This window comes from Heterodontus francisci, chromosome 15 (assembly GCF_036365525.1).
Source record: "Heterodontus francisci isolate sHetFra1 chromosome 15, sHetFra1.hap1, whole genome shotgun sequence".
NCBI classification, from domain to species: Eukaryota; Metazoa; Chordata; class Chondrichthyes; order Heterodontiformes; family Heterodontidae; genus Heterodontus; species Heterodontus francisci.
Window position 1 is genome coordinate 18,507,829 of NC_090385.1, and position 72,089 is coordinate 18,579,917.

The following is a 72,089-nucleotide window of genomic DNA, read 5'->3' on the forward strand; positions in this document are numbered from 1 at the left end:
GACGAGGGAGCATAGATTTAAAGTGATTGGTAGAAAAATTAGAGGGGAGATGAGGAAAAACCCACAGGGTGGTGATAGCCTGGAACTCAGTGTCTGAAAGGGTAGTTGAGGCAGAGACCTCATTTTGGATATGCACCTCAAGTGCCGTAAACTGCAGGGCTACAGACAAAGCTGGGATTAGAATAGGTGGATCGTTTTTCGGCTGGTACAGACACGATGGGCCAAGTGGCCTCTTTCTGTGCCTTAAACTTTCTATGCGCCGAGCGCGTCTACCCTGAGGCACAGTGTGGCTTTCGTGCAGAGAGATCGACTATTGACATGCTGTTCTCCCTTCGTCAGATACAGGAGAAATGCCGTGAACAACAGATGCCCCTCTACATTGCTTTCATTGATCTGACCAAAGCCTTTGACCTCGTCAGCAGACGTGGTCTCTTCAGACTACTAGAAAAGATCGGATGTCCTCCAAAGCTACTAAGTATCATCACCTCATTCCATGACAATATGAAAGGCACAATTCAAAATGGTGGCTCCTCATCAGAGTCCTTTCCTATCCTGAGTGGTGTGAAACAGGGCTGTGTTCTCGCACCCACACTTTTTGGGATTTTCTTCTCCCTGCTGCTTTCACATGCATTCAAATCCTCTGAAGAAGGAATTTTCCTCCACACAAGATCAGGGGGCAGGTTGTTCAACCTTGCCCGTCTAAGAGCGAAGTCCAAAGTACGGAAAGTCCTCATCAGAGAACTCCTCTTTGCTGACGATGCTGCTTTAACATCTCACACTGAAGAGTGCCTGCAGAGTCTCATCGACAGGTTTGCGTCTGCCTGCAATGAATTTGGCCTAACCATCAGCCTCAAGAAAACGAACATCATGGGGCAGGACGTCAGAAATGCTCCATCCATCAATATTGGCGACCACACTCTGGAAGTGGTTCAAGAGTTCACCTACCTAGGCTCAACTATCACCAGTAACCTGTCTCTAGATGCAGAAATCAACAAGCGCATGGGTAAGGCTTCCACTGCTATGTCCAGACTGGCCAAGAGAGTGTGGGAAAATGGCGCACTGACACGGAACACAAAAGTCCGAGTGTGTCAGGCCTGTGTCCTCAGTACCTTGCTCTACGGCAGCGAGGCCTGGACAACGTATGCCAGCCAAGAGCGACGTCTCAATTCATTCCATCTTCGCTGCCTTCGGAGAATACTTGGCATCAGGTGGCAGGACTATATCCCCAACACAGAAGTCCTTGAAGCGGCCAACATCCCCAGCTTATACACACTACTGAGTCAGCGGCGCTTGAGATGGCTTGGCCATGTGAGCCGCATGGAAGATGGCAGGATCCCCAAAGACACATTGTACAGCGAGCTCGCCACTGGTATCAGACCCACCGGCCGTCCATGTCTCCGCTATAAAGACGTCTGCAAACGCGACATGAAATCGTGTGACATTGATCACAAGTCGTGGGAGTCAGTTGCCAGCATTCGCCAGAGCTGGCGGGCAGCCATAAAGACAGGGCTAAATTGTGGCGAGTCGAAGAGACTTAGTAGTTGGCAGGAAAAAAGACAGAGGCGCAAGGGGAGAGCCAACTGTGCAACAGCCCCGACAAACAAATTTCTCTGCAGTACCTGTGGAAGAGCCTGTCACTCCAGAATTGGCCTTTATAGCCACTCCAGGCGCTGCTTCACAAACCACTGACCACCTCCAGGCGCGTATCCATTGTCTCTCGAGATAAGGAGGCCCAAAAGAAAGAAAGAAAACTTTCTATGATTCTATGATTCTAAGAATTGAAAAAAGAGAAGAAAGACTGTCCTGTAAATTACAAAGTGGTGAACCTGTTATCTGGTGTGGGTTATGTTAGTGGTTATCCTGAAGAAGAATGTTGTGGGAAAAGTATGAAGTCAGCAGAAGATGCTTTGCAGGGGGGAAGATCATGCTTGGCTAACATCTTAGTATTCTTGGAGAAGATATCAGAGCTTGTGGATAAATGGAACTCAGTGAACAGTGATTATCTCGGCATCAGCGAGACTTTTGATACAGCATCACGTAGGAAGTTTGTCCGTGAGACAAGTAAGTATGGAACAGTGGGAAAGTTATTGAAGTGGATTGGCAGCTGGCTGCTTCAAAGGCTAGAGAGGATGGTTTTGCATCAGAGTGATGGGAAGTGATTAGAGGATGCCCACAGATCAGTGGTGGAACCATTGCTATTTACACTGTACATGCATAATTGAGAAGTGAGGATAGACACAAAAAAAAGGTGATTATCCCCATGTTGAGGGGGAGGTGATCAGTGTAGACAAAGCTAAATAGATTGGGAATTTAGCTGAGAAATGGGGAAAAAAAAGAAGTGACATCTAAATTGATGTGACTCAGGAAGGATAAACATTGGAATTATAAACTAAGTCATCTATGGGATACAGCAAAAAGAATGGATTTGGGTTATTGTTGTACAGACCATCCACCAGTGTGGCACAGGAGTAGGTAAGGCAAATAGAACCTTGGGCTGTATAACACATGGAATCAAGCATAAATTACAGGATGTGACACTGAAGCTATTCACTTCAAAAGCAAGTAATTGGTGGTGAAGCACTTTGGGACAGCTGAAGAATATGAAAGGGGTTATACATACTTCATATAGAAATACTTTATATCGACGCAATTTTTTAAATGGGATATTGACTCATCGCCATCTGTTTACTACATTACAGTAAGGACAATTATGCTATTAGATTTGGCATCAGACACCTGAGCTACAAGGAGAGACTCAAGAGGCCGAAAACCCAGACTCTTACCTGCTCATGTAGCCACAGTATTTAAGTGGCTCGTTCAGTTAAGTTTCAATGGTCAATGGTAACCCCCAGGATATTGATGGTGGGGGATTCATCAATGGCAATGCTGTTGAATGTCAAGGGGAGGTGGTTAGGCTTTCTCTTGTTGGAGTTGCTCATTGCCTAGAACTTGTGTGGTGCAAATATTATTTGCCACTTATCATTCCAAGCCTGAATGTTGTCCAGGTTTGCTGCCTGCAGGCACAGAATGCTTCATTACCTGAGAAGTTGGGAATAGAACTGAACATTGAACACAATGAACATCCTCAGTTCTGACCTTATGATGGAGGGAAGGCCACTAAGGATCAAGCAACTAAAAATGGTTGGGCCTAGGACACTGCCCTAGGAATCTCCTGCAGCGATTTCCTGGAGTTGAAATGATTCGCCTCCAACAACCAGAACCGTCTTCCTAGATATGATTCCAGCTAGTGAAGAGGTTCCCCTGATTCCCATTGACTTCAATTTTACTAAGGCTTGAAGATGCCACACTTGGTACAATGTTGCCTTAATGTCAAGGGCAGTCATTCTCACCTCATCTCTGCAATTCAGCTTTTTTGTCTATGTTTGGACCAAGGCTGTAATGAAGTCTGGAGGTGAGTGGTCTCTGCGGAACCCAATCTGAGCATCAGTGAGCAGGTTATTGGTGAGTAAGTGCTGTTTGATAGCACTGTCAATGACTCCTTCCATCACTTTGCTAATGATTGAGAGTTGGCTGATTGGGAAATAATTGGCCAGATTGGATTTTTTTATGGACAGGACATTCCTGGGCAATTTTCCACATTGTTGGGTAGATGCCGGTGTTGTAGCTGTACTTGAATAGCTTGGCTAGCCGCTGCCATTTCTGGAGTGCAAGTCTTCAGCAGTACATCTGGGATGTTGTTGGGGCCCATAACCTTTACTGTATCCAGTGTCCATTTCTTAATATCACATGGAATGAATTGAATTGGCTTCCCTTAACTCCTCGACTGTTGCAAAATTGTTAGACTGCTTGTTCGACATCCAGTACTCAATGAGCAGAAATTTCCTCCAACTAAACGTTGGGAAGACAAAGTCCTTGTCTTCAGTCCCTGCAACAAACTCCATTCCCTAGCTACCATCTCAATCCCTCCCCCGGCAACTGTCTGAGGCTGAACCAGACTGTTCACAACCTCGAGCCCAAGTTGAGCTTCCAACCGCACCATCACTATGACTATTTCCACCTCTGTAACATTGCCCGACCTCATTCCTGCATCATTTCATCTGCTGAAACCCTCACTCTACCTATAGACTTGACTATTCCAAAGCAGTCGTGGGCAGCCTCCCACATACTATCCTCCGTAAATGTGAGGTCATCCAAAACTCTGCTGCCTGTGTCTTAACTCACACCAAGTCCCATTTCCCTATCACCTCTGTGCTCACTGACCTACACTGGCTCCTGATTAAGTAATGACTTAATTTTAAAATTCTCATCCTTGTTTTCAAATCCCTCCATAGCCTCACCCCTCCCTATCTCTTTAATCTCCTCCAGCCCCACAATCCTACAAGATATCTGCTCTCATCTAATTTTGGCCTCTTGAGCATCCCCAATTTTAAATGCTCCATCATTGGTGGCCGTGCCTTCGGCTGTCTAGGCCCCAAGCTCCGGAATTCCCTCTCTAAACCTCTCCACCTCTCTACTTCTCTTTCCTTATTTAAGGTGCTCCTTAAAACTTATCTCTTTGACCAAGCCATTTCCCTAATATCACCCCTTATGTGGCTTGGTGGTCAATTTTGCTTCATAATGCTCCTGTGAAGTCCCTTGGGATGCTTTATCACCTTGAAGGTGTTACATAAATACAAGTTCTTGTTGTTGTTGGTGGTGGGAATCTCAGGAGGAAGCCGAGATGGATCATCCACTCAGCACTTCTGGCTGACACTGGATGCAAATGCTTCAGCCTTGTCTTTTGCACTGATGTGCTGGGCTCCCCCATCATTGAGGATGGGGATGCTCACAGAGCCTCACCATTCACAACTGGATGTGACAGGACTGCAGAGCTTTGATCTGATCCATTAGTTTGGGATCACTTAGTTCTATCTATAGCCTACTGCGTTCACTGTTCAGCCTGCCTGAAGTCCTGAGTTGTATCTTCACCAGGTTGGCACCTCATTTTAGGTATGCCTGGCGCTGTTCCTGACATGCTCTTCTACACTCCTCATTTGACCAGGGTTGGGCCCCTGGCTTGATGGTAATGGTAGACTGAGGGATATGCTGGACAATGAGGTTACAGATATGGTGGAATACATTTCTACTGCTGCTGATAATGCACAATGCCTCATGGACCCAGTTTTGAGTTGCTAGATCTATTTTGAATCTATCCCATTTAGCACAGGGGTGGTGCCACACAACATGGTGGAGGGTGTCCTTAGTGTGAAGGTAGGATTTTGGCTGCACAAGGACTGTATTGTGGTCACTCCACAATGACATGGACAGTTAAATTTGCAACAGGTAGACTGATAAGGATGAGGTCAAGTAGATTTTTCCCTATTGTTGGTTTCGTCACCACCTGCTGTAGACCCAGTCTAGCAGCTATGTCCTTTAGGACTCGGCCAGCTCGGTCAGTCGTGGTGCTACCGAGCCACTCTTGGTGATGGACATTGAAGTCCCCCACCCAGAGTAAATTCTGTGCCCTTGCTACCCTCAGTGCTTCAACCAAATGGCATTCAACATGCAGTACTGATTCATCAGCTGAGGTAGGGTTTTTGGTAGCAATCGCTGAAATTTTCCTTGTCCATCTTTAACCTGATGCCACGAGACTTCAAGGGGTGTAGAGTCAATGTTGAAGACTCCCAGGTTCACCCTCTCCCAAATATACACCAGTGTGCTGCCACCTCTGCTGGCTCTGTCCAGCCAGTGGAACAGGACATACCAATGAATGGTGAAGGAGGAGTCTGAGACATTGGCTGAAAGGTACAGCTCTGGGAGTATGCTTGACTAGTTTGTGGGACAGCTCATCCAATTTTGGCACAAGGCCCCAAATGTTATTAAAGAGGATTTTGTTGGGTGTGCCTTTGTCGTGTCTAAATCAGGTAACTAGGTTGATGCCAAGTAGTCTGTCTGGTTTTAATCCTTATTATAGTTTTTTCAAATACTACGGAGTGCCAGTCCATTTCACAGGGCACTCAAAAGTCATCCACATTACTGTGGGTCTGGAGTCACATAAAGGCCAGACCAGATAAGGATAGCAGATTTCCTTCCTTAAAGGACATTATTGAACCGAATGGGTTTTTATGGTAGTTTCATGATCACCATTACTGGCCCGTCTAAGAGCGAAGACCAAAGTACGGAAAGTCCTCATCAGGGAACTCCTCTTTGCTGACGATGCTGCATTAACATCTCACACTGAAGAGTGTCTGCAGAGACTCATCGACAGGTTTGCGGCTGCCTGCACTGAATTTGGCCTAACCATCAGCCTCAAGAAAACGAACATCATGGGCCAGGACGTCAGAAATGCCCCATCCATCAATATCGGCGACCACACTCTGGAAGTGGTTCAAGAGTTCACCTACCTAGGCTCAACTATCACCAGTTACCTGTCTCACGATGCAGAAATCAACAAGTGCATGGGAAAGGCTTCCACTGCTATGTCCAGACTGACCAAGAGAGTGTGGGAAAATGGCGCACTGACACAGAACACAAAAGTCTAAGTGTATCAAGCCTGTGTCCTCAGTACCTTGCTCTACGGCAGCGAGGCCTGGACAACGTACGCCAGCCAAGAGCAACGTCTCAATTCATTCCATCTTCGCTGCCTCCGGAGAATCCTTGGCATCAGGTGGCAGGACCGTATCTCCAACACTGAAGTCCTCGAGGCGGCCAACATCCCCAGCTTATACACACTACTAAGCCAGCGGCGCTTGAGATGACTTGGCCATGTGAACCGCATGGAAGATGGCAGGATCCCCAAGGACGTATTGTACAGCGAGCTCGTCACTGGTATCAGACCCACCGGCCATCCATGTCTCCGCTTTAAAGGCGTCTGCAAAAGCAACATGAAGTCCTGTGACATTGATCACAAGTCGTGGGAGTCAGTTGCCAGCAATTGCCAGAGCTGGTGGGCAACCATAAAGGCGGGGCTAAAGTGTGGCGAGTCGAAGAGGCTTAGCAGTTGGCAGGAAAAAAGACAGAAGCGCAAGGGGAGAGCCAACTGTGTAACAGCCCCGACAAACAATTTTATCTGCAGCACCTGTGGAAGAGTCTGTCACTCTAGAATTGGCCTTTATAGCCACTCCAGGCGCTGCTTCACAAACCACTGACCACCTCCAGGCGCTTACCCATTGTCTCTCGAGACAAGGAGGCCAAAGATAACATTACTGGCCCTAACTTTTAACTCCACATTTATTTAATTGAAGTTAAATTCCCCTGCTGTGATGAGATTTGAACTCATATCAGATTATTGGTCAAGCATCTGGATTACTAGTCCAGTAATATAACTAAGATACTACCATATGCCTATAAAGTTTACATTAGAGAAAATAAGACTGTGATCTTATGCAGGAATAGTTTGCAGACATGCTGAACCTTGAGAACCTGTTTACAATGGCCCTGTAAACTATGGATAAAGCTGAATGAGGAAAGATGAGTGGATTTGTTCACTTTCATAAAACAGATGGTTGGTATTGTGAATGGACTGCCCAGGGAGACTGAGGCTGATACCATTAATTTTAAGAGGAATTTACCGAAGTATTTAATGATAAATCAGTTTAGAAATACAGGTAATGAACTGTGGACTCGCTTTTTGATAAAGCTTAAACACAATTGAAGGATTCACGCCTTAAATGTCTGGTTCCTTTTTTATAGATGCTGATTGACCTTTGTGTATTTCCTGTTTATTTTAATGCACAGAAATGGACCTGCATATTCCTGTTTATGCTTGTGCACTATATTGGGAAGGGCTGGGTGGAGTCTCCAAAAGGAACAAGTTCTCAAAGATTTCCAATGTTAAACATGGGGTTGTTTCTTCCAAAACACAGGAAGTAGCAGCAGTTGCTTTGAAAGCAATAAACCGGATTAGTGGCTTCTCTCTTTATCCGGCCAGTGGGCAAAGTTCAGAGATTTTGCGAACATTGCAGTCGGATTAAAACAAGGTTTTCCGTACAATTGGAGTGTGTGTTTTTGTGTGTATGTTATATCCCTGGAACAGGATTGTGAAAGGCACTGGAGCAGGTAAGATGACGAAACTATTTGTCAAGATTCGTCATTCGCTCACGTGACCCTCAATAATTAGCCCAACGGAAGCAACCATTCCCATATGTCTGTGTGGGGGGGAGGGGAGGGTTGGTGGGTTTGATGACAACAGCCTCGCAATAATCAAAGCGACGATGACTGATCTTCACAAACAACTTAGAGAGAGTAGTGGCGTTTGACGTGTGTATTTATGCTTGTGTTTCAGACGGATTGAAGTGAATGTCAGGTGCCCCCTCCCTCTCCCCCCCCGCCCTTGTAGTGGGATGGTCCATGGAACGCTCGGCGAGCCGGATCGAACGTTCAGTAACAATATTCTTTGATACGTGTCGGGGGCGAGTGTTGCAAAAGAGTCTTCATTCCTTCCGCTCTTTATGTCCCTTTATTAACCCGCAAGCGGCGGCAGAGATGTCCACCCCAGCAAGGAGGCGCCTAATGAGGGACTTTAAACGGTAGGAGGGAGGCTGGGCTGGGGTAGTAATTCCTCTCTCTTCCCCCCCCCCCCTCCCTCAACAGCCACTTAACATGGCGCTGCTTTGACTTTTAAATATGGAAACGCAGCGGGGCCGCTGGCTCGGATCAGGGCCGATGTGTTACTCTGGCGCCGTGTCTGTGATTTTTTAAAAAATCATCCCCTTCGCTTCTCTTTCCTCCTGATTTCAGGTTGCAGGAGGATCCTCCAGCCGGTGTGAGTGGAGCGCCCTCGGAAAACAACATCATGGTGTGGAATGCAGTGATATTCGGGTGAGTGAGGACTGCTCTCTCTCGAGGGATTGAGGCCTGGGATAGCTTTTCTTCTGTCTCCTCCTCTAACTAGCCAATGTTTCCCTGTGTCGGTCGTCACCTGGCCCAGCAAAGACTTCATAACTTCACCGCCCCACCCACCCCCCCGGTTGTACTGCTGAGGTGGTGGTTTATAGTCCTTTTATAAATGACTTTATTTATATATATTCACTATATTTTTGAAAACTGAGTAGCTCAAAATCTAGTAGAAGCTACAGTAACTGGCGAAGTATCTGTTAGATTAGTGTATTCCGGTGCATTGGTTCGACCTTTAAGTAGAGATGCGAGGGATCACTTTATATTTGTAACGCTGACTTAATTTTTTCTGTTCTCTTCCCCCCCCCCCCCCCATGCAGGCCGGAGGGAACTCCTTTTGAAGATGGTAAGTCATCGTCTTGAAGAGAACGAGTGAAACATGCTTGGCGAATACAAACGTTATCTTGGAAGTCTACTAAAATGTCTTCCTTTTTCAGTCCATGTGTTTGGGGTGAGGGGACTACTTAAAAGGATGGATTGTTGATTATAGTTATCACCTGATACTAAGGGCTGGTCTACAAAATACAATGCAATAAGGTAGTTAAAGGGGAAGAAAGTTCAAACAGTGACAATAAATAATAACCAAGTGGTTATTTATAGGAGCGATGCCTCTTGTTAAGTTACTTGCTTCAATTCAAATGCAGATTTTTCCCATGTTTCCAAATAAAAACCAGTGCTAAGCACTAATTTTGGGTTTGTGTGGATAAAATTCTAACCCGAGCCCTATAATTTTTTTTTGCCCCCGACACTAATCTCCTTCATCTGTTCCAGCAGCAGGCTATTCCTGCAGCTGGAGTTGTGGGCAATCATTGGTAAGCCTGATCCCATGACTTCACGGAAGTAGTGTCCGACCCGACCCAAGCCTGAATGCTGGACTCGGAATTTTGATTCGACCCGACCTGACCTGACCCAACCCGACGCGTGTAGTCAGGTTTGGGTCGGGTAGCCAGGCTTTTGTGTGGAGTAACTTTTTGGTTTAAATGGAGGATGGAGAGGAAGTAACTTTCCTTGCAAAGGAATTTAGTAGAGTAAGAGGCGACTTGTTTGAAACATATAAGATCCTGAGGGGTCTTGACAGGGTGGATGTGGAAAGGATGTTTCCCCTTGTGGGAGAATCTCGAACTAGGGGGTCACTGTTTAAAAATAAGGGGTTGCCCATTTAAGACAGATGAGAAATTTTTTCTGGGGGTTGAGTCCTTTGTCATTCTCTTCCTTTAAAAGGCAGTGGAAGCAGAGTCTTTGAATATTTTTAAGGCAGAGGTAGATAGATTCTTGTTAAGCAAGGGGGTAGGTGGTTATTGGGGTAGGTGGAAATGTGGAGTAATTAGTTCAGCCATGAACTTATTGAATGGTGGAGCAGGCTCAAGGTGTCGAGTGACCTCCTCCTAATTCGTATGTTCGTAGTGGTGTTTTTAAAAACTACCCAACTTTGAGTGTATTAATGTGGACAAGTCAATCCGTGCCTGTGGTTCTGCAATTGGGAGATACTGAATAGAAGATGCGAGCTTTTACTTTCTTCTTTATGGCAAGTGGTAGGTAATTGGCACCTAATCGTTCTCCTGCGTTCTTGTAAATCCAAGGTGGCAGAGGTCTGGAGCAGAAAACCATAGAGAAATGTGGCACTCAAAGGAAAGTGCAGAAGTGTTGTTTTTTTTTTGATAATTGTCATTCAGATGTGCAGCTAATCTTGGCCAATGCAGATTAAAGTGGTGATCTGGGTGGGCATGGATGTCAGTGGAGTAGAATCCTGTGTTTTTCTGCATCTTTCTCTAAATGTTGTAATTTGAAATCAAGATATGTGCTGTGATGGAGAACATAGTACATTTGGCAATCCTGTGTTTACAGTGTGATAACAATATGATTGAAGAGCAACTGGATATTCAATTTTAAGTTCAGATAAGAATTTGTCCGTGAAAATGTTTCTTTTAAACTCCAATCCGGAGTCAACTGATGGAAATGAGGAACAGGAAAGAGAGCAAAACTATTTTATTTGCGGTAAAATCTCTGGGTCTCCGTTATTTGACCAAACAAATGGGGAGTCATCTTCAGGCTGGGATTCAGATGAATGTAAATGTGAATTGGTCATTCCAAGAGATAATTCAAAATAAATACTTTTTAAAGTTTGAGTCCATACTTGACTAGAACTGTCTGACTTTTTTTTTGTCATGGGCCAGTCAAGGAAGTTATGTTAAACTTGTATAAGAACACTGTTTCGGCCTCAACTGGAGTATTGTCTAGTTCTGGGTGCCACACTATAGGAAAGATGTGAAAGCATTGGAGAGTGTGTCGAAAAGGTTCACGAGAATGGTTGCCGGGATGAGGAACTTTAGTTACGTGGATAGATTGGAGAAGTTGAGACTGTTTTCTTTAAAAAGGTTGAGAGGAGATTTGATGGAGGTTTTCAAAACCATGAGGTGTGTGGACAGGGTAGATCAGGAAAAACTGTACCCATTGGAGGGATTGAGAACAAGAGGACACAGATTTAAGTAATTGGCAAATAGCGACATGAAAAACGCTTTCATGCAAGTGGTTAGGATCTGGAATGCACTGCCAGAGTGTGTGGTGGAGGCAGGTTCAATTGATCTATTCAAGAGGGAATTGGATTGTTATTTGAACAAGAATGTGTAGGGCTACGGGGAGAAGGACAGGGAGCGGCACTAGGTAAACTGCCCTTTCAGAGAGCTGGTGCAGACACAGTGAATGGCCTCTTTCTATGCTGTAACGGTTCTGTGAAGTGTTGCAATATACTGTGCCACAAATTGATGAAACCTGGGTTTGCACCTGCAGTTCACATGATGAGCTCCAGGTCTCAGTTACGCCACAGTGGATAGTTGACAGAAAGATTAGAGATGAACAATGGAACCAGTAGTGCATTTTTATTCCTATCAGTTTTTTTTTTTGTTGCATACTGCATAGAATTTGAGATGGCCATGCTTCATTCTGACATTCGCTTGCCTCCTTTAGTTGAACAAGAGGAGGCTTAATAGCACTCAGTATTTTCAGCATCCTGTGGCCAAATGGGCAATGAACCAGCCCTACTGAGCTGGGAATAGGGTTGAAAAGAAAGTTACTGCAGTTATCTCTTGGGCCGTATTATGAGAATTGGATATATTAGTGAAAAGGAAAAGTTTGCAGAGCTATGGATAAAGAGCAGGGGAGAGGGATTAAATGCATCGAGTCTACAGCACAGAAACAAGCCATTCAGCCCAACTGGTCCATGCCCGTGTTTGCCTCAACTACTCATTTTGGTAGTAAGATCCACATTTTTACCACACTCTAGGAAATTCAGGAGGAACTTTCTTTTCCCATTTAATTTATTAGTGACTATCTTATATTTCTGACCTCTAATTTTTGTTCTCCCTCACAAGTAGAAACATTTCTCCACAGCTACCCTATCAAACCCTTTCATTACCTTAAAGACCTCTATCAGGTCACCCCTACCTATTTTGTAGAGAAAAAAAGTCCCGGCCTGTTCAGTCTTCCCTGACAGTTATAACCCCTCAGTTCTGCAATCATCCTTGTGAATTTTTTTTGCATCTTACCCAGTGCTGCAAAGTTCTCTTTCTAAAATCAAAACCAGAACTCCATGTGTGGGCTAGCCAAGGTTGTATACAAGTTTAACATGACATCCCTGCTTTTCAATTCCATCTTTGTCAAAATGAACCCTAGTGCTTGTTTTGCTTTTTTTATGGCCTTATAGGTAGGTGGTAGGGGAATTGAGGGAAGGTGGGGATGTGGTAGGAATATGGGATTAATGTAGGATTAGTATAAATGGGTGGTTGATGATTGGTATAGACTCGGTGGGCCGAAGGGCCTGTTTCAGTGCTGTATCTCTAAATAAATAATAATCTGCCTTGCTACTTTTAGTGAATTGTGTATCTTTGAGACATAAATTGTAAACAGTTCTTTCCGAGAGCCAGCACAGGTATGATGGACCAAATGTGGCCTTCTGAGCTACATGATTCTGAGAGTATCGGTAGATGGGAGCAGGAATTTCTCATCTCCCTGAAGGCAGATTCTTACTGGTGAGCAGTTGGTGCATTGGCAGTATGTGATCCAAAGTGGTGAATGTTGGCAAGCCACTTGAATAAAGAGACACTATTGAGTCAGATTCCAAACTTCACCTAACACGCACAGATGCACTTTTCAGCTTGGTTACTAAGCTGCTATTAGGAGTACATGATTTTCTTGGCTTTTTATTTGTGCTCCCCTCATCTCCCTATCCAAGAGGTTGGAAGTAATTTGAGATCAGCAAACTCAGTAAAACTTTGGCTCAAACAGTGAACTTGCATGGCAGGGCCATGGGGAAGCTGGTTTTAATTTTGTTTAATTAGTTTGTAGGCTGCATCTAGGAAGGGTAGTTCTGACTATAAAAAGTGGTACCCTGACCAACTGCTGGAGTTCTAATTTCAATATCATGGTGAATGGGTTTCTTTTTATCTCTTCTCCTGAATGTAGACCATTCTCTGATGAAAAGTAGCAGTGGGTTTGTTCCTTTGCTCTTTACTGGAACATACAGGTGCCCCCCTCGGTGAAGTTTTTTTTCCTTTGGGAATATGTTTGGCATGTCTTGAGATCAGGAAATTTGTTGCATCTATGTACTTCAAATCTTTCAACTGAACTACAGGATTTTTTAAATGTTGGTAACAAAACGTTATGTACCGTTGTGAACAACTTTTACTCAGTGTAACACCAATAATTGAACCCTGTCTCTTAAAGCACCTTTTTTCCCCTCGTTGCAGGTACTTTTAAACTCACAATAGAATTCACAGAAGAATACCCAAACAAGCCACCCACAGTTAGATTTGTTTCAAAAATGTTTCATCCAAATGGTATGTGAATGAAATGCTGGTGTTTATTGGAATTAATTTACTTCAGATGCACTGTAATAGATTTATCGAGCGATAGGGAAAATGACTGCAGTAGTGCGTGTACCTTGTACTTGAGGATGGTGCTAATAGTGAAACTCCTGGTAGACTGATGCAGGCTAATACATGGCATTGTCTACCACAAGCCTCACATAACCATGTTCTTGGGTGGGAATTCTGTTGATCCCTCTGGTCCTTTTTGCATCACGGGACTTGTCTACGCACTGGCATGGTAGCACAAAGCCGTTAACCCCCCTTCTAGCCAGGGTCTCCTGAGTGCCAGCTATCACAAACAAGTGTGTCCTTGAAGCGTCATTGTCTCCTGTTCACCAGTTATCCATAAAACACCTATTTGAGCATCTATACATCGTTCATCCTAACAGATCCAGCCCAACAGGGCTGAGGATGGATGGATGATCATACACCCAATGCTGATGCCATGAACATGTTCCAGTACTCTTCTTTTAGAGGAAATGAACATATTTCGTGAGAAAATTGCCACTTTTTTTAACTTGAATTTTTGACTTTGTTTGGGATGAAGAATGCTCATGCTAGAGAATGGAACACACATTTCATGCACCCAGTGTCTGCATCGAGTCTCCGCACGTTAACTGTGGAATAAAACTTCTATCGGGTGTGATGTGATTAGGTGCAAAATGCCCTCTCCCTGTTGCACCAGTTAAGACAATTTTCCCATTTCCCACACTCGCTTTCCTGTGGGATGAGGGATGGTTTGGGCTTATGCCCACTGGATAGATTGAGACTGCTCCAATATTTTCCAGTAAGAGTAGACGGAGGCGATTTTTTTTTTTTGTCCTTAGAATGTAGATTGAACCCAGATCATAAGTGTTGAAAGGTTATTAATTTAAGTCCTTGTCCCTCCAGTATGTATGGAAACTAGCTCGTTTGCCAACAAATTTGATCTTGAAGACATGTTTTTTGCAGCTCATCTCTTCTGGTTCACATAACACCTGGAAGGTGGAAGGAAATGGCAACATTGAAAGAATGCACACCTGTGCTATTTGCCACCAGCTGGGAGATCTGAAAAACAAAGTACTATCTGAGCTGGAGGAAACAAACCAGTCTCAAAATTACTATGATGACAATAGAAAAAGTGCTATCTGCAAAATAAACCATAGATGCAGCAAAGACTTAATAGGGCTTATGTACAACTTGTATTAGTTCCATCAGTACTGAATGTTCTTTGTTAGAGGCAATTGAACAAATTAAATATGTGACTAAAATTGTTAGGACATATTTTTAAGAATATGCTTTTAAAGGGATTTTTAAAGAGACCTTTTTTGCATATTTGTGATGCTGGGTATCTGAGAGTATATCTTTCTTTCAGCAGCTTTATGCTTTCCTAAAATGGAAAGTGCAGTAATCTCTAATCATCCCTCCTGATGTTTATAATTTTCACTTGTGTCAGACTCTTGGAATGTTGATAGACTTCAAGGTCAAGTTCAAAAGCAAAGTAATTTTCTGAACAATGACCAGAACTTTTCAGCCCATGAAATTCTCATCGAAGTGGGAAAACTGCTTCGAATGACAGATGGGTTTTGATGTCTTCAGTTCAGGTGCCAAAATAGATTTTTGCATTTTAATGTCATAAAAGGGATGTTGTCGTCCAGATTCAAGTCTGAACTGTATCTCATGTTGACAATAAACGTTTTTGAGTCTGATGCTATTGAATTATTAAATACAGGTGTTTTTGAATATGCACTTTTAATTCCAGAAGCTTATGATTTTGAATTTATGAAGCACTCAAACAACATTTAATGGTTGCTATAGTTTTAAAAAAAAAAGGGTGATGACTTGAATGAGTATTTTGACTTAACATGTTCTACTTTTCTGTAGTCTATGCAGATGGCAGTATATGTCTGGATATACTGCAGAATCGCTGGAGTCCAACTTATGATGTGTCTTCAATCTTAACATCTATACAGGTAATTGTACCATGTATATTTTTAAAGTTGCACTTTTACCCTTCTAGTGTTTACAGTACTGTGGCGGAGACATGCTATTAAATCTTTTCTCAAAGATTTGTAGCTGGTCATTTTGAAATGTGCAGGAGTCTCTACTCCATCCCCCACCTGCAACATTTTGCCTTGAGGATGTATCTGTCTCTGTGTACCAGCACACACTGTCCCGATTGAGACTGGACCTTACTCTGGTGAAATTACAGAAACAAATGCATGTTGTAACACTGTGGGACAACATGCCTAAAATTAGTTACCTAATGCTGTTCAATTTTTAAAAGAAAAATGACGTATCTCTGCTATGCTGAATGTCCTCAATTGATGAGGTGTGGACCCACAGGCATTAACAGCCCTTGGGTATCTCAACCAAGTGGCCGTTTTTCATGTGAGCAGAAAGGAAAGTAGTACTGTGGGTCCATCCTCAACTGATGTCCACACACTGCTAATCGGTGAACCTAATAGAAATTAGTTGTAAGAACCTTGGTTGGTTCTCTCCTCCTCCCTGTCTATGAACCAAGGAACTGAAGCAAACTGGACACCTAGACATTGCATATCAAATACTATATGCAACCTGCACATCAGTCCATGTTTATCCTCCCCCAAGCAGCGGCATAGTCCCAAGTGCTCATCCTGTTTCCAGATCCCTTTATCCCTCTTGCCTTCTACCACCTATCTAACCTTTTCTTATATGTTGACATGGCCTCTTTCAATTATTTAATTCCACAGGCTCAACTTAGATCATTGAACTCTGAGGTTTAGACCTGGCTCCTTCCAGTCTATATGGCATACTGGACAATGCCCAAGGCCATCAGGAAATATGTCCTGTAGTTTTTCCCACAAGGGCAAGCAACGCAAACACTAGCAGTAATGTGCGCTCAATATTGAAAACATTTTGCCACGGTGTTTTATAGAATTGACAGCACTGTGGGAGACTTTGGCGTCTCCTGCTTCCTTTTAGGTGCTACGTCTTCAACGAAAGCTATCCAGTCCAATTCCCTGAATGCCCTTTCCCTCTGTTCGCATAGCTGCCAGCTATCATATTGATACTGGGGAGGTTTGACCTGCTGAGGAAGGACACTCCTGTGGTTTGTGTTTGGGCTTAGAGTATCTCCAACCAGCTGACCCATGGCTTAGAAACAAAGGATTAGAAGCACGCAACATTGCCTAAATTACATCTCTTCAGAATAAAAGGTGTTTTTAAAAAAAAATTGTTTTCGTATTGCTAATAGGGTGGTTTTTGCCAAGGCACAGTTTGTAGGGGGAAATAATCGAAGAAATTCATGAATTTGATATCTCAATTGGATTGAAATTGCCAACCTTTGGGCTTCGGAAAAAATAGAATCCCAATAGTACGTTTTGCATTTTCCCAAGATTGTTTTTGTGCTACTGAGAAATGAGTTCATTTTCTTTCAACCTCCATGTACAAATGAATTGGGCTGTCCCGATTTGGAAAGCCGCAACTAGAACCTTAGTATTGAGTTTGATACCACGTGGAGGCACATTGGTTCTGTGATCTTTGCCATAATGAGACCTCATTGAGAAAGCAAACTTTAACTTCAGAAAGAAAGACTTTGCATTTATGAAAGCATCTTATCACTCTAGATGTTTTGAAACATTCATCTAATTGCGTTTCCAAATGTAGTCGGGCATGGCAGCCAACTTGTCCCACCAGAAGCAAGTTATATTAAATTAAACTGTTACTGACAGTTAAGGGAGGAAGGAGAAACTCTTTGCATTTCTTTTGAATGATGCCATGGGATGTTTACTTGTCCTGAGAAGGGACTGCAGTTTAACACCTTTTCTGAAAGACTGCCCTTTATAACAATGCAGCACTCACTCAAAACTGCACTGACATGTCAGCCTTGATTGTGTGCTCAGGTCTTGGGGTGGGGTTTGAAGCCATAGTGGTTTGGCTAAGAAGCAAGAATGCTGCCAAGTTAAGCCTTCAACTTCATTGTCTTGCCAGCAGTTAAACGCAATATTAAAAGGATATAGGAAAGACCAGGGAAATGGGATGAGTAGCCAACCCCAATGCAAAATAAGCATGATGGGTTGAATAACATCCTGTGCAGTTTCTGTGATGAGATTTTTTTTCCTGAGCTGAGAGATGTTTATGCTGGGAGTGAAACACTTACATTTCTGACAAGTATTTTCATTATCCCAGGTCGGGTATAGCACAACCAGTCACAGTAAAAAGCTTTCTACTCTACCCAGCAGTGTATCTCAACCTCCAATCTCAAAAGAGCAACACTATTGCACAAGTTTGGCATTTTCACTCCCTGTATCAGTGAGACTGGTCTCCAAATGAGATTGCCAATTAGTACTGAATTCAGGACAGTTTTTCATGTTATCTATGCCCACTAGGAACATATGGGGTGGCTCAAACTCACTTTCAGATGGATCCTTTGTAAATAGAGGAGATTTTTATTCAATCAGTTTTGGATGAACTGAGACTGATGAGGTGAAAGGCCAGTGACTAATCCACTGTGCTACTCAGCTCCCAACCAGTGGCCAAGACTAACCTTTGTGTCTGTTGTTCTAGCCACAGCAGTAAGTGTAATCCAGGCCGGTATAGTGATACATGCAACAAATAGGTTTTGTGGAATTCTCCCCTATACTTGCCAAAATTACAAAGTCTGCTTCAGAAGCTGTTCCTATAAACACTATGATAAGTTAGCCACCTGTCTTTGAAACTTGGCCTGAAAATTGCAGGGAAAATAATGGACAATTTACAGTGCCCAGCAATTTGTGGCAAGGAAGAGTTAAATCACCACAAATTGCTGGATTTTTTGCACCACTCTACTGTTAACCTCACAAAAGCTGGAGCTCACCATCAGCCTCCTCTTGAGTATCAAAAAATTACTGGATTTGCACTCTAAATACAAATGAATCGCATTGCGGCCATTGACGGCTGGTAATGTCGCGATGACCCTATTAATGATGTGATTTACAGTCCTAACATTCCACTCAACCGTGGAGGCCCAGAGTGTCTCACTCCCGCAAGTAGTAAATTGTTAGGCCTTTTTAAACATAAATTTAATTTTTCTGTCTCTTAATCCAATCTTTCGTGTATCTAATTTGACTCTTAATTCACCGTATTTCTTTGTTTACTTTGTTCCTTTTTCTGTCCTTAAATTTAATTATGGAGATGGGCAATTGGACCCTACGTTCAGGAAGTCCCTGATCTCCTGTTGACAGCACCAAACCGTTATTAATTTGCAGCACAGAATAATACAGAAGGGTGAGGTTGAAAATGTAATCCAATTTACGGTGCTAGGCATGAGATGCACCGCTCCAGCAATTTCTAGGCCAATGTTGTGACTCCATTCTAACAGCATTTAGACTTTGCTTTACTTATCGGAGGACTGATCATCTGGGGTTGTATCCGTTCCAGCTGGCATTGATTAAACCACCCCTCGTCAGCAGGTGAGCACTGATGACCTGTTAGTTCAGGTAGGCGACTGTTACAAATCTGAAAGTCCTCAGTCCTAAGTCAACCTGGAACTTGTTAGTACAAGTGGGTGATCTAATGTGATGGTCTTTCTTGGACCTGTATTTTCTTCCTTGTCTCCTGCCTTGGTGACTCCTTTCTGGGGTATGGTTCCACAGGTGCCTCTGGTGGTGTGCTCAAATGGGCATTCTTGAACAGACACAGTGGACATCATTGAGCTGTTCCTTGTTTTATTTTCTCTGACTCCAGCTGGAAAGTGGACTGAAGCAAGTGACTGGCTAACTATACCCATCCTCCCAAGCCTAGGGCATTGAGGCTGGCTAATTGATCTCAATGGTTGAAATGTGGCAATTAACTCAACATGGACCATTGGTTTGGCTCACCTGAACCAAATGATTTCAGCCATTAGGGAATAGAGTCCGAGAGTATTTGACAACTTGGCTGTGCATGAGACCACCTTAATTATATAAGGATTTTGCCTTCAGTTATGGTTTAGTTAACAGTGAAGCATCACCAAGATTTATGCTGAGCAGAAAGTCTTTCTATTTACTGGCATGAGTATAAACGTACAATCCCCTTAAGTGCAATGCATTAATGTCCCAGCTTATTGTCAGCTTGTAATAATGAGGTTTATTGCAAAGGTTCAGATCTTGTGAAAGGCCTTTGCTTGTGAATGACCAGTTACCCTGGTGTCAGGAAAATGAAACTGTTGCAGAGGAAGTAATGTCTGTATTGGATTTAAATCCTGTTCAGGACAAGGGGACATAACCTTAAAATTTAGAGCCAGATCACTCGGGGGTGATGTCAGGAAGCCTTTCACAAAAGGTTGTGGAAATCTCCAAAAAGCTGAGGCTGGGGAGGTCAGTTGAAAATTGAAAAGCTTTGAATTTTTTGTTAAGCAAGCGTATTGAGGATTATGAAGCCAAGGTGGAGTTGAGATGCACGTCAGCCATAATTTGATTTGAGTGGTGGAGCAAACCTCAGTTTCTATACCCCTATATTTCATATTCAGTATGGGCTTTATCAGATGTTTCCGCTTATGGTTTTTAAGTTTATTGCTGCAAGATGCCCACTTAGTTAACGAGCTTCATTTTGTAGAATCTACCTTTGTACTGTTTGGAAATAATCAGGCTATATTACAAACTGTGTGCCAATATACATGAGTTTCATTTGTGTTACTGAAATGTTACCCACTTTATGTCCAATATGGTTGTTAATGGTGCTAGATTCTCTTGTGCATGACTGCCTGCTCATTTGTATATGGAGATTGAAAACATAACGGGGAGGGGGGGGGGGGAGGGGATGCGAGGGGAACTGCACCCAAAGGTAGGTAGTCTTGATGCTTCCATTTTAAAAGGAAATTGCAATGAGTTTTTTTTTGGTGCTATAAATGATTGTGCTGCTGCTAAGTTTGTTTTGTTTGTTTCATAGTCTTTACTGGATGAGCCAAATCCGAATAGCCCAGCCAACAGTCAGGCTGCACAGCTGTACCAGGAGAACAAACGGGAATATGAAAAGCGGGTATCTGCAATAGTGGAACAGAGCTGGCGGGATTGTTGACCCTGCCTAGTGCCTACGAACACTGTCAGGCCGTGAGAATCATGAAGCATTTGAGTCCTTCTCGTCCTAGCATCATCGCATTATTTTGCAAGCTATACTGCTACAATGCTGCCACCCGTTTGAAGCCTTTTTCCCTGGACGTTGAGTCAAAACACACTTTGAAGTGCATGCACTGTACCTGGGGCACTTGTCAAGGAATTTTTTTTATTTTACTTTCATCTATGGTCATCCACCTTTCCCGATGGTCTTTCATAGTCTGTCTGGGCAGTATCAGGCACATAATAAAGGTGCACTGTAATACATACAGTGTCATTTGCATTGCATATTTTGTGCAGCTTCTATGTATAGCCCAGTGAAATGGATTTTTCAAGGTTGGAAGAACACTGATTTGCCCCAACCAAAATCCACCATAAGTGAGAAGTTTAACTATAAATTACCAGTGGGTCAATGTCACTTCTGTTTATGCAACAGATGTGTGCCTCTTCTCTGAAGCCAGCACTGTAGTTCTTGACCAGAAGAACTCATACTAGAAGGTGCTAGTCTATATATTTAAAAAAAATTTTTTGAACTTTTTGAAAAAATGTCCGGGGTACTGGAGCTTAGCAGGGTGGTCACTTTTGTGACTATGTTTCTAGTTCTCTGTAGTTCTGTTGTGAGTGTAGGTGCGTGTGTGTGTGAGAGCTGTTGCTGCATGCTTTGTTTTACTTTCCCCTCAATTAAATGAAGTGCTTTTCACTTTACCAAGAATTACAGCCATCAGTAATCCCATTAGTTATGTTAGACCAAACTTGTATATTCAGATACCTGATGCAGTGATGTGGGATATGGGAAGAGACCCTGTTCCTTGTATTGTCTGATGTTCTAAAGTACCTTTTTTTTCTGCACATTAGTCTTTTGAAGTGACAGTATAACTTTGCACTATAGTAACCCATGTAAGAAACTGTACATTTTCTCACTACTTGTAAATAAAACTGTAATCTTGTATTGTGTCTTGTGTGACTAAACATTAGCTTGCTGACCTGCTCAGCAAGCTTCCATTTTAAAAATTGAAGCACACAATTGTAAAATATAACCAGTTGGGTTTGAGGGTGTTGAAGCCGCAGACTTAGCGTCATTCTCGAAGTGTAAATGTCCCTAAGAGATTGCATTTCAGCCTGTACTTGGGTAAACCTGTTTTATTTCAGATCTAGTGGGTAGTTTATAGTTGTACTTATGAGTGGTTACATTGGTGCTTAGTTCATAAGTCTGTCAATACATTGTGAAGGCATTTAAAAGTCTCTTGTGCTAGTTATGGCTATTTGGAAATGACTATTGCCTATATAATTTTTAACCTTGGACTTGACTTTTTGTAGCTGGCAGAAAATGGGTTTGGGAGATTTATTTTTCATATTTAATTACAAATTTGGGTAATATGAGGATCAAGTTTCAGATCATTTGAGACACTAAATCCTATATTCAATGGGGGATTAAAAACAGGTGTAAAAGCAGCTTACTGGTAAGTGTAGTCAGGATTTAAGGGGCATGGAAATTTAGAAATGACATGGTTAAGACATCGTGCTGTGCTATAGTACTGAACCATGCTGATTAATCCCGATAGGTAAGCACTAAAATTGGCTTCATGCATTTGTTCGAGGGTGGAAAGAAATCACTTGGTATTCTTACTCTCCAATGTCTTTGTTCAAAAGTGCATGTGTGGGTGTTAAGATCATAGAGATTTACACAGATGCAACAACAAGAATACACATCAAAGACGTAACAGTTGATAAATATTAAAATGGGAGTGAGACAAGGGGATGTTGAAATAATTAATTCATCTGTTAAAGACTTGTAAATACAACTAAATAACTTGAATAAAAATATTGAACTGAACATGCACAAAGGAAAAACAAAGTATATGACAAACAGAAGATAACCATACAAATTGAAAATGAAAAAATAACATATCTGGGCCAAACATTAAAGAACAAAGAAAATTACAGCACAGGAACAGGTCCTTCGGCCCTCCAAACCTGCGCTGATCCTCTACCTAAACATGTCGCCTATTTTCTAAGGGTCTGTATGCTTCCTGCCCATTCATGTATCTGTCTAGATACATCTTAAAATATGCTATCATGTTCGCATCTGGCAACACGTTCCAGGCACCCACCACCCTCTGCGTAAAGAACTTTCCACGCATATCCCCCCTGAACTCGTGACCCCTAGTATTTGAATTCCCCCACTCTGGGGAAAAAGCTTCTTGCTATCCACCCTGTCTATACCTCTCATGATTTTGTACACCTCAATCAGGTCCCCTCTCAACCTCTGCCTTTCTAATGAAAATAATCCTAATCTGCTCAACCTCTCTTCATAGCTGGCAACATCCTGGTGAACCTCCTCTGCACCCTCTCCAAAGCATCCACATCCTTTTGGTAATGTGGCGACCAGAACTGCACGCAGTATTCCAAATGTGGCCGAACCAAAGTCCTGTACAACTGTAACATGACCTGCCAACTCTTGTACTCAATACCCCGTCCGATGAAGGAAAGCATGCCGTATGCCTTCTTGACCACTCTATTGACCTGCGTTGCCACCTTCAGGGAACAATGGACCTGAACACCCAAATCTCTCTATACATCAATTTTCCCCAGGACTTTTCCATTTACTGTATAGTTCACTCTTGAATTGGATCTTCCAAAATGCATCACCTCGCATTTACCCTGATTGAACTCCATCTGCCCAACTCTCCAGTCTATCTATATTCTGCTGTATTCTCTGACAGTCCCCTTCACTATCTGCTACTGCACCAATCTTAGTGTTGTCTGCAAACTTGTCAATCAGTCCACCTATACTTTCCTCCAAATCATTTATGTATATCACAAACAACAGTGGTCCCAGCACGGATCCACAGGGATCCGTGCTGGGACCACTGTTGTTTGTGATATACATGGATGATTGCACAAATTAAGAGGCAGAGTGGGATTAGGGTACGATGGAGTTGTTTCGGGAGATCGAGATATTCTGTGTGACAAGAAAATACATTAGGGAGGAGGGTGTAGAATCTGTGTGCTACTGACCATGACATCTGGGGTGGAATCATGGACAACACAATACGAATTAGGAACAGGAGTAGGCCACTCGTGCGCCTGCTCCACCATTCATTAAAATCATGGCTGATCTGATTGTAACCTCGACTTCACATTCCCGTCTACCTCCAATAACCTTTCACCCCCTTATCAAGAATCTAGCTACCTCTGCCTTAAAAATATTCAAAGTCTCTGCTTCCACTGCCCTTTGAGGAGTGCCAAAGACTTAACTGAGAAAAAATTTCTGTCATCTGTCTTAAATGAGCAACCCCTTCATTATAAACATGACCCCGAGTTCTCGATTCTCCCACAAGATGAAACATCCTTTCCACATCCACCCTGTCAAGACCCCTCAGGATCTTATATGTTTCAATCAAGTCACCTCATATTCTTCTAAGCTCCAGCAGATACAAGCCCATCCAACCTTTCCTCATAAGACTATCTGCCCATTCTAGGTATTAGTCTAGTAAACCTTCTCCGAACTATGTCCAATGCACTTACATCCTTAAATAAAGAGATCAATACTGGTGATGTGGCACCTTATCAAATGCCTTCTGGAAATCTAAATACAGTACTCCAGATATGGTCTCACTAATGCCCTGTATAGCTGAAGCATAACCTCCCTACTTTTGTAGTCAATTCCCCTCACAATAAACTATAACATTCTATTGGCTTTCCTAATTACTTGCTGTGCCTGCGTACTAACCTTTTGTGATTCAAGCACTAGGTCACCCAGATCCCTCTGCATCTCAGAGCTCTGCAGTTTCTCACCATTTAGATAATGTTTATTTTTCATTCTTCCTGCCAAAATGGACAATTACACATTTGCCAGATCTTTGCCCACTCACTTATCTATATCCCTTTGTAGCCTCCTTATGTCCCCTTCACAACTTACTTTCCTACCTATCTTTGTGTAGTCAGCAAATTTAACAACCATACCTTTGGTCCCTTCATCCAAGTCATTTATATAAATTGTAAAAAGTTGAGGCCCCAGCACTGATCCCTATGGCACACCACTCATTACATCTCACCAACCAGAAAATGGCCCATTTATGCCTCCTCTCAGTTTCCTGTTGGCTAGCCAATCTTCTACCCATACCAATATTTTACTCCCTACACCATGAGCTTTTATTTTCCACAATAACCTTTGATGTGGCACCTTATCAAATGCCTTCTGCAAATCTAAGTACAGTACATCTACCAGTTCCCCTTTATCCACAGCACATGTTACTTCTTCAAAGAACTCCAATAAATTGGTTAAACATGATTTCCCTTTCACAAAACATGTGACTCTGCCTGATTACCTTGAATTTTCCCAAAGTGCTCTCCTACAATGTCTTTAATAATAGCTTTGAACATTTTTCCTATGCAGATGTAAGCTAACAGGCCTGTTTCCTGTCTCCCTTTTTGAATAAAAGAGTTACATTGGCTATTTTCCAATCGAATGGAACTTTACCCGAATCTAGGGAATTTTAGAGTCATAGAGCTGTACAGCATAGAAACAGGCCCTTCTGCCCACCGCGTCCAAGCCGACCATAATGCCTATCTATACTAATCCCACCTGCCTGCATTAATTCCATATCCTTCTATGCCTTGCTCATTCAAGTACCTGTCCAGATGCCTCTTAAATGTTGCTACTGTTCCTGCTGCCACCACCTCCTCAGGCAGCTCATTCCAGATACCCACTATTCTTTGTGTGAAAAATGTACCCTTTTGATCCCCTTTAAACCTCCTCCCTTTCACCTTAAATCTATGCCCTCTAGTTTTAGTCACCCCTGCCATGGGAAACAGACTCTGGCTATCTACCCTCTCTATGCCTCTCAATTTTATATACCTCTATCATGTCCCCTCTCAGCCTCCTTCACTCCAGGGAAAACAGACCCAGCCTATCCAATCTCTCTTTATCACTCAAGCCCTCTAAACCAGGCAACATCCTTGTGAATCTTTTCTGCACCCTCTCTAACTTAATCACATCTTTCCTGTAGTGCGGCAACCAGAACTGCACATTTTTGGAAAATTAAAGCCAATGCATCCACTAACCACTTCTTTTAGGACCCGAGGATGCAGTCCATCAGGAGCTGGGGACTTATCAGTGCGCAGCTCCAACAATTTATTCAGTACTACTTCGCTGGTGATTGTAATTTTCTTGAGTTCCTCCCTCCCTTCCATTTCCTGATTTACAGCTATTTCTGGGCTGTTACTTGCATCCTCTATCGTGAAGACCAATGAAAAATACCTGTTCAATTCACCTGTCATCTATTTATTTTCCATTATTAATTCCCCAGATTCACTTTCTATAGGACCAATACTCACTTTCTTACTCTTTACTTTTTAAAATATCTATAGAAATGCTTACTGTTTTTATATTTCCAGCTAGCTTTCGCTCGTACTTTAATTTTTCCCCTCCTTACTAATCTTTTAGTCATTTCCTTTTTTTATATATATTCTGTCCAATCTTCTGCCCTGCCACCCATCTTTTTCTTTAAGTTTGATACTATCTTTAACTTTTTTAGTTAACCACAGGTGGTGGATCCTTCCCTTGGAATTTTTCTTTCTTGTTGGAATGTATCTATTCTGTGTATTCTGAAATATCCCATTAAATGTCTGCCACTGCATCTCCAGTGACCTATCCCGTAACTTAATTTGCCAGTTCACTTTAGCTAGCTCTGCTTTCATACCCTCATAATTGCCCTTATTTAAGTTTAAAATACTAGTCTTAGACCCACTCTTCTCCCTCAAACTGAATGTAAAATTCAAATTATATTATGACCACTGCTGCCTAGGGTCACCTTCACTATGAGGTCATTAATTAATGCTAGCTCGTTGCACAATACCAGATCTAGTGTAGCCTGCTCTCTGATTGGCTCCAGAACATGCTGTTCTAAGAAACTATCCCGAAAACTTTCTATGAACTCCTCATCTAGGCCACCTTTGTCCATCTGATTTTTCCAGTCTATATGTAGATTAAAATCCCTCATGATTATCACTGTACCTTTCTGACAAGTTTCCAAAAACTGTGTACAGCTCAGAGGGCAATGGAAAGTGTTACAACCATGGTGAAAGCAACACACTGTTAATTCAGTCCCGTCGCTCCACAGGTCGCAGCATATTTCTTTAAGCTTTCCAAATTGGAAAGGCAGCCAAATTGAACACTCTAGTATCCGCCGAATGAAGCGGACCAAACTAGGTATCTTTAGACAACAACAAATTAACTATTTATTTAAAAAAACTAAAATCTTAAACACTTAAAATCTATGTCTAAAGACCTTATTAACTTCTTTACAAATCTAACTCCCACATTCGCATATATACACACAAAAATTAACAATGGTTCGGTTTTAAATTAGTTGGCCGTTGAGAATAAAAGTACGTTCCTGATGAATGGAGTCTTCCAATGTAGAAACAGTCAACAGTCGCTTGAAGTCTTCACAGTAGTCTGATGGAAAAAAAAGGCTTTCAAAGATAGGAATTCAGCAATTCAGCTGTTGTAGCATTAAACTGTCCCTTCAATTATGAACACAGCAAAATACCAATAATTTGTTAAGAAAAGCTTTTCTTATTTTTCTTAGGGAATTAATTTGGCTTGAAGCTTTGCAGAATTTTGAGAGAAGAATAACAGCTTCTTCACTTTAAATCACCTCAGAACGCTCTCTGCTTAAAACCAGTCTCTGCTAGTTTAAAAAGTCAAACTGCAACATTGAATCACATGACACCTCTCTCCTGCTGCTGTTGCTTGGCAACCAGAATGCAACTGGCAGACTGAGTCTCCAGAACTTTCTGTCTTAAAGGTGCACTGATCTTTTTAACAGTCTTAAAGGCACACAATATTTCCAAGGAGAAAAAAACAGACCGTGACAAAAGGCATATGTTACACATCCCCATTTGTGATAAAATCAGGCGTAATGAAATACACCAGAAAACCAGATTTAAGGACATTAGGAAATAAAAGCAAAATGGAGATGGGCTGAGCATTTAGCTCAAAGAAATAAAAGCAAAATACTGCAGATGCTGGAAATCTGAAATAAAAACAAGAAATGCTGGAATCACTCAGCAGGTCTGGCAGCATCTGTGGAAAGAGAAGCAGAGTTAACGTCTCGGGTCAGTGACCCTTCATCATGTTTTTAGCTCAAAGAAATAATAGGTTATCAAAAAGGCTGATGGAGTGGCAGACAAGAACAGGAAAAAGGGGGAGACCAAGAAGATGATGGAGAGATGGCATATCATACCTAGGAACCACATGGGTGAGAACAGCAAGGGATAGTGATAAATGGAAAAGGCATGAAGAGGGTTACATCCTACAGTGGATGGTCACAGCCTAAATGATGAGATAGTGGACAGGCTTTGGGGAGTCAGGAGTTAGGTTTCATAGAGTCATTTACAGAACAGAAGGAGGCTATTCGGCCGATCGAGTTCTTGCCATGCCACAAAATTCCCAGCCTCTGCTGTTGTAGCTACAACATTTATATGGCTGGTCCAGTTAAGTTTCAGGTCCCCAGATATTGATAGATTCCAGCTACTGGAGGATTTTCCCCTAGATTTTTATTGACCTCAGTTTTGCTAGGGCTCCTTGCTACCATACTTGGGTCGAATGCTGCCTTGTTACTTCCACCTCTCCTTTGCCATTCAGCTTTTGTCTATGCCTTAATCGAAAGAGGCAACAGCTGTTAAGGAGCAGCAGCTCACCATTTGAAAGGGAAGCTGTGGCAGTGACAGAAACATGAACTAATTGCTCACGATGGTACAGCAAAGACATTGCTCCCTTTAATGCTGATGAGTTGAGGTCCTGTTGTAAGAGGTGCACCAAAGGATGATGGCTGTGTGTAATGCCAAAAGCAACCATCCAGTAAAAGCATAGAAGCTGAATAGAATGAGGCCTTCAACTGAGTCAATGTAGTTACACAGATTCCACATATTTGACTGCTCCTTGAATATCTCCATTTAAGTGCATAATGATGTTTCTGTGGTTATTTAACACCTGAACATGAATGGGGTTGTTATGGGGAACTTTAATGCCAGGTAATGATCTGCTTTCCAGAAAATCCCGTCACCTGTGCCCTGTTCCACTGATGCTTCCACAGGGAAAATGAAGATATCATAGGCCTTTGTAAGCAAAGCATTTGTCATTGTTCGATACACATGCCCTCTAAAGTGGCTTGGAAAGATCCAGTTGCATGAAAGCTTCATACTGTGATGACCTTCACCTTCACAGGATGAATTTCCCTGTTTGTCATTCTGCAGCAGATAGCATCACTAACAGCCTCTCTTGTGAAGTAATGGCAGTGACAACAGGTCTCCTCCGTCATGTTCAGGTACACATGGAGTGGTTTACAGAATGTATAAGGTGTAGAAAAATGCTTTAGATGTAGGTATAGCTGCATCTGTACATGAACTTATCTTTCCAATCAATCATGTGAGCAATGGGAACCTCAAAACTTCGTATGGTGCTATTTAAACAGCGGCAACAACTATGAAGAAAAGCATTGTCAGAGAAAAAACAAAAAATGGTCAACTTTCCTGCAAAACCAACTAAGGCAGGGAACAAAATTCAGGAAAGTATAATTGTCAACATATAAGGACCAGAACTTTCCATCAACTCAAACAATAATATCCCTCTTAGAAGCCTACATAAGCAAGCTATGCTCCAGAATTTTGGATGCACCAGTTTACTGTAGGCCATTGTTGGTTGGAGACCTACCTTAATTTATGTAATCTGGTGTGGGACTTACAATTTTATTAAATGCGCAATGTCATTAAGGATTGTGTTTGTCTATGGGGTAGTCTCAGTCTACCCCCCTGAAATTGGGCATCACAACATGCAGCATGCAGTAAATCGGATGCCCCGTTTCTACCACCAAGTCTATTTTCCTGGTGGAGCTGCACAAGATCTACCATCTACTGATTTATTGTTTTGGCAAAAGCAATAATAATTTATGGCAACCTCTTCAAAAGTTAATAAATTATACTGAAGTACAAAAAGATACAAAAATACCTGCAAAAGGCCTTGCAAATTGCAGTTTGTAGGAGTTTCCAAATGGTGCACAAGCTTAAAGCCACTGCTGGCAGGCGTGTGAGTAAATAATGCTTCCAAGATGCAAAAGAGAATCTAATAAGATGCATTCTTAAAATAGAAACACACTACGTGGAACGATACAATAGACCATCACCCTTGCAAAGTGAAAGACAACATCGGAAAGAGAGCCTAAAATGTTTGCAGATGTTTCATAGGAATCCCACCCAAAGGCTCCAGTACCTGACTTTATTTATACAAAGAATCTCAGCTGCAGCACCTTAACCTACCAATAGCAATCCTCCTTCAAATTGTTCTTTACTTTTATCTACTTCCAAATCTTTTTCTATCATGCAGTAGTTTGAACCCAGTGTGGGGTGCTGCCCTGGCTCAGGTCTCTACCATATTTGGGCGGCGCAGTGGTTAGCACCGCAGCCTCACAGCTCCAGTGACCCGGGTTCAGTTCTGGGTACCGCCTGTGCGGAGTTTGCAAGTTCTCCCTGTGGCCGCGTGGACTTCTGCCGGGTGCTTTGGTTTCCTCCCACAGCCAAAGACTTGCAGGTTGATAGGTAAATTGGCTATTGTAAATTGCCCCTAGTGTAGGTAGGTGGTAGGAGAATGGTGGGGGTGCGGTAGGGAATGTGGGATTAATTAGGATTAGTATAAATGGGTCGTTGTCGGTCGGCACAGACTCGAAGGGCCTGTTTCAGTGCTGTATCTGTAAATAAATATTTGCTCTACTGAGAGCCTCTTGACAGTGTACAACAGCTGACTGGCACCCCAGGGTATCCTTCACATGCAAAAGAACCATGGCACTGAATTATGCTGTTGTAGGGGGTCCCTAGTTGTAGAAGGCTTAATGCAGTTCTGATTTATCTTTTCAGTCTTGCTTGCAGCACACAGATTGGGTCTTTATGGGTTTGAGCAGCAGAAGAACAACTTATAAAGGACACTGAGCAGCTGTCCAGGGGTACACAGAGCTGACAAGCAACTCCCAAAAGTGCAGAGATTCAACCCTTTACAGATTAATATTGGAGCAGCATCTTATACAGTATACTAATTTGTTTTTCAAGGGCCAAGGAGTGGAGGGGCATTTTTCATACAGCACACTGACCAGTTGTTCAGAGATCCTGGGAACAGAGAAGCAACTTATATGTTGCTTTAACTAATTGTTCAGATGCTTGGGGTTCATGAAATGAGTATTTCTTGGAGGAAAAGGCAGATTGGGGAGGGCCTGGGCTCACAGACCACTCCAGAGTAGGATAGGTTCAATTTCAGGTGGTGGTTCTTTTCCTGGAGTAGTGAGCCACTTGATTCTGTTGCCAGCTTGTGCAGCATGAGCTGACCCTCTACACGCTTTCAAAGGGGAGCTGAACCAGAGATTAAGCATATATAAAAAGCGGATTAACATTTAACACAGACATTATCAATGGGATCTCTTGCTGATTTTGATAACCCCTTCTTGGTCCTGGTTTTATTTTTCTGTTCTTTTGCCTCTCCCAAGATATTACGTGTGGGTTAGGATGTAGGAAATGCCTAGTCTTGATGTTCTAGCCATTATAGGTGTGGGGCAGGCTTCTTGGACCAGCTGTTCCTTTCCTATCCATTATTTTCATGTGTGTGTAGGTGGAGCTCACTAAAGGAAAGGAAATTCACTGGCATAACAAAATAAATCACTAGGAACAATGAAACATACAGCTAAAAGTGGCACAGTGGCGCAGTGGTTAGCACCGCAGCCTCACAGCTCCAGGGACCCAGGTTCGATTCTGGGTACTGCCTGTGCGGAGTTTGCAAGTTCTCCCTGTGACCGCGTGGGTTTTCGCCGGGTGCTCCGGTTTCCTCCCACAGCCAAAGACTTGCAGGTGATAGGTAAATTGGCTGTTGTAAATTGCCCCTAGTGTAGGTAGGTGGTAGGGAATATGGGATTACTGTAGGGTTAGTATAAATAGGTGGTTGTTGGTCGGCACAGACTCGGTGGGCCGAAGGGCCTGTTTCAGTGCTGTATCTCTAAATAAATAAATAAATAAATAAATGGGTAGCAAAGTTTTGGATGAGCTGAAGTTTATGGCAGGTGGAAGATGACAGCCTGATCAGGAGAGTTTTGGAATAGTTGAGCCTAAAGAAAGACTTGAGAAAGACATGGACGAGATTTTGAGCAGAGGCAGCGGTAGAGGTGACAATGTAACAGAGGTGGAATTAAGTGGTCTTTCCAGTGGGGAGCATATGGAGTGATATCACAGAGATCGCAAACAGACTGGTTCAGTGAGACAGTGGCCAAGGGAAGTGGATGGATTTAAAAGGGGGTCTGACAAGTTTGAGAGAAAAGGGCATTTACAATAATGTGGGGGTGGGTGGGTGGGGTAAGTTGCTACTTGTTTATGATTATGAGGATGTACCATTTTCTGAATGAGACCTCTAGTCTCTTCGAGCTTGCTTGATTGCTTTAGGCCAGAGAAAACATCCCCAGAGATTTTCCACATTGGCTGCAGTTTTTATCTGTTTCTCCCAGGAGATGGCAAGTGAGTGGTGTAGGACTAGTGCAACTTCATTTCCCATTATCTGGCTAGGATGAACTTGTTAATCTTTTCTTTCCTTCCTTTTCATGTTTTCCTATCCCAGCACACTACTGAACCAGCCAAACTGGAGGTTTATGTTCTTATAACAGTGGTGGGCTAGGTTCAAAGCTCTTGGAATTGAGTCATGTGAGAATTACACCATGTGAATCAATGTAATAATGATCAGATAATCTGCTTTAGTGATGTTCGTTAAGGGATAAATATTGGTCAGGACACCGGGCGATCTCACTCCCCTGCTCTTCTTCGAAATAGTGTCATGGGATCTTTTATATCTACTTCAGAGGGCAGAGGAGGCCTCAGTTTAACAACTCATCCAAAAAACAGCATCTCTGACAGTGCAGTACTCCCTCAGTATTGCACTGGAATGTCAGCCTATGTTTTTTTGCTCAAGTATCTGGAATGGGACAAAAGCATGGAAGTTATGTTATAAAGCATTGTTTCAACCTCAACTGGAATACTGTGTCCAATTATGGGCACCATACTTTAGGAACGATGTGGAAGCTTTAGCAAGGATGCAGAAAAGATTTACAAGAATGGTTCCAGGAAAGGGATTTCAGTTACATGGATAGATTGGAAAAGCTGGAGTTGTTCTCCTTAAAGAGAAGATTGAGAGATTTGATATAGGTGCTCAAAATCATGAGGGGTTGCGATAGAGTAGATAGAGAGAGAAACTGTCACAATTGGCGACAGGGTCAAGAACCAGAGGGCACAGATTTAAGGTGATTGGCAGAAGAACCCAAAATTGATATGAGGAATAGTTTTTTTTTTAAACGTAGCATCGGATTACGATGTGTAATGCACTGCCTGCGTGTGTGGTGGGGGCAAATTCAATCATGGCTTTCAAAACAGAATTGGAGAAGCACCTGAGGGAAAACATTTGCAGGATTATGGGGAAAGGGTGGGGGAGTGGGACTTGCTAAATTGCTCTTACATGGCCTCCTGTGCTATAACCATTTTACGAATGTCGCCTTGAAGAAGTTGACTGATTTGAATGGGATTAAGCAGGGTAAAATCCACATGCAGCAGGATTAAAACAATTATGCCCCAATTCTGGTCCTAATGGACTTCAAGCTATCTTTGGTACACTTGATTTTTATTGGTTCAATATTTTCAGTAAAAATAAATACAAACGGCTACAAATCCAATTCCTATATTTGGTAAATCTAATAAAAAAGGCACCTCATGGACAATGAGTAACCCCATTTCATATTCAGACCATTTTGGGTAAAAATTAAGGGAAAATGGGAATTTTATCCCTATCTCTTACCCCATCCTTAAAACAGAATGAGATTTACCATGAGATTTTTCAAGTTTACATATGGATAATGGTATCAGCTGAACCAAACTCAATAGATGGTTACTTTTAAATGAATGGTCGCATAACAACTTTTTATAAATTCACTGAAAATATCACATGTATCCAGATGACACAGAATAACTAATATCATACAAATATCAGTTTATAAATAACCTTGCAGACTTTCTTACCTTTTCTATCTTCCCAGCTATGTAGTTTGATTCTGCAGGAATATAAGCTACTGGATTGAAACAAGTCACACTTTGCAAAGATTGGTAGCTCTTTATCCTCACTTATTACATAACCAGCCCTAAAATTCTGAACAAGCCAATTTAATTCAGATTCCTGACGAGAATACCAGCGAATACTCTCAGCAGAACTGAAATTGGAAAAGTACATTCTGTTTACATCGGCTGTTCATTTCAACAGGTTTAGCTGCAAATTTCCACTAGCGTTCATCCTTATTTACAAACATTTGGTGTTTCACGTTTTACAAAGACTCTCCAGTGTTTCTACACATATGAACGCACAAACCAAAATATGAAGAAGCAAAACAGACCATCAAGCCCCCTCCATCCAGGCAAAGTCACCATGCACTCCACTAACCTAACTACAAAATCCCCAGAACATGTGAATATCTGCCCAATGCTGGACACTGACCAATTCCTGTGCCTCAGATAAGTCAGTCACCAAGTAATAAGATATACATGCAGAGCTCGTGTGCAAGCTTAGATCAAATGATTATGTAAGATCTTCTGCAGCTTCCAATAATTTGGATATCCAAGACAAACAGCCCATTACAGATCCTAAGGAAGACCTGGTCAGGAGTCGATAAAGAATGTCCATGACGTTTCTTTGGGTTTCTACTTAAAACCAAACCACTAAAAGAAAACAAATCTGATGAGAATGATATGGATGTCAAACACTGAACGCTCAATTGACAATAGCTGAATTAGAAGTCCGTCATTTACAGCACAGAAGGCGGCCATTCGGCCCATTGGGTCCACGACAGCAATTTATTATTGAATTCATTGTTAATGAAAGTAAACTGCCTTATAATTTAAAATGCAAGTAACAATTTATCAGATGATATCTTCTATCCTTCATATTACTAGATTTGCACTTAAAAGCATTTGTACTACAGGAAAATTTATTCCAATCTACCCCTTAGTGACTAGTAATTACACTGATTAATTCATTTCATTTCCAACCCAATTTCAAAATATCACAAAATACTTAAATGGTTGCTAAATAAATTGATTAAATTCACAGAAGACACTTAAATTATCCTCATTACCTGAAGTGGATGGAAAATATCCTTTGACACTATTCATAGAAGAGCACGGAGTTCTTCTCGTGTCCCAGCCAACATTCTTTCCTCAACCAACTAAATCATGTCATCTGTTCAGTTGTTGTTTTGGGACCTCGCTGTGCAAAATATGGCCGTCTTTTTATTCTACATAACTGACTATTTCAAAATTAATCCAATGGTTGCAAAGCATTTTGAGATATGCAAGATTTGGTTGAATGCAAGTTTGCTCTTTGTTTACATTAATATAGAATTGCAATTTATAAACTAATGTTTCAGGTCAGTGACCCTTCTTCAGAACTGACCTGAAACGTTAACTCTGCTTCTCTCTCCACAGATGCTGCCAGGCCAGCTGAGTATTTCCAGCATTTCTTGTTTTTATTTCAGATTTCCAACATCTGCAGTATTTTGCTTTTATTTAACTATTGTGGAGACGTTGCAGTATATGCATTCCTTCCACAAGAGGGCGATATGGAGTATTCCCCATGCCCAATTCACAATAAGTGTTCCAACAAGTGAATTTATTCTTTGTTTGATTCCATTACAACAGTGGCACTTCCAAAATGCTTCATTGGTTGTAAAGCTCTTTGGGATGCAAAATAAATTATATAAGTGCAAATTCTTTCTTCCTTGTCTGATCCAATTGGCTCTGGAGTGTGTGACTCAAATAGATTACCCAATTCCCTTCTGTTCTGAAAATTCAGTTTCTTTGCAAGATGATTTGTATCCACATTATCAGCTTTTCAATATACATACTAATAACTTAGATGACAAAAGAGAGAGTTACACATGCATGGTTGCAAAACTAAGTTAGAAGGCATAGAAAATTGTGTGGATGGGAGCTGGAGGTTACAAAGCAGCATAGACAGACTAAGTGAGTGGGAAAACTTAATTGGTGTTCAACGTGGTGAACTGAGAGGCCATCCACTTTGGATCTGAGAAAGATAAAACAATGGTTTCTCAATGGCAAGATACTAGGGAGCTGTGGAGGAGCAAAAGGGATTTAGGCGTACATGTACACAAGTCAGTAAACGGTAGTGCACAGGTACAAGAGTGATCAAAAAGGGCAACGAAAGCATTGGCCTTTATCTCAAGGGGAGTTAGAGTTCAAAAGTGAAGTGATGCTTCAGTTGTACTGGGCCTTGGCCAGACCCCAGATGGATTACTGTGTTCAGTTTTGGGCGCTGCTCCTCAGAAAAGATATACTGGCTTCGGAAGGGATGTAGTGCACATTTGCCAGGGCTTAAAAGGTTAAATTACGAGAACATGCTCCATAAACTTGGCTTGCATTTCCTTAAATTTAGACAGTGGAGGAGTGATCTAACTGACACACAATTCCATATTCATGCAAAATGTGATTTGCAAGCTATATGCAATGGCCTTTAGAACATGGTGGTGTTATTAAAATACAAAATAATTTCAGGTGCAGTGCCATACATTTTTGGAAACTTCTCTGTGGCGCAGTAGGTTTTGTATGCTAATACTTTGAGCCAAGGGGTTGATATCCTTGACAAAGGACAGTAACCCAGAGAATGCACACTGACTTGCTCCACATACAAGTGCACAGTGAATAATCAAACAACCCGCAGAGAACAGAGGGCACACAGACTCAGGAAAATGCGGGTCTTGAGGGTCAGCATCGGATACAGTGGGTCTTGACACCCAAGCTCATCAAGGGGCAGCATGTGCATTACACATCGGGGCTCAGCTGGGAAAATAATCTGCTCAAAAAGAGCAGCCTGACACATGAAAATAAGCACCACAACAATAACCCAATAAATAAGAGCCTGTTGAGCAGAAATTGATGCTTTTTAAATTTAACATGAAAAAGTGAGTAAGCACAGATTTTCCACACAAAATAAATGGAGCGAAGAAACAAAAACCAGCATCTTTGAAATTAACTTTAATGCTAATGGTGATCACTTTCTGGCCTTCATCAACAACTGCCCGTTTTAAACCTGGACATTTTAATTGGTGGGGACTGGGTTTAAAAACAATGAGGGGATTCAACAAAAACCTGTATTTGTACAGCACCTTTAATGTAACTGTCCCAAGGTGCTTCACAAGAGCATTATAAAACAAGACTCTGAGCCACATAAAACAGATATTAGGGAAGATGATAAAAGCTTGCTGAAAGAGGTAGGCTTTAAGGAGAAAAGCAAAGTAGAGGTGGACAGAGGTTTAAGGAGGGAATTCCAGACCTTAGGGCCTGGGCAGCTGATGGAACAGCCACCAATAGTGGACTGATTAAAATCAGGGATGCTCAAGAGGCCAGAATTAGACAAGCACAGATATCTCAGGCGACTGTAGGGCTGGAGGAGGTTGCAGAGATAGGGCCAAGCAGGGATCTGAAAACAAAGGTAAGAATTTTAAAATGAAGACGTTGCTTAATCGGGTACCAATGTAAGTCAGGGAGCACAGGGGTACGTGAGAAATGGGATTTGGTGCGAGTTAGGACATAAACAGAGTTTTGGATGACCAAGTTAATGAAGGGTAGAATGTAGGAGAGAGGAGTGCATTAAAATAGTCAAGTCTAGAGGTAACAAAGGCATGGATGAGTGTTGCAGCAGCAGATAAACAGGGTGCAGTCAGGCAAAATTACAGAGGTGAACTTATTAATGGCACAGATATGGGATCGGAAGCTCATTTTGGGTCAAACATGACACCAAGGTTGCAAATGGTCTGGTTCAGCCTCAGACAACTGGCACAGAGAAGGGATAGAGCAAGTGGCTAGGAAGCTAAGACAATGGCTTCCATCTCCCTAATATTTAGTTGGAGGAAATTTCTGCTCATCCAGCACTGGATGTTGGATTAGCAGACTGAAAATTTAGGGACAGTGAAAGGGTCGAGAGGTGGTGAGGTAGAGCTGGGTGCCATCAGCAGACATGTGGAAACTGATGTGTTTTCAGATGATATCGCAAAGGGGCAGAATGTAGATGAGAAATAGGAGGGGGCCAAGGATAGATCCTCGGGGTCAATAGATGCAACAGTAGCAGAGTGGGAAGAGAAGCTGCTGCAAGTGATACTCTGGCTACGATTAGATTAGAACCAGGCGAGTGCAGTCCCACTCAGTTGGACGACGGTGGAGAGGCATTGGGGGAGGGAGGACACTGTAGTAAACCATGTCAAAGGCTGCAGACAGGTTGAGAAGGATGAGGGGGGGAATAATTTACCTTTGTCACAGTCACATAAGATGTGATTTGTGATTTTTGACAAGAGCCGTTTCAGTACTATGGCAGGGGCGGAAACCTGATAGGAGGGATTCAAATGTAGCTCCAGGAAAAATAGGCATAGATTTGGTTGGGTAGATACAGAGAAACTATTTAAAGAGGTGTAGCACAGATTCACTGGGGACAGGAGGGGAGGTTAAATTATGACAAGTTATAAACTTGACTTGTATTCTTTTGAATTTATAAAGTTGAGGGATAATCTAATTGAGGTAGAGTTTGCACTGCTCATAGTGGACGCATTCGCATGAACACGTTTTGCAAGCTATGTGCAATGGTCGATATTTGGGAGCATGTATAGAACTAAATCATTTGGGAAACAAAATTTGATTCTTCATTTCAAATTTAATGCTTACAAGTGAGGGAAGTCCAGGGCTATTTAGAAGTGAAAGCAGGAAGCACTGTTTCACACATAGGATAGTGGAAAACTGGATGCTGCTCTTCCAAAAGGCTGTGAAGGAGATTACAGCAGGGGTAAGGCCATGCAGAGACTGAAAACAAAGAATTTTAAAATTGAGGAGTTGCTTGACTGGGAACCAGCGTAGATCAGCAAGCAGAGGAGATGGATGAGCAGGACTTGGTGCTACTGGAATTTGGTATTATTTTTGCCTTTTTGGATGATCTTTGAATTGTGGGCAGCTATCATCATACAGAGCCTTGCTCAATAATGCTTTAAGTGGTCTAGTCAGATCTATGAATGGTTAAAACAGTTGTTCACCAGAGACATTCAGTCTGCACCCCTTGGACTTAAGGAAACAGTTGAGGGGAACGATTAGGGCAAGAAAGAGTAATAGTTATAGTGGAGACAAGAGCATCAAAGTTGGAGGAAAGGGTGTGACTTTAGCAAATCAATAGCTGCCGAGGTAGCATGATGAATTCAAGGCCAAAGGCTCAATAGTTGCAAACCTGAGAGTGCAATGGCAAGTGACTCAAGTGAGAGTTTTTTTTCCAGGGAGAAACAGATGTGAGCTTGGGGGGTGTAGTGGGAGGGGAATGCAGTTAGAGTGTGATACAATGAAATGATCAGAGATTGTATATCAGTGATAGTAACGAGCGGTAGCAAGGCTGCATGAGATGACAAGATCAAGAGGGTGGCTGTGTATGTAGTTTATATGGAAGGACAGATTTCAGGAGGAAAGGAGCGCAGTAAACTCAGAGGAGAGAGAATAACAGTAGTTGAGATGGAGGTTGGAATTACCAAGGATGAGAAGTCGCTCAGTGCAGAGACAGAGGGAGAAAAGCAGAGAAAATATTTGAGAGAAATTTGGAGTGATATCTAGGTGGGTGGCACAGAAGAGGAATTTTAAATGAGAGGTGTGAAGGGTGGAGAAAGGTGAGATGCTCAAAGAAGTTGCCAGAAGACTAGGGGACAGACCAAGGTGTGATTTAGATAGAAGGGGCTATACTACCCACAATTTCCCCCACAATTGAAAGGCCAATATCTAACCCATTGTATAGTCCACTCTCCTCACCTCCATTTTCAAAGAAATATAAAAGGCAAATTCACCACCAAGGCAAGACAGAGGAATGGAACATAGCAGCCAAGTATAAATGAAGAGCAGATCAAATTCCCAAATCCGCTGCAGTTTCAGACCAAGCATCTGGAGAATATTTTCTATCGAAGGACTGGTTAACAAGTTCGGTGAGTAGTGCTTGTGGAGTCTGCTTTCATTTTAAGTTACATGGTGAACAAGGTTTTCCTAATCTCCACAATAATTCATTAAGTGAGCTTGGATGGCCCATTTCTCCGAACAGAATTATGAAAAACAAAGCTATAATTGTAAATGTGCATACAGGAGGCTCTGGATCAATCAAGGATATCATCAAGCTAATCACCCTAAGAAAAGGAGTGGGATATGCTGTTTAACATTCTTTAAAAAAAAAGGTAATCATAATAACTTTCAGAATTTGAATTGCTGCCAAAAAACAGAACTGCTCAACAAAATTTGACTAATTCAGTCACTATAAACCAGTCCAGAGTTTGTCAGAGGCTTTGAGGGCTAAAGGTTACCAAGTTAGGGAGGGCCAAGGCCACAAAGAAATTAAAACATAAGGGTGAGAATTTTAAATTACCTGAGTTGGCAGGAGAGTTTTGTACTAAATCTGATAAGTGATGAATAGATTTGGTCCCCAAATGCACATCACTGGATTACAACAACCCAAACCTATTTTTGATTAGGCCCTTTAAGCCAGCAGAAATCTTTCACCTCATTAACCTGGGCTAGGTAAAAGTCTGGAGCGCAATCTTTATCCCCTTCCCAGACCAAGAAAAAACAAATCTTCCCCTTGAAATACAGTATAACTGATCAGAAATGATGCATCAGTAATAGTGCGACAATTTAACCTCAGCACTTCTGGGCTTGTTGTGGGGTTGGGGATTGAGTCATGGCTGTCATTGCAAACTCCCTCGATATCAAACTGTTTGCTGGACACACAGTGCAGTGTTTTACATGAAGAGTGTTAAGGGAGGGCCACTGGCACCTGCAGAACCATGCTCACACAGCCACAGTTTTATTAACCCGTATATAACCCGATGGACTAGTGGCTAAAGCATCATCCACTAAAGTATTTAAGCTAAAAAGTCTAACGTCCAACTACTGGACGGTGCTAAATTAGAATAAACTACAAATACCTCAGCCCAGAAGGCTCGAGAGAGGATCAAGGAAAATCACTGTCAAGTTACACTTGCTGAAATTGCGCAAGTGCTGACGCCAGCCAAGAACAGGATTGAGTTTGACTGTCCTGCCCTTCACTGTCAAATAGGCTACTGATACTCACTGTTAAGCTCGCACAGAATGGTTGGACAAGGTGCCAAAGGGCTGGTGGTACCTATGGATCCAAACCCCAAGAGTAAACACCTTAAGCGCCATCTGGAAAGGGGGAGAACAGGGGAAAGAAAACAGTACATACTCAGCATGAGTATCTCAAACAGCAATTTAGTTTGATGTGATTTTTTTTTTAAGAAACCTAAATTTTAGAACATCTTAACATGGGATTTCCAAGATCGATCACCGAGGAAATAAAATTTATATGTTTTTTATTCATTCACAGGATGCGGGCATTGCTGGCAAGGCTAGCAATTAGAGCCCATCCCTAATTGCCCTCGAGAAGGTGGTGGTGAGCCACCTCCTTAAATTGCTGCAGTCCGTGCGATGAAGATGCTTCCACAGTACTCTTCAGTAGTGTTCCAGGATTTTGACCCAGTGATTAAGGAACAGCAATATATTTGCAACTCAGGATGGTGTGTGACTTGAGGAGCATTTGGAGGTGGTGGTGTTCCCATGCACTTGTTGCCCTTGGCCTTTTAAGTGGTAGAGGTGGTGGGTTTGGAAGGTGCTGTCAAAGAAACCATGGCGAGTTGCTGCAGTGCATCTTGTAGATTAGTGCACACTGCAGACACAGTGTGTCAGTGGTAGAGGGAATGAATGTGTAAGGTGATGGATGGGGTACCAATCAAGTGAGCAGCTGTGTTCTGGATGTTGTCGAGCTTTTGAGTGTTGTTGGAGCTGCACTCATCCAGGCAAGTGGAGAGTATTCCATCACACTCCTGACTTGTGCTCTGTAAATGGTTGACAGGGTTTCGGGAGTCAGGTGGTGAGTCACTCGCCACAGAACACCCAACCTCTGTCCTGCTCTTGTAACCACAGACTACGTGGCTGGGTCAATTAAGTTTCGGGTAGTGACCCCAAGGATGTTGATGGTAGGCGAATTCGATGATATTGCTGTTGAATATCAAGGGGAGTTGGTTAGACTCTGGTTTGTTGGAGATGGTCACTGCTTGGAATTTAGGTGGCACAATTGTTACTTGCCACTGATCAGCCAAAGCCTGAATGTTGTCCAGGTCTTGTTGCATGCGGGCAGGGACTGCTTCATCATCTGAGGATCTACAAATGGAACCGAACACTGTACAATCAGCATTCCTGCTTCTGACCTTAGGATGGAGGGAAAGTCACTGATGAAGCAAATAAAGATGGTTGGGCCTAGGACACTGCCCTGAGAAACTCCTGCAGTGATGTCCTGGGATGAGATGATTGGCCTCCAACAACCACAACCATCTTCCTTTGTGTTTAAGGCATGACTCCAACCAGTAGAGAGCTTCTCCAATTCCCAGTGAATTCAATTTTACTCGGGCTCCTTGATGCCACATTTAGTCAAAGGCTGCCTTGATGACCAGGACAGTCCCTCTCACCTCACCTCTGGGATTCAGCTCCATGTTTTTGGACCAAGGCTATAATGAGGTCTGGAGCTGCGGGTCACTGGCAGAACCCAAACTGAGCATTAGTGACCAGTTTATTGGTGAGTAAGTGCCACTTGATAGCACTGTCGATGACACCTTCCATCATTTAGCTGATACCTGTATTTTTCAAAGTAGGTTGAAATAAACTAGATATTTGTGTGTTTATGTTGCGCAGCCCACGAGAAACAATCTTTTCAATCACATTAATTTTTTTGTTTGGACTAATTCAGTTTGGAAACGGACAGAGTTCATTAACATTGGCTAACAGTTACTATCAGAAGCATAAGGAGCAATGCAAAGTTAGTCCACTATTTCCGAGTAACAGGCTTCATTAAAAATATTTTATTTCATTGAAAAAAATTAGGATATTCTGCACTGTCATTTTAACACACTAAAAATACAACTAGAACCTGAATCCCTACCTTGTTGTTCCCTCAAAGGCAAAGTCACCCAGTGAGCAGACTGACATTCTGCACACCTTATAGCATAATGCTGCTTTGACTCAGCTGGCACCTGATGGAACATCCAGGGAAAAAGATATTTGGCCACACCAGTGTTAGTTACAGTGGTAATCTCAGCAGAGTGTCCTAGTACAGAACTAAATGAAGCTCATTATGATTAACAGGTCAGAATCTAATCCTTCATCACTAACTAATCCTGACACACACTGTAGTCATTATAATAAAGTGATTCGAATGGTCACTTACACTGTACTGGCCACAAACAATTGAGGTTCCAAATCCTGGTCTACGTTAAGTTAGTTGACCTCATTCAGGACTGCAATAAGGCTCTAAAATTGGCCTCAGCATTCTGGAGATCCTGCTGGAACGTGTGTTTATGTATATCAGGTGAGGGCAGTATTGGACTGGCTCCAATATCCATTACATTCAAAGAGCATACTGCCACCCAGCATGTGGGCTCAATCAAGAATGAGCAGTTCAACAAGGTACGGAGAGCACCTAACACCCGAATTCCAGCAAGGAGGAGATAGGGAGGGGAGAAAGAATGCTGTATGAATACCAAACAGGATACATACAGCTGTTAAGTGACTGTTGCTGTAAAATTACAGTTAAATTTGACAGTTTAAATATTGCACTGTGGAATCAAAATGGAAAAATACAACTTTGTTTCAAATGTCATTCGCTTTGTAAACAATTTTCCGTTCGTCCGACATTCTAGTGATTAGGGATGAGTAGAGATGAAGCAAGCTTAGGTCTCGACTACATTTTATTCCACTCTATGGTGGAGGTAGTGATGAGAATCAAAAACCTAGCACAATATGTACATCAACAAGAGACCCCATCTAAAACAAGTAACAGGATTAACAAATATACACTAACTTTTCAAGATCAACCGTCATAATTTTAATGGATTTCATCCTCTTTCCCCTAATTGAGATGAACCACATCAAAACAGTTGTTAGTTCACTAGTAATTTCAACAGTGGCAGTTTATTACCATTTTTTTGTAAATAACAGACAGCTATCTTTATACAAGGAAAAAGGTGATGCAGAAATACTGAGACAGTTCATTTTGGATGCCTTGTTTTGAACATCTACCTCACTGATGACAAATTCAAAACTGTAAATAATAGATGTAAATAAACTTCTATTGCAATTGAGAAACCATTTACAATAACTGAATTCAGTTTACCAGGCAAAAAGTCTCATTTCGGAAGAAAACTGCACATAAATAAAAAGGAAAAAAGTGAGCGGAGTTCTGCATCAATTTGAAGAACCCGGCACTACCAATTCAAATCGGCCAACCTGTCCTTCCTGTGCAAGCTGGTTCATAATATCATCTACACGGACTTTCCTGCTCACAACCAAATAGCGTTCCTTTCCTTTTCCATAGGATTTACTCTTGAGACCATATTTTGCAGCCATCTGATGGATTTGCATTCGCTCATCATTGGTCAGCTCTTTGGAAAAGGTCAGCTCTTCCTGCTTGTCTGAGCGGGCATAGTTTTTGATAAGATCTTCTATATCTCGCTTGTTTAATTTAGAACCACTCTTGCTCATCTCTAAACCCAGGCCCTCCCTCTTGAACTGTTCTTTTACCATGATTGGCTCTGCAATACCCTCACCCTCTTTCCCTAAACCACCCCCCTTCCAACCCATTTTCCGTAAAAGCTGATTGCCAATGTTGTCCTCGGTGATCTTTTGTTTAAGAGCTTCCTCTGCCGATCGTCCGAGAATTGCACTTCGAGAGATGGCTGCATCAGCGTTTCCTGGCTTGCTTGATTTTACAACTGGTTGCGTTTCCCTCAGTACATTCAAAGCTTTTTCTGCCGCTGTGTGCTTCACCAACTTCTTGGTTCCATAAGCCTCAGCAATAAAATGGTCTTCAATAAAAACACGGCACTGCCAAACTTGACTGGGTGTCAGTTGAAACTTGTAATCCACAGTCATTCTGTTGAATTGAGCGGAATTGTTTAGAATGCAGACAGCATTTTTTGCAGTCTCCAAAATGACAAAATCCATCCAGTGCTTCTTTTTCAGTTCCTTCGACTGTCGACTGCTCTGTTTATTTGTTTCATTTCCTTTATTGGCTGTATCTTTGCTTGGGATTTTCTCATCTGGTTTTTTGAGAGCAGGAGGAATGTCATTTCGAGGCGTGTTTTTTTCACACAATATTAAGTCGTCAATGCAATTGCTTTTACACTTGCGCTTCACAACCTCAACCACCACATCTTTAAGGAACAACTTTAAGGCTTGCTCAGAGGCTCTATCTCGAGCTCCAATTTTGCTGCCGGCATAACCTGTAGCCAAGTAAACACCCTGACACCTCAACTCACAGGCATAGCCATCTGTCAAGACTTTCTTGTTTTTTGGTACATCAGCTGGAGGTATCTCCTTCAGCGAGACGTAGAAATACTGAGGGTTTGTTTTACATGTCTGAATGCAACTGCTTAGCACGTCACTATGGTTCAGCTGGTTACTGAAGCCTCCAATAGCACTAAGCTTTCTTGACACAGATATCTGGAGCATATTAAAGAAAGTCTGTCGGCTCTTTACCGCAGATGGAGCAAACCCACCAGATGGAGACGCCTTGCTTGACAAAGGTTCCGGAAGTACTGACTTACTGGCACTTTTCTTGGAAGATTTTCTACCCTTTGACCGCTTGGTCTGTGTGAAGCCCAGGCCCTTGTAGCCCTGTTTATTGGCAACTGGGGTCTTAGAAAAATCCGGTCCCCTCATTGTTGGATAAAGATCTGACGGATTGGAATGATAAGCCTCATACTTTGCAGAATAGTTCTGATGTATTTTAGACATGTAACTGCTTAAACAGCTTATCCCATTAATGCTGTTTCCACTTTTGGTTTGATCTCCATCTGTGAAGATGCTTTTGTACAAGGAGTCATAATCAAATGTAGCAGAATTCTGAGAAGAGGCAGGAAGCAGTGGACCATTCGAATTTTTGCTAGGTTTGTTCATTTTAGAGTTGGGTTGAGATTCTGCTTTCACTGATTTCTCCTCAGTTTTAATCAGAGAATTTGATGGGAGAACATCTTCATCTAAATCTGCCCACCTTCGTGGCTTGTCAGATTGATTTGGCTTTTTCTTCACTTCATCCTCCTCCTTGGTGGTGCTACTAACAAATGCAACTGGCTCAAATCGAAATCTAGGGCGGAATAAAGGAGGTTTCCGCTTTGCTGTTGGATTTTCACCTGAGAGGGTGGACACAGATAGAGTGAGCGTGTTAGGTAGTATTTTCAAAACATTGCCTGCCTTGCACATCAACAAGTTATCCCTTTTATTAAAGGATCAAACCTGAAAACTTCCACAATATATGTCCCTAAATATTCCTTGCTTTTTTGCTGATTTGCCAAAATTCATACAATAGTAGGTAAAATCTCCATATCTTAAAATAGAGTGCAACCCAACAGCTGGGAGAGAAGAAATGATCTATTAGGTCAGTGCTATCGGGATCTCTCTTTGTAGGCTCCTTTTTTCTGCAAATTGCACGCACTTTGTTTCAATACCATCTTTAAAATAAGATTCCTGACTGATTTTATATGCTAGATCACGTGGAGATGCAATGAGATACCTCCACAAGGAGCAAGAGCTACAATAAACAATTGCCTTGATAGTTCTACAGTTCAAGTTAATCTTTCCCTTGCTAAAGGTGTTAGTTGTTAAACCTAAAGAAGCAGCGACAAAGTTACTTGCTGCATAAAGCTTTCATTCAGCATACTATTATAATTATCCAGCCACAGAGGTTTAGATGTCAACTTATACAGCACACCGTAGTGTCTTTCCAATGTTTTTAAATTTATATTTATTGAAATTGATGAATGCCAGACAGCATTAATGCAGACCCCAAACCACTTCAATATCTGCAGAATCCACACTTCTCAAAGCCTAATTGATGCGTGCATTGGAGTTGACTCATTATTGCACAATAGATACAGAAGCATTGATGTCATTATTTTGATTTTGATCATGAGCAAGATTTAGCAACCGTAGGATAAGTGTTTGCGTGCTGGAAGCTGAAAATTGTGTAAAAATCCTATATATACCTAATATTTCACTGGCAAAATATGTTGCTGAAATCTTTACATAAAAACTGTTACAATGAGTATGCATCAAGATGAAAATGGACAATTCTACAGAATAAGAGACAGCCCATATCATAAGTTTGAACACTGAGAATGGGGGAGGAAATATAAATGTTAATGCCTAAACATTTTAAACATATTTACATAGTATTTACAGCACGGAAGCAGTCCATTCGGCCCAACTGGCATATGCTGGCATTTATGTTCCACACGAGCCTCCTCCCACCTTACTTCATCTCATCCCAGCAATATAACCTCCTATTCCTTTCTCCAACAAGTGCTTATCAAGCTTCCCATTAAATGTATCAGTTTCCCCTTAAAGTATATATGAAGGATCAATTACATATTGGGATGGGAAATTTGGTAGGAAAATAATTGACATTTTTAATTATTAAAAAATAATTATAGAAAAAATTATATATATATTAAATGGAACAAGGATGGGAACTGGAAGCTGGTGTAAGATACAACATTTTTCTTTCACCACTTGGGTAAAAAACAGACTGACCAGAAGAATGCCCTCGCTCTCTTCCAGCTATAAAACTATTACATTTTCAAACCAGTTGTTAGTAAGTGTGTGCCCATGAAACAACTCTCTATAATTTGACACAAAATGCAAATTCACTCAAGACAACGATTGCTGTTATTTGAAACTAAAGTCATACTGGTTTAATTGGACTTGCTTTTCCGAGATTGAAGTTGTTCGTGCAGAGCAGATAGAGCTTTCCTCTGCAGTTCTGTGGTCTAACTAACCTGGGAAGTTTCACGCAGTCACTGAACATTCAATCCCCAGCGTTGACACACATCCAATAGATGAAATATTCATTCAGAAGAGACTCAAAACAGAAAGCAGGTAAAACTTACTTTATTTTTAAAAGAAAGAGGGTTATGAGGTTGTGGATTGCAGAGTTAGAATTAAGGACTGATATAGAAACCATGTCAACATTTACAAATAGGTTAGATGGGTGATTGAACAAAAGGAAAATAAGGAGATACTGGAAAAAGGCAGGCACACAGTATTAGGACCATACTGTTTGAACGGAAGATAAACACAAACTGGTTGGCCTGAATTGCCGGTTTCCTTGCTGTAAATACAACATAATAGGATGGAATTCTTCACTTACCATTGTCAGAATTAGATCTTTTATTAGTTGTGCTCCCAGGAACTAACTCACATGATCCTATGTCACCAACATCAATACCTTCCGCCATTCGAAAGACCTTTTCTAAAAGGTCTGGACTGTATCTATTAATAAAAACAAATATCCATATATATCACTTTTCCACTCTCACTATTTTCACTACTTGCCTGATTATGTTAACTTACCCACTTTTATAGTTGAATACAATGAACTTAAAATGATTACATATAAAGGTATACTGATACATAATGGCTAACATACATTCCTTGAACATTTTTTTGCTTTGGCCCATCTCTTTCCCCCACATCATATGGTTTTCAGCCAATAGGGTGAGACATGCACCACAGATACAAGTTTATACTTAATCCACCAAGAAGCATAGCCAAGGTGTGAGAAAGGCACCCTCTTCCACTTGAGACGAATCTTGTCCAATGTTATGTTTTAGTAAAGGATATTGTGGGTGTCTATTGGACTTGAAACCCAAGTCACACAGCGTCCTGACTTGGGCATATAATCGCTATTCATTCACCAAAGTCTAGAAACTCGCTACCTAACAGCATTGCGGGTTATGTTCACTAAAGGGACTGTCAAGGCAGCAATTATGGGTATGCAATAAATATTGGTCTTCTCAGTAACACCTATATCCCAAGAATGAATTAAAATAAAAAGTTGGGTTAGGGATTTCTATGGGAACAGGTTGGCAAATCTTGAGTGAAGTATCAGCAATCTGAACAAAAACCAACAAAGTCAAATACTCAGCTCTTGTCACATAACTAAAGTAATTATACTTCCCAATGAAATCTCATGAAAGGCATCAAGAAAGACAATAGAATTCCTAAATAAAAACATGAGACACTATGGACAAATGTAAAAATAGCTGGAACAAAAATAAATCTAGTTGCCATAATTATTTGATTCATACGTCATGCACTTCTAAATGCTGATCTGCACCACACGAAACAGGCATCTTTCAAACTCTTTCAGATGAGATGTTAAACAGAGGTGCTGTCTTCCCTTCAAGTGGATGTAACAGATCCCATGACACTATTTCAAAAAGCAGGAGGGTGTTCTCCCAGGTGTCCTGACCTATTATTTATCTCACAGTCAACATTTCTAAAACTGGTTATCTGGTCTCATACCATTGCTGTTTATGGGAACTTGTGCGCAAGTTAGCTGCTGCATTTCCTACATTACAATAATTAAAAGTACTTAATTGGCAGTAAATTACTTTGGGACATCCACGAGGTTGGGAAAGGCAGCACTATATGAATCCAAGTCTTTCCATAAATATTTACCACTGAAAATGATATAATTCAGGGAAAGTCAGGCTGGAAATTCAGGTTTTAATAGTGTTATCTCTGTAGCTTATAAACGAAAGTAATAAAGATTGAACTTACATTTATAGAATGCCTTTCAAAACAATGGGACATGCCAAAAGATGACTTTTGATGACTATTGTTGTTACACAGGCAAACCTGGCAGCCAGTTTCTGCACAGCAAAATCCCAAAAACAGCAAATTAACAAATAAAATAATCTGATTTAGGTTGTGTGAAAAAAGAATGTTATCTAGGATAGCAGGTGCATTTGCTGCTCATCTGTAAATAGTGCCACAAGATCTTTTATGTCCACTTGAGCTGGCAGTCAGGGGCTTGGTTTAACATCTTGTCTAATTCTCACAATGTCGTATGCCCTCAGTAGTGCACTCATTTATCAGCATTGTGTTCAAGTCCATAGTGGCTTGAACCCACAATTTTACATAGGAACTAAACCAAGCCAATAATTAAAAACAAAATAAATTGAGCAATTTAGTTTTTAAAACCATGAATGGAGATAATCAATGTTTTTATCTTTCACAACAGAAGACCTTATTTTGATTAAAATCTGATCTAAAGTGCTAAGTAGTTTCTACTTTAAAGAAAAGCTACATGTAGCCCCCAATATCAAACAAGTCTTGTGAATTAAGTATGATTTTCAAATGTATAGACAAAGAATTGATTTTACTGTGTGGATGAGATTTTGAAAATTTACACCCCATTGTTGGTAACAAATGTTTGTGCTCTCTAATATCCCCCCAACCATCTTCCTTGGCAAGAGACCTGCATTAACTTCATTAATACCAAAGATTGAAAGAGGAGCGCAAAGGAACTGAATCTCTGACTTCCATTCCATTGCATTATTGTAAGGAAACGCCTAATCTGTTTTCCGACTCCCCACAGAACATGTATGAAACCAAGAATTCACCATTTGGGGAAAACCACATGAATGAAGCCAGGTCCTACCACTCTGGGCACCAATGCTGCTCTACCCCTCCTCCACCACCAAATCTGTGAAATGGTCAGAGAGTATAGGAAGAAAGCATGAAAAGCAAAAGCACTTCACTGACCATTCTATTTTATTCCCCCCTGCAAATGCCAAACCAAGCCTTGCGTTTCATCATTGAACTTAAAACCAATGCTGTTCCTTTCCAAACAGGGTCAAGGCAGTCAACATGTATTTCACTCTGGCAGCTTATTCCATTGACAAGCATAAAGACTTAATTTACACTGAACATCACTTTTTGCTTATAATTACACAAAAATGTGTTTTCTTACTGGCTAAAGTCTTGTCAATCATGCTCAAGAGTTCTTCTGGGGTAGAGCTAATGGCATACAGTTCCAGTGCTCTGGAAAAACCCCACAGAAGCATCTGTCTCAAAAGGCCATAGTAAAAATCTTTCTGTACAGAAGCTGGAAAAGTGTATGCTGCACATTTGGAAGAGATAACGCACTTGTTCAGCAGAAGGAAGGCGGCTTCACACTGCATCACCAAGCTAATAGTTTGGTTCCAGGCACAGATGGTACTTTGTAAAGTATTCCTAAAAGCTGCTGTATGCTAATGCAAAAGAAAAACAACAAATTGTCTTGGAGAATAGTTTCAGGAACTGTCAACTCACCTCAATTGTCCATCTTAGGGTGGTGGGTAAGATTGTTTGATGCACAGATACTCCTGTTGGTTCAGAGCTGTAGTTGTAGTTTCTTATCCAGAAGAAGGAATCCTGGTGAGCTGAATACTGAGGAATCTCACCAATATTAATAGCTCTTCAGGTTGGCATAACAAACGTATTGAATGCTTTGAAGTTCCCTGGAGTAATTAAAAAGGGAATAGTCTGGATTTCAATCTTGTGAGAAATGTGTAAGTCAAGTTGCCACACTCTGCGATCACAGAGTATTGCAAGGCAATGGAGGAAGAGCACTCAAGGTGGGCCTTCTTCTTGAATCATGCAGTCCATGTAGCGAAGGTACTTCCAACTGTTCAGTACGGAGTTGCAGGATTTTGACCCAGAAATGATGGAGTGGCGATATATGTCCAAATCAGGTTGCTATGCAACCTGCTGGGAAACCTAATGCATGGAAACACCATCATCTCCATCTGGTATTGTCCTTCTAGGTGGTGGAGGTCACAGGTCGGGGAGGTGCTGCCGAAGATGATTAGGTGAGTTGCTACAGTGCTATCTATAGATAGTACACTGCAGCCACAGTGGAATTTAAGTCAGCGGATGGGGTCAGATCAAGAACACTGCTGAACGCTGATATGCAATTTCTCACCTGCTGGAAGGAATTACTTAGCGGCTTGGCATTACAGCACAGACTCAATAGCCAAGATTTACTGCCTACTTTGATTAGCCTGCAGAGCACCAGCTGATGGTTCTATCAGTTGCAGATGCAGGACAGAACACCGTTCAATGGGATACAGTGTGCATCCATGCTGTAGTGAGATGTGGCATAGCACGCACAGATTTTTTGTTGTTCTGCTCACCATGGTGCTTGCGAGAAGCTCCTGCTATCCGATATCCACCTACTGAAGGCTCAAATCTACACTTGTTTAATAACCTTGGAATGTTGGAAAAGGTTATAAGAGATAGGATTTATAATCATCTTGAAAAGAATAAGTTCATTAGCGATAGTCAGCACGGTTTTGTGAAGGGTAGGTCGTGCCTCACAAACCTTATTGAGTTTTTTGAGAAGGTGACCAAACAGGTGGATGAGGGTAAAGCAGTGGATGTGGTGTATATGGATTTCAGTAAGGCGTTTAATAAGGTTCCCCACGGTAGGCTATTGCAGAAAATACGGAAGTATGGGATTGAAGGTGATTTAGTGCTTTGGATCAGAAATTGGCTAGCTGAAAGAAGACAGAGGGTGGTGGTTGATGGCAAATGTTCATCCTGGAGTTTAGTTACTAGTGGTGTACCGCAAGGATCTGTTCTGGGGCCACTGCTGTTTGTCATTTTTATAAATGACCTGGATGAGGGTGTAGAAGGGTGGGTTAGTAAATTTGCGGATGACACGAAGGTCGGTGGAGTTGTGGATAGTGCCGAAGGATGTTGTAGGTTACAGAGGGACATAGATAGGCTGCAGAGCTGGGCTGAGAGATGGCAAATGGAGTTTAATGTGGAAAAGTGTGAGGTGATTCACTTTGGAAGGAGTAACAGGAATGCAGAGTACTGGGCTAATGGGAAGATTCTTGGTAGTGTAGATGAGCAGAGAGATCTTGGTGTCCAGGTACGTAAATCCCTGAAAGTTGCCACCCAGGTTAATAGGGCTGTGAAGAAGGCATATGGTGTGTTAGCTTTTATTAGTAGGGGGATCAAGTTTCGGAGCCACGAGGTCATGCTGCAGCTGTACAAAACTCTGGTGCAGCCGCACTTGGAGTATTGCATGCAGTTCTGGTCACCGCATTATAGGAAGGATGTGGAAGCTTTGGAAAGGGTGCAGAGGAGATTTACTAGGATGTTGCCTGGTATGGAGGGAAGGTCTTACGAGGAAAGGCTGAGGGACTTGAGGTTGTTTTCGTTAGAGAGAAGGAGGAGGAGAGGTGACTTAATAGAGACATATAAGATAATCAGAGGGTTAGATAGGGTGGATAGTGAGAGTCTTTTTCCTCGGATGGTGATGGCAAACACGAGGGGACATAGCTTTAAGTTGAGGGGTGATAGATATAGGACAGATGTCAGAGGTAGTTTCTTTACTCAGAGAGTAGTAGGGGCGTGGAATGCCCTGCCTGCAACAGTAGTAGACTCGCCAACTTTAAGGGCATTTAAGTGGTCATTGGATAGACATATGGATGAAAATGGAATAGTTTAGGTCAGATGGTTTCACAGGTCGGCGCAACATCGAGGGCCGAAGGGCCTGTACTGCGCTGTAATGTTCTATGTTCTAACCTAAGAACTTGTGAGGTGGAGAGCAGAGTTCATTTGAGGGGTTGCAATGGCTCCAAAATAACATTGTTGGCAGAAAATCAGAATCCAATTTAATCCTCTGCGGCAGGCTTAATATCCAAGCCAGGTAGATCCGCGGTATTTTAGGACACTGTTGGCCAACAAGACCACCAATTTGCATTTTTCATGGGAACAGTGAACAGAATATGACCTCCAAAACTCCAGAAAATTCTTAGTATGGAATTCACTCTCTAATTCACTATAAACCAGGGGGCCTAATTACAAATAGAGGTGGAAAATGCATCTCCCAAACCAATGGAAGACTAAAGATTCAGTAAAAGTGTCACCTGCCAATGAATAACCAGCTAGTTTGACTAACTAATGGCACCCAGAACAATGAACCAGCCCCTGGGCACCAGAATTCTTCCCATTTAGCTTTGAATAATCCAGCAATCCAACGATGCTGTAGTGAGTATGGTATTTTTAGCTGAACAAACTTACCAATGCTCTGTACTGGTAGACTGCATGATTTTAGTTGGCTCAGCTCCAGCAGTACCTCTGCACACTCGAGGGTAACTAAACTGAAGTTCTTGTTAACTTGGTTTTAAGTGCTTCTAAGTGCAGTGCATGCAATGCATGTCAACAGAAATGTTACCTCTATGGATTTCTCAGTAGTTTGGTTTGCAGACTCAAATGTGGTCATGAATGTCAGTGTCACACACCTAGCTTAAAAAGGGTTCTTCTTATAATCAATTCATCCTCTTCCACATATGAAGCACCTTAAATTGCTTTGTGATCTGAAATATTCTTCTTGAATTGAAGTTTTTTTATTCCTCTAACTTTATGGTTTCCGTTAAATAATTGCGGCACAGATCCCCATAAACTACAACAAAAAAGCAGACAGGGTCTTTGGAGAGATAAGCTCTCTGGCAACAAATCCCATCCGCTGTTGCCACTTAAGGCCGACTTACAAGCAACACCCGACCCTCGGTCAGTGGCAACACCAATGACGTTCAACCATGGAGCAGCACTTCAATTTCATTCATGCGATGCAAAACTGTTAGTCCCTCGGAATTAAATTATATTATACAAATGTAAAACAAGCAACTGCAAATCTCTTCCTCTCGGATTAGAGGCATCTGGCAGCCGTCTCTTCGAACCAAATGCGACTTCAAAAAAGAAAGCCTACCCTCAAGAGTTCTCTCTGAATAAGTGCAATTGTTGACTCCCTCTCCCATGAAAAAAAGTTGTGGATGATCTTGGAAATCAGGCTTTAGATACAACTGTGGCACAGACACGGGCAAGGTGCCCAGTGGATGCAAAGTACTGAGAACATTATTGCTGAAAGTTGGGAGTAACAATCATTGAGGGAAGACAACAATCCAAAGGCCTCCTCCCAGCCCCAGCACACAGTGAGTACATGTGGTACAGGAGCCCGCTCGGTGAGGGGGGAGAGCCGATTGTGTAACAAAAGCCGGGGCCTGGTCACTCACTCACTCACCTACAGCCCAGGAAGACATGGTTGGTCCACACCATGGAGAGGGCGAGCAGCTGCTCCATCCTGTTGCCTGGGTAATCCTGGATGTGGCGCACGATGAACTGCCTGCGGATCCGCCAGTGCTTGTCGCTCTCCGAGAGGCCGCGGTACTGCTCCACCGCCTCGGCGAGCTGCCGCTTCGGGCCGGCGAGCGACTCCACGCCGGCCGCCATCTTAGAGCCGAGGCCCAGGCCCTGGCCGGGGATAGAGAGAGAGAAGGGGGTGGGGGGGGGAGAAGAGTGTGGGGACCGCTCAGCCTCCCGCCACTCGATTTGAAACTGAGCCGACAATGAGCGACAGCACCAGCCGCAGCGACTAGGCCCCAGTGCGAACCACGGCAGCGGCTGAAAGACGCCTCCTGCTTGCCTGTCTGCCTGCCTTCCACCCGCCCGCTCCAACTGCCGGAGGCCGGGCCGCCAGCGCCCCTAGTGTTGGCGCTCAGTCGGCGCCAGTGCGCAGCTCCCGCCCCTCCCCCACCCGCCACAATGTATCCGCTCTGCTGTCACAAACGCTATCATCATGCACTGCACTGCCCTGACAACAACAACACAACCATCAGCCGGGAAGATCCAGCAAACATCACGACTCACATGCAAGGACATCATTCAACTTGCACTTGTATATGTTTGCTTAGGGGTAACATAGAGTTAGGCCTCAAATATTTATAATCTACATCAATGACTTGGATGAAGGGACCGAATATATGGTTGCTAAATTTGCAGATGACACAAAGATAGGTAGTTGGAAGTTGTCAAGGTAAGTTGTCAAGAGGACATAAAGAATCTAGAAAGGGTTAAGTGAGTGTGCAAAAATTTGGTAGATGGAGTATAATGTGGGAAAGTGTGAACTTGTCCGCTTTGGCAGGAACAATACATTACAAAAACAGTAAATTATTCAAATGGAGAGTGATTGCAGAACTCTGTGGTCTAGAGGGATCTGGGTGCCCTGGTACATGAATCACAAAAGGTTAGGATGCAGATACAGCAAGTAATTAGGAAGGCAAATGGAATGTTGTCATTTATTGCAAGGGGAATAGAATATAAAAGTAGGGAAGTTTTGCTACAGCTGTACAGGGCCTTGGTGAGACCACATCTGGAGTACTGTGCACACTTTTGGTCCCCTTACCTAAGAAAGGATAAAATTGCATTCGAAACAGTCCAGAGAAGGTTCACTCGACAGGTTTGGCCAACACCCATTGGAGAATGAAAGGTGATCTTATTGAAACATGTTAGATCCTGAGGGGACTTGACAGGATGGATGCGAGAAGGATGTTTCAACTTATGGGCGAGACTAGAATTAGGGGACGCAATTTAAAAATAAGGGGTCTCCCATTTAAGACTGAGATGAGGAGAATTTTTTCTCTCAGAGGGGCATGAGTCTGTGGAATTTGCTTCCTCAGAGAGCAGTAGAGCTGATCACCCTCTTGGGCACCCCGAGTACACACTTGCTCACTCCATCACACTATTGGGCACACTAGCACCTTCTTGGGCACATCTAGCACACTCTGGCACTCCAAGCACACATTTGGGCAAAGTAGCCCACTCTTGGGCACCGCTAGTACACTCTTGGGCACCGCTAGTACACTCTTGGGCACTCGTAACACACCCTTGTCATTCTCTAGCACATTCCTGGACTGGCCTAGCACACGCTGGGCACACTGATGGCACTCTTTGGCACCTCTAGCATGCACTAGACCCCCGTAGCACACACTTGCCTTCACCTATCACATGCTTGGGCACCCCTATTAAACATTTGGGCACACTTTTGGGATGCCATGACTCTCCTGGATACCCCTAACACACTCTTGGTCACACTTAGAATGCTCGGGCACACCTAGCACATACGTCTGCACACCTAGTACACACCATGTACGTGCAAGTAGAATGATGTCATAGAGTCATAGAGAGATACAGCACTGAAACAGGCCCCTCGGCCCACCAAGTCTCCGCTGACCATCAACCACCCATCCATACTAATCCCACATTAATCCCATATTCCCTACCACATCCCCATCTTACCTCAATGTCCTTGCATGTGAGTTGTGATGTTTGCTGGATCTTCCATTGCCTTCCTAATCACTTACTGTATCTGCATACTTACTTTTGATTATGTTTGATTACTCTAGGTCAAGTCGGCATAAGGAGGGAGGAAGTGTTGGGTATTCTAAAAGGCATTAAGGTGGACAAGTCCCCAGATCCGGATGGGATCTATCCCAGATTACTGTGGGAAGCAAGAGAGGAAATAGTTGGGGCCTTAACAGATATCTTTGCAACATCCTTAAACACGGGCGAGGTCCCAGAGGACTGGAGAATTGCTAATGTTGTCCCCTTGTTTAAGAAGGGTAGCAGGGATAATCCAGGTAATTATAGACCGGTGAGCCTGACGTCAGTGGTAGGGAAGCTGCTGGAGAAGATACTGAGGGATAGGATCTATTCCCATCTGGAAGAAAATGGGCTTATCAGTGATAGGCAACATGGTTTTGTGCAGGGAAGGTCATGTCTTACCAACTTAATAGAATTCTTTGAGGAAGTGACAAAGTTGATTGATGAGGGAAGGGCTGTAGATGTCATATACATGGACTTCAGTAAGGCGTTTGATAAGGTTCCCCATGGTAGGCTGATGGAGAAAGTGAAGGCGCATGGGGTCCAAGGTGTACTAGCTAGATGGATAAAGAACTGGCTGGGCAATAGGAGACAGAGAGTAGCAGTGGAAGGGAGTTTCTCAAAATGGAGACGTGTGACCAGTGGTGTTCCACAGGGATCCGTGCTGGGACCACTGTTGTTTGTGATATACATAAATGATTTGGAGGAAAGTATAGGTGGTCTGATTAGCAAGTTTGCAGACGACACTAAGATTGGTGGAGTAGCAGATACTGAAGGGGACTGTCAGAGAATACAGCAGAATATAGATAGACTGGAGAGTTGGGCAGAGAAATGGCAGATGGAGTTCAATCAGGGCAAATGCGAGGTGATGCATTTTGGAAGATCCAATTCAAGAGTGAACTATACAGTAAATGGAAAAGTCCTGGGGAAAATTGATTTACAGAGAGATTTGGGTGTTCAGGTCCATTGTTCCCTGAAGGTGGCAACGCAGGTAAATAGAGTGGTCAAGAAGGCATACGGCATGCTTTCCTTCATCGGACGGGGTATTGAGTACAAGAGTTGGCAGGTCATGTTACAGTTGTATAGGACTTTGGTTCGGCCACATTTGGAATACTGCGTGCAGTTCTGGTCGTCACATTACCAAAAGGATGTGGATGCTTTGGTGAGGGTGCAGAGGAGGTTCACCAGGATGTTGCCTGCTATGGAGGGCGCTAGCTATGAAGAGAGGTTGAGTAGATTAGGATTATTTTCATTAGAAAGACGGAGGTTGAGGGGGGACCTGATTGAGGTGTACAAAATCATGAGAGGTATAGACAGAGTGGATAGCAAGAAGCTTTTTCCCAGAGTGGGGGATTCAATTACAAGGGGACACGAGTTCAAAGTGAAAGGGGAAAAGTTTAGGGGGGATATGCGTGAAAATTTCTTTACGCAGAGGGTGGTGGGTGCATGGAACGCTTTGCCAGCGGAGGTGGTAGACGCGGGCACGATAGCGTCTTTTAAGATGTATCTAGACAGATACATGAATGGGCAAGAAGTAAAGAGATACAGACCCTCAGAAAATAGGCGACAGGTTTAGATAGAGGATTTGGATCGGCGTAGGCTTGGAGGGCTGAAGGGCCTGTTCCTGTGCTGTAATTTTCTTTGTTCTTTGTTTTTGTCATTGACTATATTCAAAGCTGAGTTAGATAATAGACAAGGAGTCAAGTGTTATGGGGGGCAGACAGGAAAGTGGAGTTGAGGCCACATTCAAATCAGCCATGATTTTGTCAATTGGCAGAGCAGGCTTGAGGGGCTGAATGGCCTACTCCTTCTAATTCGTGTGTTCGTAGAAAGAAAGATTGGATTTATATAGTGCTTTTCACAACCAGAGGATATCTCAAAGAGCTTTGCAGCCAATGAAATACTTTTGAAGTGTTGTCACTGTTATAGGAAACACAGCTGCCAATTTTATCACAGCAAGCTCCCACAAACAGCAGTGTGATAATGGCCAGATAATCTGTTTTTGGGAGGGAGGGAGGGGAGGGGAGGGGAGGGGGGGGAGGAGGAGAGGAGGGGAGGGGAGGGGAGGGAGGAAGGAGGAAGGGGGAGGGAGGAGGGGAATGGGAGGAAGGTGAGGGGAGGGACGGGGAGAGGAAGGGGAGGGGGAGAGGGAGGGGAGGGGAGGGGAGGGGAAGGAGGGAGGGAGGAGGGGAATGGGAGGAAGGTGAGGGGGGAGAGGGGAGAGTGGGAGGGGAGGAGTGGGGGGAGAGGGGAGGGGTGGGTGGGGGGAAGGAGAGGGGGAGTGGGGAAGGGGGGGAGTGGGGAGGAGTGGCAGGGTGGGGGAAGGGGACAGGGGAGGGAGGAGGGAGAGGGGAGGGGGGAGAGAGGGAGGGGAGAGAGGGAGGGTGGGGAGAGAAGGGAGGGGTGGAAGGAAAGGAGAGAGGGAGGGAGGGGGAGGGTAGTGGGGAGCAGTGGCAGAGAGTGGGGGAGAGGAGGCGTGGTGGGGAGGGGGAGGAGGTGGGGGGGGAGGGAGAGCGGTAGGGGAGAGATAGGGAAAGGGGAGGGGTGAGAAGAGGTTGGAGGGGAAAGGAGAGGGGGAGGGGTTGGAGAGAGGAAGGGAGGTCAGAGGGGAGGGGGAAGGGAGGGGGAGGAGGAGAAAGGAGGGGGAGGAAGGAGAAGGGCAGCGGGAGGGGGGTTGAGAGGGGGGAGGGGGAAGGGGGAGAGGAGGAGAAAGAGGGGAGGGGAGAATAAGGGGAGGGCGAGGGGAAAGAGGGGAGGGGATAGGAAAGATGGAGGGGGTGGATAGAGGCAGGGAGAGAGGAGCGGAAAGAGGTGAGGGGGAGGGGAGGCGGAGGGGAGCGGAGAAGAGGTGGTGTAGGGGAGGAGGGAAGAGGGGAGGGGAGGAGGAAGAGGGGAGGGATGGGAGGGGTGGGGTAGGGGGAAAGGGGAGGGGAAGAGGGGAAAGGGGAGGGGGAAGTGGGGAAAGGGGAGGGGGAAGTGGGGAAAGGGTGAGGAGAAAGGGGAGGAGGGAGGGGCACAGGGGAGGGGGTAGGGGATATGGAAGAGGTGGAATGGGGAGGGGAGGGGCGAGGAGGGGTGTGGAGGGGGGGAATGGAATGGGATGGGGAGGAGGGGGGAAGGGGACGGGGGGATGGGTAGAGGGGAGGGAGGGGTGATGGGGGAGAGGGGAAGGGGAGAGAGGGATGGGGGAGGGCAGGGGTGGGGAAGTGCGATGGTGTGGGAAGAGGGCATGGGGTGGAGAGGGAGAGGACAGGAGGGGGAATGGAGAGAGGGATGGGACGAGGTGGAAGAAGGAGGGAAGAGGGAGTGGAGAGTGTGGAGGGAGGGGAGAGTGGAAGGAAGGGAATGGGAGGGGAGAGGGTGTAGGGTGGGCGGGGAGGGGGAGGGGTTTAGGTGAGGTGGGGGAGAGGGGGTGGGAAAAGAGGGGGAGGGTGTGAGAGGGGAGAGAGGGTGGAAGAGGGGAATGGGGTGGGGAGGGGAAAAAGAGAGGGAGGGGGTGGGAGAAGGAGGCAGGGGCGGGTAGGAGGAGTGAAGGGGGCAGAGGGGGGAGGAGAGGAGGGGGCAGTGGAGGGGTGGGGGAGAGGGATGCTGCAGGGGGGTGAGGCTGGCGGAGGGGGTGAGGGGAAAGGGCGGGGGAAGAGGAGGTGGAAGGGGGAAGAGGAGGTGGAAGGGGAGGAGGGAAGTGGTGGGGTATGGAGGGGGGAAAGAGGAGAAGTGGGGAGAGAAAGGGAGAGGCGGGAGGGAGAGGGGGTGGGGGGGGAAGGGAGAGGGAAGAGGGGGGAGAGAGAGGGAGGGGAGATATTCAGGGGAGTGGGCGAGAGAGAGGGGGGACAGAGAGAGAGAGAGAAAAAGGGGAAGAGAGAGGGTAGATTGATCAACATAGACGGGACAGAGGATGGACACAGAGATGGGAGAGAGAGAGGGTGAGAGATGGAAGAGAGGGGAGAGAGAGAGGGGTGAGAGATGGACACAGAGAGGGGATAGGGATTGACCCACAGAGAGAGAGAGAGAGCGAGAGGGAGAGAAAGAGATCAAGATCACTCCTGACAGATATACACCCATCCGGATTCTCCCCATCGCTACATCAAGTCTGTGGGCAGACATTGACTACTTGTGCAAGCAAAAACAATGCCAGGTACTCACTAAATAGGGAGAAATGCGTTTTAAATCGGACAGCGTTTTGATGGCATTAGGTTGGCTATACACGATACAAATTAATTGCCCCCATGTCTGTGGCTGAGTCAATAATTTTGTCAAATGTCCGTCGTGCAACATGTTGGTGCCTATCCCTGATCTCCATGCACACCTTTGATGACGTTATCCATAGAACTGAGATCATTTTCAACATGTATGCTAATGACACTCAGCTCTACCTCTCCCCCACCTCTCCTGACCGCTCCACTGTCCCTATTGTCAGACTGCTTGCTCGCTATCAAGTTGTGGATGAGCTGCAATTTCCTCCTGTTAAACAATAGGAAGGCTGAAGCTATTGTCTTCAGTCCTTGTCAGGATCGTCATACCCTCGCCATTGATTTCATGCCCCTCCCTAGCCTATGGCTAATCCCTCTGAACACCTCAGCTGATGCATAATTCTGCTGCCCACATCTTATCCTACTCCCGATCCCTCTCATACTTCACATTCATCCTTGATAACCTACTTCAGTCCCCCAACACCTCCAATTTAAAATTCTCATACTTATACTTAAACCTCCTCATGGCCTCGGCTCTCTTTACCTCTGTAATCTCCAACCCTACAAAACCGGCTTCTGATGAAAGGTCATCGACCGGAAATGTTAACTCTTTCTCTCTCCACCAATGAAGCCTGACTTGCTGAGTATTTCCATCATTTTCTGTTTTTATTTGCTACAAAACTGCAGTTGCCCTGAATTCTCCATTCTTCTGATTCTGGTCTTTTGCACTCACCCACTATTGGCAGTTGCTCCTTTAGCCATTTAGACCCCACATTCTAGAATTCCCTCCCTAGCCCCTTTTGCCTCCACCTCCCTCTCCTCCTTCATCTCCCTCCTTAATACCCATTTCTTTTACCAAGATTTTGTTCGTCTCTCCTAATGTCTTTTTCTTGGCATCCATTTCCGTCTAATTACATCTCTGTCAAGTGACTTGGCATGTTTTTTTCTATCTTAAAATGTTATATTAATGCAGGATGTTATTGTTATGAATAAATTTTCAGAATGTGTTTTATATGAGAGGCTTGCGAGAAAAATGTAGGCATATCAGAGAAAAAAATGCAGCAGCATGGATAAAAAGTTGGTCAATGACAGGAAACAAAGTGTTAAGGCATAACATAATCAGAAAATGCTGTAAATACTCAGCAGGTCAGGCAGCATCTATGGAGAGAGAAACAGACGCAATGTTTTGGGGGAAGTCTTCTGGCAGTTCTGAAATGGGTGATGTCGCACTGGAAGTGGTACATCCCAAGGGTCAGTTGTGGGTCCACTGTTCTTGGTAGATATGGACAGTTTGCACTTGGATATATGCAATACAATCTCTAAATGTGTTGATAACGCAAAAGTAGCTCATTTAACAAATAGCCATCGTAAGGGCTGTAAAATACTTCAGGACGACATAGACAGGTTAACAGAATAGGAAAACGTGGAATATATTATTTAATCTGAGGTAATACATTTTGGTAGGAAAAACAAGAAATGGGAGTTTTCAAAGGAAAGATGCTGAAGGATTTGGATCAATACAGAAAGCTAGTGGTTCAAATACGTAATTGTCTGATAGGTAGATAAAGTCATAAAAAAAAGTCTACATAGGGATTTAGTTTTATAAATAGGGCCGTAGACTACAAGTAAAGAAGTAATAAAATTTGTACAGAACATTGGTTAGGTTACAGTTAAGAGTATTGTGTGCAGCTTTAGAATCCCCATTATAGAAGTGACACTAAAGCCACAGAGAGTGCACAACATAGATCCATTAGGATGATGCCAAGAATGAGAAACTATGGTTATGAGGAGTGACTTGAAATACTATGACTATTTCCACGGGAACAAAGAAGGTAAGCGGAGATTTTTTTAAATTATGAAGGTTTTTGATAGAGAAGAGACTATTGCTCCTGAGTGAGAGTCAGTAGGTCGTGACAAAGGAGGGTCTTAAGTTTATAATTGTCCACAAACTTGAGATCATCCAAAACTCTGCTGCCTATATCCTAACTCCCACGAAGTTCTGTTCACCCATCACCTGTGCTCGTTGACCTGCATTAACTCCCTGTCCGGCAAAGAATTAAAAAAACTCTCATGCCTGTTTTCAAATTCCTCAGTGGACTTACCTCTCCCTGTCTCTGTTACCTCAAAGAACAAAGAACAGTACAGCACAGGAATAGGCCATTCGGCCCTCCAAGCCTGCGCCGATCTTGATGCCTGCCTAAACTAACACCTTCTGCACTTCCAGGGCCCATATCCCTCTATTCCCTTCCTCTTCATATATTTGTCAAGATGTTTCTTAAACGTCGCTATCGTATCTGCTTCCACCACCTCCCCCGGCAGCAAGTTCCAGGCACTCACCATCCTCTGTGTAAAAAGCTTGCCTCGCACATCCTCTCTAAACTTTGCCCCTTTCACCTTAAACCTGTGTCCCCTAGTGACTGACTCTTCCACCCTCCTACAGCCCTCTGATATCTCTTCATTCCTCCTCTTGAGCATCCTCAGTTTTAATCGCTCCACCTTTGACAGCCCTGCCTTCAACCATCTGGGCCCTAAGCTGTGGAATTTCCTCGCTAAACCCCTACGCCTCTCTCTGCTCCTTTAAGACGCTCTTTGGCCAAGCTTTTGGTCACCTGTGCTAACATTTCCTTATGTGGCTCATGTTAAATTTTGTTTGATAACGCTCCTGTGAAGCATTCTGTGGGACATTTTTCTACATTAAAAGTGGCATATAAATACAAGTGGTTGTAAGAGTAAGGAGAAAGGTTAGGAGCAATGTATTTATACAGTGGATTGTTGGATTCTGGAGAACTTTTCCACAGGGATTGTTTGAGACAGAGAAAATTATAACTTTTACTGGAAAATTGGATTTATGTTTGAAGCAGAACTGTGGGGAGAGAGCAGGGTGGTGGGATTAATTATGGGATTGCTCTCACACAGAGCTGATATAGACACGTTCCTGTACTATAAATGTCTTGCCTGGGGGGGGGGGCGGGATTTCAGTGGCAAACATCCATGTTTTTATAACAATTATAAAATCACAACAGTGACTTTTACTCTAAGCAACACATTTTAAAAACGATTGAAAATAAACTTTGGGAAAAACATAGGATTTCATAAATAACAATAAGATTAGCACTTACAGTAACAAGTAACAGTAATCATGTAACATGAAGATGGAATCACAACAAAACAATGTATCAAAAATGCAAGCAATGGATGAATAAAGTCCTTGAGTGGAAGTTGATCAATCATGTACAGTGAGCAGGCTGAAAAAGCCATTGTGACAATAGAATTTACGATTTCCCCGCAGTTTGGATCAGTGTCCTAAGTGACTGTAACCGATTTTTTTTTGGACTACAAAATAATTATTCAAATTCTTTATTGTTTCCACTGAAAATGTACAACAAATAGTGCGGTGAGTATTTTTCATCCTGCATGTTTGACCGTTCACAGACACATCCTTCTACTCTATACATTCGCATTGGATGATGGATAAATGTTGCCCAGGACATTTCCCTTGACCTTCTGACACAGACAAGAATGCTACCACTGAGCCCTTGGATAAAGAGATAACAATGTTTACACAAAAATAGAAAACAAACTTATTGAAGTTACGCCTGTAATGGGATTAGGGGCTACAAGATTATTACCCCATCCCCACCAGATTTTCCTCTGGGTTGCTGAAAAGCACCTCTTTCTTCTGATCAATCAATTATTTCCATGGTAGTTTATCCTGGTGGTACAGTGGGTGCTGGAAGGGATACAGTGGAGCTGGGACAGCAATAGTGGCATCTTGCCCTGCGACTGGAACCGACTGAAACCCAGGGCACTCTGTCTTCAATTATCTGAGTCTGGGCGGAACCTCTTGCTCGTTTGTTAGGCAGCTCCTTGATATAAAGCTCGAGACATCTCTTTCCTTCATCATGATCCTCAGCTCTCCATTTCCACCTATTGTCAAATACCACTGGTGTTTATCAACAATGGGAAAGGTCCACAACAAGGGTGTGTGGAGTGGGAGATTCCTGTCCACCCATTGCCAGACCACTAGCTAGACACAAACCACCCAAGGTGAACCTCCCACCCCCTATCTAGTAATCTTCCAGATATAGAGAGGCATTAGGAGTGGCACTAAAACACAACACATCTAACTTTAAAAAGTTACAATCTCTCTCTTTTCCTGGCATTTTGTTTAGATCTATTTTCTGATTGATAATAAAATAAGGTATTATAGCATAGGCACATTACAAAGGCAGGTTTTTATAGCTGTATTTTGTTTTATATTTCATTGTCTACAATAAAATGAATCTTAAGTTTGAGAAACAAACTCTAAACGTTATATTTGACCTGATGATTGCTCAGATTGAAGTTTTTTGCCTGTTACAACTTCCTGATATGATTGATCTCACATTCCATAAGATTCCCCCTGCTCATGAAAAGTACAACTTCATGTTTTATTATTTATTTCTGCCCCGATCCTTAACTAGATGTCATATTTTGCAGATTATTTCATTTTTTTGGTTATTCGGTCGATTGATGGTACAATTGTCAGCCAATTGTCACAGATCACAAAGAATTTACAGACAGCTCCCTGGAACACCTTGTCATAATCTGTTGCATTGTTTTCCTCTCCAATAATTATAGCCAGAAAACATATTCAGCTGATTAGTTTTAAAACCATCAAGCAACAGTAACAAAAATATTGGAAGCATGACTGCATGATGACAATTCCAATTGCTGGGAATTTTCTGGCAATCAATTGACCGCAACAGGGTTTATTTCTTTTAAACTGTGGTTGTGCTTACCACCTCCGTGAGTATTTTACCTTTTTCCTTTACTGTGATAATAAAAGAACCAATTGGACAGGTTTTCTTGAGTTTAAACAAGAAAGAGGTAAGTTTATTATACTTAACACTCGAACATGATTTAAAAATACTAAAAATACACCCCACATTCACACTCAAATAGATTACAGAGGGAAACAGATTTGGTGGTTGGATTAAAGTCCAGAATAAATGGAACTTAAATACAGTCTGTAAAGTGGATGATCCAGTAGTCCTCAAAGCTGTAGTCTTGAAGTTCTTGGTTGGTCAAAGTGTATTTTGGCTGGCTTGCTGTGCTCAGGATTTTCCTGAAGTCAGAATTTGTAGTTGGTTCTGGTTGCTGGCTGTCGCAGTCTGTCGGCTTGGAGGGTTCCCCCAGTCGCAGATGTTTTTTTTCCCTTGATATTTTCTGGGGAGAGAGATAGAGAGAGACGGGGAGCAGCAGCCTTCTTTGCTGCTGTATGCTCAGTTACTGCCTGTCTGTGTAACAAAACCTGTTTCTTCAGAGATGAACAGGCAGTCACATGGTTCATCTCAATCCCCTTTGTGTCTAATGAGCTTTTTCTGGAATCTTTTAATGAAATTCAACATTCTACATGCCCCAGGGTGTCCATTCACACTTGGAGGGGGTTGGCTCTTTCAAAGTCAATGAGAGGGGATGACCTTGACAGCGGTGCTAATGAAACCATTCTAGGTAATTCAATCACTTAGTGCAAGCCATTGATCTGGCTGGGCTTCTTGTTAGACTTTTTTCTCCAGTCCAATCTCCTGGTATTTCAGATGCAAATGGCAGTAGCCTTCTTGGTGGCTAGTTTTTTTTTAGAAGTGACTATCAGGTTTTTTTTCCATTAAAAGTCTAAGGTAAGTTTCCAACCAATGAAATTAATATTTCCCATTTGGCATATAGGGTTTTTCCGTGACTCTTAAGAGTGAATAGAAGCCCACTTTGAAAAGCATATCGTTTGCAATGCAGCAGACCCCTGAATACAATTTTAACTGGTTTATCTTATTTTATTTAACTGAAGGTAAATCTCTTTGGAAGTATGTAACACTGAAATGAATGTGTTGTTAATTTTGTCACTGACCATTCCTTTGAGTGTAAATCCTGTAAAATGGCTTTACAAGGCTATACTCTGCTCCAATGTTGCACTTGTAGTTTATTTTGACCCGTTGTTCTTTTATGTGTTTATTTTAATATGTGACTTTCTCTTCTGAAAGGCGTGACTTAGAGTCATAGAGAGATACAGCACTGAAACAGGCCCTTCGGCCCACCGAGTCTGTACTGACCAACAACCACCCATTTATACTAATCCTACATTAATCCCATATTCCCTACCACATCCCCACCATTCTCCTACCACCTACCTACACTAGGGGCAATTTACAATGGCCAATTTACCTACCAACCTACAAGTCTGTGGTTGTGGGAGGAAACCGGAGCACCTGGCGGAAACCCACACGGTCACAGGGAGAACTTACAAACTCCGCACAGGCAGTACCCAGAACCAAACCTGGGTCGCCGGAGCTGTGAGGCTGCGGTGCTAACCATTGTGCCATCCACTTCTCGGAGGGATATGGTTCCACAGCCATGAGCTGCTGTCTGTTACCGTTCACAAGTGTCCATGGTAGGCAATGTGTCAATAGGGCTACTCCACTATGGAGGGTGTCACAACTGAGCTTGATGCTATCATTATCCTGCCATTATTACACTTACATGCTTTCCCTCAGAAGTCACAGGATTGGAAGCGAAACACTTTGGATATTTATCCCTTAATCAACATAGCTAAAAACAAACTATGGGGTCATTATCCCATTGCTGTTTGTTGGACCTTTGCTGCGTGAAAATTGGCAGTTGCATTTCCTGCTTTACAACCATGACTTGCAAATGGTATGTTGACCATTATTGCAAAGGAGTTAAAGTACAAGAGTCTTGTTGCAATTGTACAGAGCTTTAGTGAGACCACACCTCGAGTACTGTGTACAGTTTTGGTCTCCAAGTACCTAAAGAAGGATATAATTGCCTTTCAGGGGATGCACTGAAGGTTCATTACGTGGGATTCTTGGCATGAGAGGGCTTTCCCACAAGGAGAGATTGAGTAGGATTGGCCTGCACTCTGGAGTTTAGAAAATGAGAGGCGATCTCATTGAAACATCTAAGATTCTGTGTGAGTTTCACAGGGTAGATGCTGAGGGGCTGGGCAAATTTTTCCCAGGTATGGGGAGGCGAGTTGGGGTGCATGTGAGGAGTTACATCCCCTAAAAATGTGGTTGGATTGGGATCCTGACATCATTCTGCCCTCTTCCGGGTTTCAGCTGGGCGGGTTTGAAGATGAGTGGGGAACCCCCTTGAAGCTGGTGGGAAAAGCATTTAAATAATCAAATAGGTCATTAAGTTCTGCTTTAACCCAGGATTCTATTTCCTGAGCTGCAGCAACTTTCCAGGGTCACCAAGACGAGTGCTCAGAGGGAGTGCCTCTTCATTTAAACTGGCAGGCTGAGAAGCCATTGATAGTGAAACTGATGAGCTGCAGCCATGGCCAAGTGAGAGGCTGATGATCATAGCACTCCTTCTCAGAGAGTGTTTTCAGTGCTTGACCGGCGACTGCCAACTCCTTGGAAATCACTTCATCTCTCTTGCACTTCACTCACCTTTAGTTTCGCTTCCATGCTGCCAGCCTTCAGCATGGCATAGGAGCAGCTTATGCAGCTCCACCTTGCAACTGTGATGAAGAGCAAGAGGAGCTGCAACAACAACAGCACCAGATGCCTTCTCCTCAGCTGCATGCTGCTCCACAAGACACGGGGATCCAAGGAGGTGAGATCCCTAAAACAGTGTTTACAGGCAGAGGATCTGCTCTCTTGACATATGTGAGCACCAACGTCTCAAGAGGTTCAGGTTTTCACAGCAAGTCATTGCTGATACCTGCAGCCTCCTGGAACAAGTGGGCCAGGTGGATACACGTTGCCAGTGGCAGTCAATGTGTCTGCCTCTGGAGGTGACCCCCCAGGTCTCTGCCTTACCCCAAGGTTGTGTGCTCTCTTCTAGAAGGAGAGAAAGCAGAGAGTTACAAGTGTTAGTAATGGCTTGTGTGGATAGCAGTGAAGGACAACATTTGTGGAGGGTGACTGTGAGGAATGGGTGTGAGAGGGCAGTAGGATGAGGTTGAGTGTGAGTGGCTGTTGAGACGGGGATGTGATGTGCCTGGTGAGAGAGGAAGGAGTGCAGATGCAAGGTGTGTTCTGAGGAGTGCAGTACAGCAGAATACTGGGCAAGTCAGAGTGTGGAGCTTATGGCACCTGAAATACCACTCACCTTTCCCATCCTCCTCAGATCCTGGATCCTCTTGGTGCACTGTTTCCCGGTTGGAAGGACCACAGTTCTGCTGCTGATTTCTTCAGCCACCTCCATCCATGCCTGCTGAGTTGGAGGTTGTCCTCTTCCTCCAGTCCTTGGGAAAGATCACCTCACTGCAGTACCCTTGGATCTCACAGCAGGACCTCCAGGTAAGAGTGAGTGACCCGGGGAGCAGCCTTCCCAGTTCTCCTCTCCATTCCTGTGGTTGCTGCAGCCTCAAAAACCCAAGTGCTGGTGAGTCATTCTGACCTCTACCCGGGTATAGAAATCCTTCCTTTGACAGATTCAGCATCTTGTCCACCCTCCCTGATCGGCTGGGGAACCCAGAAGCCAGGATGCTAATACCATGGCTCTGCCCACTGTTTCTCCTGGCTGGTGATTCTCGAACTAGTGGGAATCATCTCAGGATAAGGGAATGGCCAATTTGGATTGAGATGAGAAGGAAGAGGATTGTGAATCCTGGTAATGTGCTACCCCAGAGGGCTGTGGATGCTCAGTCATTGAGTATATTCAAGACTGAGATTAATAGATTTTTGGATTCTAAGGGAATCACGGATATAGGGATTGGGTGGGAAAGTGGAGTTGAGATCGAGGATCAGCCATGATCTTATTAAATGGCAAAATAGGGTTGATGGCGCATGCGACCTATTCCTGCTCATATTTCTTACATTCTTATCCAACATGACTTTGTCATCCAGGGTGGTCTAATGATGGAGTAGGTGGAAAAGGCTGCTCACCTACAAGGTTGAGGGCAGAAAAGGACACTATTTCCCAGAAGAGATTCTAATTGAAACATTTTGCAGAAAGCAAGAATCATAAAGCAGACTCTCCAGCAAGATGCCGACCTAAGCCACCCAGTGCACTAACAGTCATGTGCACCAGTGCTGTAACTACAATGGTGCAAGTGGTGCAGTCACATCAGGGCTAACGAGGTTACAGGGACCTAAGCCATAGGCGGCAGAACATCGAAAATACTTACCTTTAATATTGCGTTATGTTCTGAAGCTGCTGACCAATGAAAATGGGATACCACAGTTCTGTCGTCACCATGGTAACAGAATGCAGTTTGTGCGGGAACTGTAAACATAGACTAAAAAGAGGAAGTGCTAAAAATACTCAGCAGGTCTGGCAGCATCTGTGGAAAGAAAAACAGAGTTAACGTTACAGGTCAATTACTTTTCATCAGAACTGGAAGATGTTAGAAATGAACAGTTTTTAAGCAGGGAAGAGCCTGGGAAAATGGAAGGGGGGTGGTGGTGGATGGCAGTGTCAGAGAAAACTTCTAAGCCTATTTGAAGAAGACACTGAGACTAGGATGCTTTGGTGCAGACTGTTTAGTGCTTACTTCTCCATTCCTAACAATCCCCAGCCAATGTTGATATTTAACATCAATCAACAGAACTTTAGACACTAACAGATTTCCCTCTTTTCTTTACATTAAATATATACATATATATAAAAAGGAGATAAAGTGACTTTATATTTTTCTTTATCTTGCATTATTATACCATCAACCTTCAACAGCACCAGCCATTAACATTTTTATAAGAACAAAAAAAAAATTTGTTCGAAGAATTACAAAGCGATCTTAACATAAAAATTCCCATGTTCCCCTAACTCACCATAACATAAGATGGCCCTCTTCAAGGACATCCAACAACTTCTTTGAACAAGCACCTCTCTTCGTAAAACAGTCAGACAACTGATGACTCGCGTCGAACCAATTTATTTTGGGAATTTCTTGTTTCTCAACCTCTTTTCTGCAACACCTTTTATTGAATGGGCATTGTCCCAGAGAGAATGGTTATCTATATAGCATTCGATAGGAAAACTTTTCTCCAATTGCCCATTATATAAGAGTTGGTTCAAAATACTCTATAAATACATATCCATATCTATCGCTTCTACCAGTGCAAGTGTCTCAGCAGCTATGGTGCTTTTAACTATCCTCTTTATTTTCTTCAATTCCAAGGCGAATGGACAACATTTCTTCCCACCAAAAATATAATGAACCCTGCTGCACTCGAATAACCACCGGGAAGATTAGCCCGTAAGACGTCACTAAAAATGACTAATTTCATCTCTTCTGGGTCACCCAATGCTGGAAACTTGAGTGTACATTTGTCAAAACTCAATTTCTTCAATGTCTTATTTGCTTTCAGCACTTCCCCAACAGTAGCATGTTTCAGCATGCTGCTCAATTCTAATACATCCTAGCAAGCATCCGGCCTAGTTTGTGTGCACAACCAGTTCAATTGCCTGATTAAGCTCCTTAACTGCTCTGCTTCTTCCTTGGTTGCAGAGTCTTGAGGGTCTGGCCCGATTTATTGGGATCCTATTAACATTCTCTCGGTAACACTGTTAATTTAGGGTTACCCCCAACTTAGTCTGCCTAATGTTCAACCCTATATATTTAAAAGCTCCAGAAGCCAGACTTCCAATTTTAAATTCCTGCAGAACTTCATCTACCACAAATTTCTCAAATGCCGCAGATCCTCCCCACAGAAAATTGTCTATGTGCATCAAGAAAATGCCTGCTAGCTTTTCTTCATAGTACCGATAAAACATTGCTGGATCAACTTTTAGCTGAATACAACTAGCTTTTAGTAGGACGGACCTAAGCAAAAATGTTGCTTTGATGTCAATAGACTTGCATTCCCATGAGTGTGTCACCAAAAGGGCTAGGAAAATCCTCAAACTTGCTTTTCCTGCTGTTGGGGACTCCACTCTAACTTCTTGGTCACCTAGTTGTTCCTCAAATCCCTGAGCTACAAGTCTGGCCTTAGCTTTATACGTACCAT

General features: G+C 43.0%; 2 protein-coding genes across 3 annotated transcripts; one reads left to right on the top strand and one right to left on the bottom strand.

Moving 5' to 3' along the window:
* The first annotated feature begins 8,284 nt into the window (after positions 1-8,284).
* Positions 8,285-21,675, top strand: ube2a (ubiquitin-conjugating enzyme E2A (RAD6 homolog)). Its single transcript, XM_068047186.1, has 6 exons — positions 8,285-8,468; positions 8,680-8,760; positions 9,156-9,181; positions 13,578-13,667; positions 15,561-15,649; positions 20,565-21,675. The coding sequence occupies exons 1-6, from the start codon at positions 8,290-8,292 to the stop codon at positions 20,691-20,693; spliced, it is 594 nt and encodes a 197-aa protein (XP_067903287.1). The 5' UTR covers positions 8,285-8,289; the 3' UTR covers positions 20,694-21,675.
* Positions 21,676-43,839: 22,164 nt separating this feature from the next.
* On the bottom strand, positions 43,840-55,254 carry nkrf (NFKB repressing factor). 2 transcript variants are annotated; one of them, XM_068047185.1, is made up of 4 exons: positions 54,807-54,889; positions 51,044-51,231; positions 48,093-48,214; positions 43,840-46,077 (listed from the first exon to the last, which is right to left on the bottom strand). In XM_068047185.1, exons 3-4 carry the CDS (start codon positions 48,178-48,180, stop codon positions 44,132-44,134), a joined length of 2,034 nt encoding a protein of 677 aa, XP_067903286.1. In that variant the 5' UTR covers positions 48,181-48,214; positions 51,044-51,231; positions 54,807-54,889; the 3' UTR covers positions 43,840-44,131. The 2 variants fall into 2 exon arrangements, with proteins under 2 accessions (XP_067903286.1, XP_067903285.1); XM_068047184.1 differs by lacking the exon at positions 51,044-51,231 and having other exon boundaries at positions 54,807-55,254.
* Positions 55,255-72,089: the final 16,835 nt, after the last annotated feature.

Bases quoted from the DNA above. Each gene is read 5' to 3' on its own strand.
- ube2a (XM_068047186.1), top strand. From the start codon at position 8,290: ATGGAACGCTCGGCGAGCCGGATCGAACGTTCAGTAACAATATTCTTT. The intron at 8,761-9,155 runs GTGAGTGAGGAC...CCCCCCATGCAG, and splicing joins TGGAATGCAGTGATATTCGG to GCCGGAGGGAACTCCTTTTG. The intron at 9,182-13,577 runs GTAAGTCATCGT...CCCTCGTTGCAG, and splicing joins GGGAACTCCTTTTGAAGATG to GTACTTTTAAACTCACAATA.
- nkrf (XM_068047184.1), bottom strand. From the start codon at position 55,015: ATGGCGGCCGGCGTGGAGTCGCTCGCCGGCCCGAAGCGGCAGCTCGCC. The intron at 48,215-54,806 runs GTGAGTGAGTGA...TTTTATTAATAG, and splicing joins CATGTCTTCCTGGGCTGTAG to ATACAGTCCAGACCTTTTAG. The intron at 46,078-48,092 runs GTAAGTGAAGAA...CCACCCTCTCAG, and splicing joins AAGATCTAATTCTGACAATG to GTGAAAATCCAACAGCAAAG.